General features: G+C 34.7%; 2 protein-coding genes across 2 annotated transcripts; both read left to right on the forward strand.

Moving 5' to 3' along the window:
* Window positions 1-2,309: 2,309 nt before the first annotated feature.
* On the forward strand, window positions 2,310-29,549 carry LOC124533053 (D(4) dopamine receptor). The gene is made up of 2 exons (XM_047108224.1): window positions 2,310-2,651; window positions 28,042-29,549. Exons 1-2 carry the CDS (start codon window positions 2,473-2,475, stop codon window positions 29,330-29,332), a joined length of 1,470 nt encoding a protein of 489 aa, XP_046964180.1. The 5' UTR covers window positions 2,310-2,472; the 3' UTR covers window positions 29,333-29,549.
* Window positions 29,550-49,421: 19,872 nt separating this feature from the next.
* Window positions 49,422-54,898, forward strand: LOC124533128. The gene is made up of 5 exons (XM_047108292.1): window positions 49,422-49,563; window positions 50,116-50,325; window positions 51,979-54,186; window positions 54,592-54,779; window positions 54,848-54,898. Exons 1-5 carry the CDS (start codon window positions 49,422-49,424, stop codon window positions 54,896-54,898), a joined length of 2,799 nt encoding a protein of 932 aa, XP_046964248.1.
* Window positions 54,899-72,089: the final 17,191 nt, after the last annotated feature.

Genomic DNA, 72,089 nt, shown 5'->3' on the forward strand with positions numbered 1-72,089 from the left:
TTTAAATTATTGGGAGGCATAGGCTACTTTTTTTTACAACTAAAACGAAAGACAATCTTCCTTAAAAGCGGACGAAGTCGCGGGCGAGAACTACTATAAAATAAATACACATTTGTAATTTAATTCTAAACAATGTATGCCTTAAGTACAAGTTTAATGCAATGTATTGTTATTAACTTGGCGTCCGTATATTAATAGCTTTCCTTTTTATTGTTACGTATATTTAGATTGAATAAGAGAAATATTGATAAAAAATTGGATAAACTGTGTAAGGAATATGATGATTAGCGGAGGGATTAGATGGTGACAATGATTGATGTCTTCCTGGTAGATTTCCGCCAGCGATGCCATTCCCAAAGAAGTCTAGCGGCCTGAACCTGATACAGAATACAAATGTAACTGCAAACACAATTCAACTCTTTATTCCCTTACTTCCACAATAGGGCATTGAAAAAGAGTATCTACTGAGTTTCTTGCCGTTTCCTCTCGGTAGAATCTACTGTCCGAACGTAGCGGTAGTAGCTTCACTTGATTGTAAAATTACGATTCAAAAGTGCTTGTACAAGCTTACTTCAATGAAGTTTATTTTGATTGATTAATTGAATCCATGTGACAGGAAAATGTTTAGCTGCTTTCGTTACTTTCAAAAGCAAGGGAGATTAATCACTATAAAACATTCCTGAGGAGATTTCGATAGAACAACCCGAAAACATTTGTCCCAATCTGAACCAAGGTTTATCAAGAACCCATGTCCTTGAATACTACAGCCTTGTACGTAAGCAACGAGACACCCCAATAATTGGTCCAAGGGCAAGCGAATGATGATCGAGTAGTCTTCCTTGTACGTAATGGGATTTAGTTCGTGACGAACAGTCCTTTGTCCGATAGTCGTCTATTCCTCTTGCAATAGTAAAACCTGACCTACAATGACGCAATACTTCGATATCTTTATAAATATAACTAGCCACCCGCCCTGGCTTCACACGGGTGCTATGTGGATATTAAGTATGCTATAGATTTTTTCTTGTTTCTTTTCTGTTGTCCATGTATTTTATACAAAAACGTTCCTCTCGAATTACTCTATCCATTAAAAAAACCACACGCGTAATTTGTAAGATCTAAGCATACATATACATTATACATATCACATGAGGTGATTCGTCAAAGAACCAAAGTCATCGACATAGCCCACCGGATTAGTAAGCTGAAGTGGCAGTGGGCTGGTCCTATTTGTCGTAGAACCGACAACTGTTGGGGAAAACGTGTTCTAGAGTGGAGACCACGTCTCGGCAAACGTAGTGTAGGACGTCCTCAGGCACGGTAGAGTGACAATATACGTAAGGCGGCAGGCAGGAGCTGGATGCGAGTAGCCGGAGAAAGACCACAGTGGCGTGCGCTTGGAAAGGCCTATGTCCAGCTGTGGACAAAAATGGGCTGATGATGTGATGTGATGTGAAGCATACATAGGGACAGACAGAGTAAGCGAATTTGTTTTACACTATGTAATGATAATGATAATTAGATATTATGTCACATGTCATTTCAGGGTCACGCTGAGTTTGCTTATACAGAATAGCTAGACTTTTCCTCGCTTTATTTATATAGATTATCCTATTGAGACATATTCGCTATTGACATTACAATGATAAAATATCCAGTATATTCTAAAATATTCGTAATTGTTTTTGAAACAAAAATCGTATATGGCAACCCCAAATTCGAATACCGATTAAATTTTCTGATAAAAAATCGTCCAAAGCTTAAAAAGTTAAGTACAGGAAAGTACTTAGCACTTTGCGAGAGCTTAATGTCTATTTTTGTATGTATTTGGCACAAAGTCCGTAATATATCATCTCTGTATCGTCATAAATGTAAACGACCGAAACATGATAATTTCTGGGTCAAAGCCAATTTCCCTAAACGATTCTTACCTTTCAGTTGGCGAGTGATAGATTTCTGGAAAAAGCTAATTATTCATAAATACGACAATAATTTTAAAATTTATGCATATCATTGAAATTGGAACATAATTGTTTAGAATACAACCCATCTAATTATAGTTATAATAATTTAGCTAAAGTTATGTAATACGTTTATTTATCTGTGTAGTCCAAAGAATAACAGATACAAAATTTGTTAGCGGGAGTAAAATTTATGTGTATAACCGTGTTCCAATTCCAAGTTTAAATCTTAACGGAATTCTGAATGGCACGACAAAGCTTGCGCCCGTGTGCGCGCGATCGGTTCAAGTAAACTCCACGGAGTGGGGATGCCACGCGTTTCCGAGTCGTTCGGCCCGACGACTCGCCACTCCGCACTCCAGTAACCAGTTGTCAACTGACAGTGAAACGAGAAAGACGCGGCCGCTTCGACCAGCGTGTTCTCTAAACTTAGCGCAACTTTACAGCAGTTGCGGACGGACTAAGTGTTAGATTGCGTGCAAGTGCTATTTGTGTTAGTGATGATATTTGTATGGAACAGTCGGCTTTCTTGTCTCCTGGACGAGCGTTGAAGTCAGAGGGGATGGAAGCAAAAGACCGGCTTGTCGAGGAGATTGTGCTCCTTGCTCTGTTTTTGGTATCGACTGCGGGCAATTCGTTGGCCCTCTTGGTATTCTGTAGACGACCCGGACTGAGGACTATATCAAATCGGTAAGTTTCACTAAACTTTGTTCAAATTTATTAGTATACTGAATTTATAAGGATGCTCATTGAATATAGTCATCTCTATCAAGGTGGACAAGTTACTAAATTTTAATGCAAAGATAATGATATAGATTAAACGATATGTAATAGGTCCACGTAGATGGCAATACAGAAATCCGTATCTAATAAGAGAGAGTGGATTGCCGATGATCTGCTCAAACGGATATACTAAACTTAATAAAAACATGACTTTTTAAATACAAACACATTTAGAACATAGTAATGTATATGTTGATGTAGATAAATAGTTGTCGTGTTCTAACATAATAGCAAAAAAGGCAGAGAAACCACATTCCGTAAGTAAGGATAAACGTTCTGTCAAACAAAGAACTAATAACAAAACAAACTTCGAAACCTATAAGCTCGATTCGAAATTTTTCTCTCGGCATATTCTATACAAGTTGGGCTTCAGCCAAACCCCATATTATTATTAGATCATTAGTGTCGGTCCGTCCATCTACCTGGTCTCCTTGTGTTTCTTTTTACATACTTTTGTTACTTAGTATTTATATACTCTTGGATCAAGTTAGACAATTTTAGAAGAGTTGTTAAGTTAAAAAATTACTAAGCCGTTCTACTCGTTTCGTCAGAATCAAGAAGGTCACGCCGCATCGTCCGTTTCCCATTCAAAGACACTCAATAAAAACCTTTCGGCTAATGTAACTGTTAAGCAAGGTAATTCACATAAACTCTTATTTCGTTGTACTCAATAGGAGTTATAGTTTATTATCCTTGAAAGATTAATGATCCTTTGTTTTGTTAATGACTTCTACTTAAAAGTTTATGTAAAAAGGTATTATTTATATTGTTACTTTTTTATTGGGCATAATAACCGTATACCATGTTGCCTTCCAAATAGGGATTATTGATAATCTATGATTAAAAAAAGTACGTCATAATGCTATAGATAAGATTAACAAAGGGCTCAAATGTAATAGTAAAAACACTTACAATTAGCTCCAAAATGTTTCAATTTCAGAGAAATATATCTCAAGGTCCAATTTCGTGGATGAATTTCGAGGAACTTTTTTTGTTTCTCCTTTGCAACATCAAACAGTTCAAACCGTATTTAAATCAATTATATAATTTAAACTATCTGCGATTGATTAAAGAGATATACTGAGTCTACATTTTGCAAGATAAATTTATAGTTGCGGTGAAATGTAATCGAAAGATCACAGGAGACGAGACCGGTGTCCCAGATAACGGAATCTCGACACTCAATTACAAATTGTTAAATAAAACTCGTTAGCAATCGACGAAACATTACTCCGCTCACTTGAAGCTGGCTGAAAATAAAGGAAAACTTTATTAAGAAAAAAAATGCCCAATGACAAAACATGCCTTCAATTATTGACATCGTTGAATCGTCTTTGTTATCGGCCTTAAATTAGTGTTAACGTCGTTACCACTAAAACCTTTTTAACTACTTCGTAAATTAAAAAAAAACAGAACATTTTTACTTGAACTGTGACATGAATGTGACTATTATTATTTTATTATTGACATAGTCTAATGCGATTGAATACTTTATCACTCACTACTCAGACTAAGACGAGACGTAATGATCTTGAGTGTACTATATCAGCGTGGAAAATAACTCAGAAGAGGCCTTTACCCTGTGGTACAAATAAAAAAGTTGTACATATTTAATTAAAAAAAAGAAATTATGAAATAATTGTTTATGAGTTTAGTAGGTCTTCTCCCAAGTGATTACGGAGCGTACCTCGTGACATAATAATATTATCATATAATAAACAGATATACAAGAGGCGCTTTTGCTTTCTATGTCAACGGTCTTTGAACTTTCGATTATTTGTTTATTTTAATGTTACACTTCGTATTGCGTTTATCGGATGAATCATTGTATCCGCCAATAGGAGTTCCACGGTAATTGCTTCTGATGGAATGGTTCCTCGTGGGTAGATTTTTAAACTTCCGTTCGTTCAAGCAACGAAAGCAGTTGAACCAAATTAAATAAATACTCTAAACATAACGTTGGCAAGATTAGATTAACGTTATAATTATTTATTCGTAATTGTGTTAAACGTTTTATTCGAACGGGATATCATTATAAAATGGTTCATGATGATATTTTAAAATGTTTCACACTTTGAAAGACATGTTTATATCATTCCGAGCTGTTTCATTAATGATTTCCTCAGTGTGTATATAGATTCAATATTGTAATTAAATGTAATAATTTCGTTATGATATTACAACAATTAAATTTTAGAAGAGATGACCCAGTGGTTAGAGCGCGTGCATCTTAAACGTTAATCGCGGGTTCAAATCCACTGAATATTCATGTGCTTACTTTGTGTTTATAAACCATCGTGAGGAAACCATGCATGTGTTTAATTTCATAGAAATTCAGATACATGTGCATTCCACCAACCCGCATTGGAACAGAGTGCTGGAATGTGTTCCTAACCTTCTCCTCAAAGGGAAAGGAAGCCTTAGCCCAGCAGTGGGCAATTTACAGGCTGTTGTTGTAGGGTTACTTAAGTTTGCGTAAATGCCGTCATCTACCTTCTCGTAGAACCGATGTGTTTATTGTTTTAATTAAAAGCAATAGTTACAAGTTCTATTCTATTGCTAAAGACAGTATTCGTACTAATTGTGTTACGTTATGTTTAATTTCATAATTAGAGAATGATCACGTCAGTGCGCATAAGAATGTGCTTCGAGTTGATCAATGCTCGTAACTGTAATAAATTATCTTATCTAGCTTCTGGTTCTGGCAAATGTGGAGGAAAACCTGCCTGTGATTTATTATACGAATGAGATACATCAGGCATTTCTAGATATGTATTTTAAATAGACTTTTTAAACTAAATTTGAAATTAGAATTGATATTTTGATAGTTTGGAAAATTTTAATTCTTACACGAAAAATATTATTTTATTATAAAGTATGCGTTTTATATGCTAAGTTTCTTCAGTCTGAACTAAAGCTATTTGTATGTTAAGGGTTTTCTACATTAGTTTGATTATGATGATGTCTTTGTCAAGAAGTGGAATATTACAAGATATTAAGAGTGCGTTCATTATAATGGAAATGGGTAATCGTAGGATCAACGATGGTCTGACATGGCGACATGTCGCCTGGGCTTAATCCAGTCAATGTTTATGTAAAGCTTTAAGGCTTATGAACAAACAATAAAATTATATCTTTTTAGACATTATACCAGATTTATAGTCCTCGTTTTTATATGCAAACCAATCGAGACGAAAAAAGTTATCAATTTTAAAAATGTAACAGTTTCGATTTTTTTCAAGATAGAATACAAATAACGTAAATGAATTTAGAGTGGTAATTTTTTTATTCGAATTATGTATCGATGAAATAAAAACGAACGTTCTTAAAAAAATTACCAAAACTCGTTTTTAATATATGTATGTGTAGTAATGTCTTCCGTTTTAAGCAATTAGATTATCACTTCAATTTAGGATATTCAAAATAATTTGACGTACTTTTTTTTCATTGGTATAGTTAGGAACTCATGTTCGTTTTTTCCATTATAACAAAGTGATCGCTTATATACAAAGCGATTAGTAAACCCTCATTACTTTATCTTGTGTTGACTAATGACGAATAATCTTAATTTGAAATTAATCGAATAACAATATTGACATTCTTATTCGTCCTAGAATAGAAAAATCGATATTGTTTTAACGGAATATCGATAAGAATTCAAGGTATTGATTACATTCTAAAATGTCATCATTCGAATTCATGGTCAGTTCCAGGAAAAGAAAATTAGTCTTACTTGTGTCAATTCGAATTGATTCGAATCGATTTCAAATTTCAAAAATGACGTGTTTTATTATATTTAATCGATTAAACTTAGCTTCCTATATGGCATGGAGAAAGTCAGACATTGTAGACGTAGATTCGTATGCGATCGTTAGGTTTAAAATTTTCCATTCCAAGTTTGCAAGTTGAGGTCGCGCCAAAATTAGGTCGACAGATTAAAAAGCAATAATTAATTCCATACAGATATTAAATGGTAATTTGAAGAACATTTAAAAAAGGAATGATAGATTAATTTCGTCACACGCATATTTTTTTTTGGAAATAAACTATAACAAAGTCCGATGGTATTAAATTCATAACTCCTTGACAAAGACACTGAGCAGATACAGTCGGCTCGTATTAATTATTTAACTATGTCAAGAACTATGATATCGCGGGTTAAAGACCACTTGAAACATTATCGTCTATTTGGAAGGAATTCATAGTTACATTACGTTTCATTAATACAATTTTTAAATACAATTGTACTACTTATTGAATTACTAATGTCGAATAACATAAAAAGTCAAGTTCATGGAAAAAAAAATGTTTCAAAACGACATTTCATTACAATAAATTATATAAATTCATTACTTTTTTATATAAAATGTATTGTTAATTAAAATACACTAGAAAAACTAATCTAAAATTCAAATAAGTATTAGAAGGCGTAATCATGGCCGTCGTGTTTAATGACAGTTTATTCCTTATAATTTTTTTTTTTCGTTTAATGCGAAGACGGCCAACAAAAAGAAATAAAGACTTTAAAACAATCTAAATGATGATTGACAGGCTGAATGTCTTCTAATGAAATAAAAATACCGACGACATACCATCACGAATTAAATGAAACTTAGTACGATACAAATAATATTAAACAATTCGTTTTCACACTTTATATTTTTTTTAAATAAGAAAAGAAACGTTTATGACAAATGTTCTCATTCCATTCAGCATTAAGAAGTATTAAAAATACAATATACATTTCGTACATAATGAATGGTTTGATTAATATTGGAATATAAAAATAAACCAGGAAATTTCTTACTAAATATATTTAATTTAGGCAACATTGACCTTCAACAATTATGTGGTTGAAAAAAGCAAGTACTAGGGCGACATAAAAGGTAGAAGGAATACATAAATTACTCAAATATTTATAACGTAATAAAAAATAATAAAATTAATACCTGCAAAATATCAGCTTTCTCAACGTTTATATTAAAATTAATGTGTAGGATTTTTGCCACACAGCGGCCATAAGATATTTATAATCTATGTGCCCAACCGCCGATGACTCATCTAAACATTGTGGGCGCGGACGATCATTGACAAAATCGATCTATCCGATCTTATTTGAATTATATAAACTGTATTCAATTGTATTTAATTAAACTTCTGGCAACCAAATTATCTATATTTTTTTAATTTAACAAGCATTCGAAATTTGAAATAAATATTTCAAATATTTTAAAGCACCTTGTTTTATTAATTAATATAATAATAGTAATTTGTACATGAAGAAATGCTCATTTGTTTTAGAATGTGCGTATATCTATTTAACAATGGTTTAATATTACAAGGTTGCTCGTTCTTTGATGTTATCTTCGAATGTAACGTTACGCCACATGGGACACTTGGTAACAAATAGTTATAAAGTATTCAGTTCTAAAACGAAATTATGTCGTTTTAATTTCAAAACGATTGACAAATGTTATGACAAAAAAGTTCTGATATCTCGTTTTTTTTTAAATATAGTATTGGTTTTTATGTATGTATCTATATGTCTGCATAGATCCGGTAAAAGTACATTGATGAATGACATGTTGGTAGTAACAAGCTGAGCGCCGCTTTCGAGCCGCATACCTCGCTAAGAAAGCATTTCTTTGGCAATCAAATCAAGCCTTTTTTTATACGCAAATTAAAAAAAAAGTAGAACGTAATTCGATTTGTTGAATAAATACTTTTGTTATGGAATGTTATACAAATTTTTTTAAGTAACAATTCCTTTTTTAAAATATTTTTTTAATACTACAAAACTGTATGTGCATTGCAGCGTGGCATTTTTTTTAACATGTTATAATTGACAAAGTGAGTCATATTATTATAAAAATAAAATTCAAATTACAATAAAAAACTCCATATATACCTAAACTATTAATAACCGAAATCCTAAGTCCTTGTATTAAATAAATATAAACGAATGTTGTGAATGAAAAAAAGTTTCCATTTTTTTACGTAAAAAATCGTATCGATAAAGTTCAATCACCTTCATTCTCACATTTAAATATTTAATTTCACTGATATTTTCACTGATTTGAATAAAATTTACTTCCTATTGTTTATTTAAAACATTGTAATGAGAACAAATTTTATGGTTAGAACTGTCGATTTATTTAAATTACATTAAATTTTCGTCTACGAATCAGTATTGTGGCATTACAAGCCAGAACTGATTTTTATGTTTGTAATTTGAAAGAATTATAACAGAGTGTTCCAAATTTGAATTATTTTCACCAATATTGTCTATTCCCAGTCTATAGTTTATTTGATCATAAGTCTAAACAATAAATTATACAGTCTAATATAATACCATAGACAACTGATAATACATTAGTTATTTAAATCTGTGGTAACGTTTCTTACAATAGAATAATAATATCATATAACAATTATGATTTTTGAATTTAGAACTACATATATTTAACTGGATATTTCGTTAATGACATGCTTTGAGGTTAGAAAACCGGAAAACGTCATAATGTATAGTAAAAAAGTAAAAGTAGCAGCCTGTAAATTCCCACTGCTGGGCTAAAGGCCTCCTCTCCCTTTTTTTTTTTTAAGGGGAAGGTTTGGAACATATTCCACCACGCTGTTCCAATGCGGGTTGGTGGAATACACATGTGGTAGAATTTCTATGAAATTTGTCACATGCAGGTTTCCTCACGATGTTTTCCTTCACCGCTGAGCACGAGATGAATTATAAAGACAAATTAAGCACATGAATCAGCGGTGCTTGCCTGGGTTTGAACCCGCAATCATCGGTTAAGATGCACGCGTTCTAACCACTGGGCCATCTCTGCTCATCAATGTATAGTATCTCATTATAAATATCTGTTTTTAATATTATGAAGTATCTTGTGAACGGAACAAGCAAACATCCTCATGCCAATCCGACGCGCCATTACATATTTATTATTTCGCAAAGGTTATCGGAACCAGACATTTTTGAAATTTGTATATCTCGATTTACATATGAAAACGACGGAAACGTATTAGACGATTTGATCTTGACTTGCCTTAGCACGACTTAACCCGGTGCTAGCATTTGTTACCTGAATGAATATGAATAAAAAAAAGGTTTGAAAACGTGCGACTCATTTTACAAGTACCTTAGTACATTATAAAAAAAAAACTTTAGCTAATAATATTAAAATTTTAAAGTAAGTTGTTATGATAAATAATACATTAATAGTATTAATTATCACTTATTTATGGTTAACTTAATTTGTTTAATTAAAATGCGAATGATGGAAAACTTAATTAAGAACAATAACATTTTATTATTTATAGAAAAACTTGTATTTTGATTGATATACAATCTCCTTTCAATTAACTGATGTATAAAAATAAAAAAAAACCGTAACGAGTTAAATGTGGCCTTCCGGTAAAGGTTACGTATTGTTCATAAGAGCTGTACAGTAAATCGATTATTTCGTGTTAAAAGTTAGGTTATAAAAAAATATATATACAAAAATATTAGCTGATATTTTTTAACAGGTAACACAAAATAAATTTAATATATGGAATCATTAAGTTTCATCCTCAAAAGACTTTCATACTGACGTTTTAATCTAAAATAAACCTAATTTCATGGTGTTAAATGTTAAATTGGCTTTTAAAATTATTTAAAAGTTTTCGTTGTTATATTTGGCACGTGTAAGAAATGTCGTGAAAAAAAAATTAAACGCGATTACCAAACTGTAAAGCAGAACAAATGATTTTAAAATTCATTACAAATTACTTGTAATTTATGTTAATCATTAAATATATTTTCTTAAGAATTTAATCAATACAAATGGTTGGATTTTAAATAATTCATTTCATTGTTAACGGACACACTTTAACGATTTTTTTACTATTATTATATTGTATAGATAATTCATAGCTCTTTGTCCTGTCTTATAGATTAATAATGCAAATAGTTCAAGAAAATACCTCGTACGACTGAAACAGTTCTAATAATTTAATTTAAATTTATAGTACGACACAACTTAGATGTAGCATCGGCAAAATATAACTGGTCACATTAGAATTGAAAAAGCTATCCCAAATTATCATTATTTATTTCTTATGTGAATATGATCTTCACACAAATGGAATAACTTGTGATATCATATGGTCGAATATATTCGTCAATTTGACACGTCGCGACTGACGCGAGAATCTATAGCGACGAATGGCGCGATACGGTCCTATTTTTATTTTTTGTAACGGCAGTAATCGGTTTTATTTAAATTGACGATGCTACATTTATGTTGTGTCGTACTATAATTAAATAATGACACGGAAACTTTCAAAAATGGATTGAAACTTAAAAATACGATCATTGTCATTTTACATTTTAAAAATGACAACTGTCATCCGCCATATTAGATTTCAGATGACATAATAATAAATGACATTTGGCACTGAATTCACCCTTTAAAAAGTCTTAATGAATATATTTATGTAAGTTTATAATTAATATAGGATCGTAGCAACCTAAATAAAGAATTTGAGGGAAGACAATTTGTTCTTATACGGATTACTAAACCAAGTTTAAAGGTAACAGTGACCATGAATAGTAGTTAAACGTAGGAAGTAGGCGTTAATTATCTTTGCAGAAATAATTTTATTATTACCTTTGCTAACAAATGCATATTGTAATAGTTTTATTGCACGAACTTACAATTAGTTGGCGTCTATCAAAGTGTTTGATAAAACGCCATGCCGTTTAATTTGGATGTTTTATCTCGCTCTATCATATGGGTTGTGCTATATCTATCTCTTTTGTGTAAAATAAAAAAGAAGGAATTGAAATGCAAAACCTCCATTTTAAATAACAAAATGTTTTATAAATTAGCAGCTTTATAAGTTGATTAGAAATATTAATTTTTATTCGTATATGAAGAGTTTTGATTACGCAATTTTGTACTATATTATGTATCGATCAGGTTCAAGCATATAAAGTCAAGTATATATAGTAAAGCAAAGTTGCTTTTATTTGGTGTCAAAACCCTTCGATTGTAAAATTATACAAAATATCTCGGAAAAACACGGTATCGTTAAATTTATTATATTTTTTATGACTAATTTATTATTAAACCACTTTAGTAATTCAATGAAATCGTTAAAATGAAACGAATATAACATTAAATTAATAATGTATGTTAAATATTGCTTTAAAAGTAATAATATTGGTTTAAAAACTTGAAAATTTTAATATTCTAGAAACTTAAAATAAATTTATGGTTTGCCTTAATTAAACTTCAGTTTATTTTTTATTCCATCAACCCGCATTGGAACAGCGTGGTGGAGTATATTTAAAACCTTCTCAAAGGAGGCCTTAGCCCAGCAGGGCGAAATTTACAGGCTGTTGTTGTTATTTTTTATCCTATATGTTTGACTACAGATAGTAGCAATTAATTTTGAAAAAGCATAATCTATTTTTTAATATCGAATATTTGAAATTTTGCAGAATTTAAAATTCGAACGAATCTCGAATTCTAATTTATTTGCGAATAAGAAAATAGCTGCACGCGTGGAAAAAATAATCTGACGTATTAGGTATATATTTGAGATAGTGTATTAATCCTAAGCTTATGGTATGTGATTCATGATCACACGCCTCTATGATGATCGGTAAGTGATGTAATAATTACGGTATTACAGAGCGTTTTATGAATATATAATCTGAAATTGGTTTTTAATTAAATTATTCAAATTTAGAAGCAGTAATTTTTTTTATTATTGTATGATATTACAAAAAAGATCCAGCCAGTTCCACAGATAAGTCACTTTAATTTTAATGTGCATAAAGTCGATAATTATACATACGCCCCGAAGATAAATTGTACGCAAACCATAGCTGTTTACTTTCTTCTCATATATATTAAAATTACTGAGCCAAAAGCGATATATCTATTAATCAGATAAATCAAGAGCGATCATATTACGAATAAGTCATTGTCACGTGTAGGTGGTGTATGGTTATGACGTCATATATTTTAATTGATTTGAAACAAGTGTGGAATTATATTTACTTATATTCCTAATTGTAACTGTTTTAAACCACGTCATATATACAATGGATTGATTTTTTATGGGTTTTGAAGTGGGGTTTTGCACCTGAGACACATGTTAAGATTCATGTGTCAGGTTTCGTGTGTTATGAGTTCTGATTATTCTTAAGACGAGACGAACTTATTAATACAATCGTGTATGAGCTCAGATTACGACCGCTTAGCGTGATGATTAGTTTGTTCGTTGATCTGTTATCGTCAAGCACAAATTTGACTTAAATGTAACACAAATTGCTCTATTTATATATATAGCCCACAAGATATGGTTCAAGATGCGAACTTCATAGTTTTATGGCAACTTAATTAAGGCCTATTATGGTGAGTTTTATAATAAACGCAAAAAGTACACAGCTAAATTATGCCTCTTTAGGTAACTCTGTAATTATTTACATCGAATCGTTCGCTGAATTTTCAATGGAAGTAGCGCGTATGTCATACAGTAAATAACAAATACTTGTATGAATAAGACATCGGTAAATACCAGTAAGATATCGTTTTCAAAATAATACGCGTAGCTCGTGTGTGAAATTACTCATGTGGAACCGTTCGAGCCAATACGAGTATAGACGGGATATAGCGAATATCGTGGTTGGCAGGTATTGATGACGTGGTTAATATTTTTTTAAATGCCAACAGCTAGTTCATCATCACCCTTTCATCTGGTGACCCATTTGCAGGTGCCAAGAATAATTTAAAAAAAGAATTCTGGATAAATTTTGTTCCGTTATAATATTTGTCCGCGAACTTCATTTTTTACAGTCACTCGATTCTGTTTGTCAAATTTGCTGTAACAGATTCGCTCTAGTTGAGTAAATATTGTTCTATTTTTAAATTTTACGCCTATATAAGAGCTTGGTTCTTTTGAAGCATATTTTAGTTAGCAATAACTATACGTAGAACGTAGTACGCATTTCATAACTAAGAAACTATTGTCTCACACTGTTACCAAATCTGCATTGTTTAAAAGCAAACGGTTTTGTAACAATTACAAGTGACATTAGTTTGTTTTTAATCAACAATAATCTACGTACAAACAAAAACAAAGAAATTAAAAACCATTAAAAAAAAAACAAAATAACGATGTTCTATATTTAAATAAGTTCATAGAAGTTCTTTTGAATCATGTAAGTGTTGACTGTTGAATTAATAATGTTGCCAAATGTCAAAAAACGTAGTAGTTCTTTTTCTTAAAATACAATTTGATATGGAATGGCTATTTAAATGGGAGAGGTAAATTGCAATGAATTTTATCCCTAAGCCGGGACGGGCGGTTAGTTCAAAATATAATTAACGATAAGAATGAGTAGACAAGCCACACGCCAGGTTGGTTTCGCCTTGATGTCATCGTGTTATATATCTCCATGACCCATATATAATGCGAAACTGAAATTAATTATAACATTCGATTTCATTGGAAGGCTCAATAGAAGTTATTACTATTTCGCTAAAAAGCAGTGACGTTTTCAAACAATGCAATACATATTTTCAGCTTCTTATGTAAAATAAATTATATTAATTAAATGTTCGAATAAATAAATGTAAAAGTAGTGTTACGTTAAACATTTAATCTAAAGCGTGATGACATTGTTAATTTCAAGGATAATTTCATTAGCGAAATATGCTCTACTTGCTTTTAATATAAAATATAAACACTTGCGTCAATAATTCACATTTCGGGTACGCAATCTATCGCAAAGATGGCGACTTATAATATTTATTAATAAAAAATGACGATCTTTAGTCTTTGAGATTTTGATGTTTGTCATTATTTAAAAAAAAATACATTTCGTGGAAAGTTTATACCGCAAAATAATTTACATCCCTCGTCACCTAAACTAGGGCATTAACTGTCCGTTCCTGTTTACGTACGTACCTGTGTAAATAGGTCGAAATGAATTTGCGATTTTATTTCTAAATTCGTGGTATACGTATAATATTGACACACAAAAATAAATTGCACGATTCAAGCTATATTTATTAAATAATTATATTATTTATTTAAATCTAATATCGAGTTTCATGGTCTATAAGAATTAAAATGTATCTTTCTTTTTTTTTAAATAATTCAAGACCCAACATTATTGGTTAGATTTTATTCCTAAAATAAAATCTAACCAAATAACCTTTGAAGTATTTATTGTTATCTTAGTTTAAAGCTCAACACTAAATTAGGTCACAATGTTTCATTATGTACCTGAGACGTACTTGTTTTCAGGTTAAGGTCAATGCATCTACCAGTACATACATATGGATAGGGTTGCGTTATTCAATTAAATATTCATATATTCTTGACTGATTAGAGAATTTATTACAATAAAAACACAATAACAATAGTTTTCGTTATTATAAATATTTATGCGATGTCAAAAGGTTACTTACACTCACAATTGACGTTTTCAACGAAACCGGAAAAATCCGGTTTGTTGGTTTCCAAACGTCAAATCAAATTCATCAAATTTAATACATATATAATCTTGATCATACAAATGATACGTCTAACATAATACCGATACATTAAAATATAACAATAAAAAAAATGACTGTCAGTTTTGACGTCTGACCGATGTTGACAGTTGACAGCTAGATCGGTTGTTTGACAGACCGCACTGTTAGTTTATCAATACATCAAGCTACTTGTAATAAGATATAAAATTGAAAACAATTCTCGATCATTTATATTATTTATAAGAATATAATTAAATTGATAACTTCCGTAATTTCAATACATATTATTCATTACAACTTACTCATCAATCAATGTTTAGATATATTTATTATTAAGTATAATCCATCAATTTCAAATTAATGAAAATCATTATGATCATATTTTCTTATTAAATAATGAATTTCTTGTAGGCAATTTGCCTGCCTTGTTGGTGAAATATAAGGTCGCAGATTCCGAGTTTTAGGTTCAAGTCTAGCTGATAAACAAATATAGTGAAAACTCTTTAGTAAAACTGTACTCAAATTCTCAATAATAGATTCAGGTGGGGTTGTATTCTCCTGTCAATAATAGTATTAGTGGCCATATAATAATGTCCCTTGCACACTTATGCGCTTAACCGCTGCAGCTGAAATCGGTTGGGTTGGTCTTTTTTTCGTATGTTAACACCTTACTGTAATCGTAGATTAACTTAACAATTTATTAATTTTTCTAAAACTGTTCATCTTTTTTGCTCTTTTTGTTGTTTGAATTACTTTTCTTTATTTATTTTATTACTATCTTTTGTAGTTGCTAAATATAACACTGGCTTTTTTAATTAATATATAATAGAGCAATTCATTAAAACATATAACCAAGTGTCTATAAGTGTATATAACGACTATCTTAAAAGAAAGTGACTTAAACAAAACAGTTAGACATTATATAACATACTCATTCAAAATCCGCTCATAAAAACACTGACAGTTCCTCAAACTTGTAATACACCTGAACTGTTTGGTTGCGCACGCGCAGAACAATGGCTCTTCCAAAACAATGGCCGGCATTGTGCACGCATTAGAATCGTGGAATAAGAAAATAGTAATAAATAAATCAAATCTTATATATTGTTTAAAAAATAATTATTATCGATAGTAAACGACGGATGCTAGATTCAAGACTAACAATAAACTTTAATGAAACATGAAAAATACATAAAAAAGTTGAGTATTTAACATAATTATTGTTGTATGTGAATATGATAGTGAAAATTAAAATTCCTAATTTAATCCCTTGTATATAAATTATGAACACATTGTTAACGATTTGAGATGAAGAGCTGAGATGACCAAGTTAGAATTAGTGAATATTAAGCTCTCGTAGCTCAAAAGGAGAGGTCTTAGCCCAGCAGTGGGCTATCTGCTGGCCGTTACTTACCTTTACATTGTGCTAAAAACAGATTTCTCTATTTCACAATTAATTTGACATAGGAAATACTAAATAAACCCTTCCTCCCTAAACAACATTTATAGAGCCCTATAACAATAAGGAAGAATCATGTATCAGACAAAATATATAGTGGAGTATAAATCCAAACTGTCCAGTCGTGAAGACGCGTCATATTGAGTCATACAACCCGTGTCGTATCGTCATAAACCTTTATCCACTCAATTAAGTACGTTATTCCGTAAACGCTCTACGACTTAACATCAATGAGGTATTTCCTTGATTATCTGTCTTAGCGTTTTTTACGCGCGTTTTTTTGACAGCTCGAATAAATTTACGTCCAATGTTTTTTTTTTTTCAATTCATCATGATATGAGGGCTGCGATTGAATATTTAGCAGAATTTTATGTTACAATTAAAAAAATACTTTATAAAAAAAGTAAATTTAGTATGTATGTATTTTATGTAGAGTAATCAAACAAAGTATGTTAATTAATAACGCTAAGTATGTTTTGTGCCTAATTTAATTAATTATTGACTCGTTTACTCACATTCATTACCCTGTAACATCATGAATGGGATTGACAATTATCCTTGTTGATATGTTTTAATAAACAATATGACGTCACTGAAACAATTACGTCACAATTGTGGGATTTTCGTACCAATCAGAAGTTATATAAAACGCGTAAACGGGTCCGAAAATAAGTATTGTCCCATCAAAAAAAATCACGTAAAATGTAACTTTTTTACTGTGTTCGAAATTAGCACCAAGTTCTATTGTTATTCGGAATTCGAATATTATTTTTTTCTTAAAAAGTTAAAAATATCCTTAAGTTTGTTCTTTGTTTTTTAAAGTTGCTTCACAGACTAAATACGAAATCGACTTCATAGACCTGACAGCTGACTTTCACATTTGTAATAACATTATGAACTTCAATATGAAATACTGAAGCCGGAGATTATATCTATCTATCTTTTAATGTCAAAGGTTCATTGCTTAAATCTTAAAGCATCAGTCACTTGTCATTTCTATTCAATAACTTTAATTAAACAGCCGAGAATCTCTCGCGACGTGTACGATTTCGAAAATTTCCAATGTCATAATAATACAGACAAATTGAATATCGATTACACAAAAGCTCGTTACACTTTCGGTGTGTATTTTTAAATCGTTCGAGTTATATCAGTTACATTATTCAACGTAGCACTCCGTGGAAGGTCGCGTCGTATAAAATGATTTGTATTCGAAATACATTTATATATTTGAAAACGTCAAACAAAAGATACGCTTGTATTGTTTGTTGAAGTCCGACTCCAAAAATTTAATTGTATTATTCATTGAATTAAATATCTTCAATACCATGTGGCTGTATTTGTGCAGCATTTTGCCATGCAAAGAGCTATTATTAAAAAAAAAAAATTGTATTAAAATCAAAAGTGTTAAAGTCTATTGATATTAATCGCAATAAAAAAAGTTGTTTTTTTTACTTTCTATCATTTAAATTCCATTCTCTTTTTAAAAAACTCCAGACAATTATATAAATTCGAAGGCAATGGTGGTCCAATATCGTAAACACTTAAAAAGTGTTCGCACTTCGCTGTCTCATTTACATTAACGTTGTTAGAAAGAGATAAACAGGCAGTTCGTTAAATGAGGTCGAGGGAAAAGGGAAACTTCGCACATTCCCGTAATTGCATAATAAATATTAGGAAGGTGAAGGAACTTTTACTTTTTCTCTTCCATTTGACTTATGTAAAGTTCATTGACTCCAGTTGGGACTCATGAAGAATCCATCATCTTTATTATGATTTATCATGAGCAACGTGAAATTTGTTCGTTTTCTTTTTTCTTCCTGGAATCAGTGATCCACCAGTGTACATTTCGGCTGAGTGAAACAGGATAGTGAGCATCGGGGATATCTGTCTATACATACTATATGTACATATAGTACAATTGCAGTGTCTGTTTGTAATACATATTAAAATAGTCCTTTTTTACTCAATGCATATGTATGTTTAAACGTTTACCAAAATAACATTTTTTTTTACAATTTTTGTCTGTCTGTTTGTTCCGGTGAATCTCTGGAACGGCTGGACCGATTTTGACGGGACTTTCACTGGCAGATAACTGATATAATAAAGATTAACTTAGACTAATAATATTTTTTTGTTAAATTCAAGCGCGTACAACGTCACAGGCAGATAGTTGCAAATAAAACAAGCTTATTTTAAAAAGTGATTTATTAACCTTGCTCGTCGTGGGCGCCGATTCGAAATGTTTATTCAGCAAGGCGCAGTAATCGTGTTTGAATTCTGAAGCAGTTTCTTTTAGGAGGGAAAAGTCTTCGTTGGACTTTATTATGCCCCACTCGAGAACAAGGATCTTGTTTCCTAATTAGAAACATTTTGAAACGCTATTAATCTACACGCTATGAAACAACGTGGAACGAGGATTAATATATAATATTTTCATTGTTGCATAACTTAAGTTGTTAATCTTGCTCATTAAAAAGGTTTCTTATCGACAAAAGGTCTTCGAAAAAAAAAAACGTTCGTATATCAGTACATAGTACAAAACAAAGTCGCTTTCTCTGTCTATATTATTTATATGCTTAAATCTTTAAAACTACGCAACTGATTTTGATGCGGTTTTATTTAATAGATAGAGTGATTTAAGAGGAAGGTTTCTGTATATAATACATGGACAATATAGTAAAGAAATAGTGATAATTGTAGAAGTTTGTAATGTGATAAATAAATAAATTCTGTTGCATATTTAGTGTCAGTATTTCACCCGTGCGAAGCCGGGGCGCTAGTAAACCAATAAAACATATATAGTAAGTAGTAAAGAAGGTTCTTAAGATCACTCTCGTTTCAAAAGATTGTCAATTATTGATATCTCCATTGATAAACGGTAAAATGTTGCCATATGCAAAATTAAAATGTCATAATGCTTTTCACACGGAACAACAGTCTGGCGGAACTTTTGAGTGTCATTTCAAATTAAGTGCAAGTAATTAAATATTATTGGATGTTTTCTTTCCTTACTTATAATGTAAAATTACCTTTCCTTCCTATACTTTTAACCTTTTGCAATTTAAGTGCGTGTGTTAAATGGCCTTAGTGCGCATGCGTCAACTATTGTTCGTTTCGATTGATGGATTGATAAGCGATTCATTGTTGTGGTGACGATCAGGCTGGCAAGGATCGCCGTTGTACATATATAGTCCTATTATCCTTGATAATTTATTCAATTTTTGAATATTTTTGTGCTTGACAATTTCTTATTTAAAATTGGTTAGGTTGAATATCATCAATTTCATTTAACAAAAAGTTTTTATGCAAGTAATCAAAATGTTGTAAATCTTATAAATAAACGTGTTCGTTCAGAAATGCTTCTCTACCATTTGAGCTATTTCCTTTATATTGACATTATCATTACCGCGATTTATCACATTAATAAAGTCTAACACTACAATGAATTTTAATCTATACCTACTCATCTGGACATAGGCCTCTCCAATAGCCACAGTGATCGATCTTCGGCTATTCGCATTTAGCTCCTGCCAGTCGCCTTGCGACTATATTATAATCTATACTATAATATTATAAATGTGAAAGTAACTATGTCTGTCTGTAGTTATTTTACTCCCAAACCAATGAACCGAATTGATGAAATTTGCTTTAAAGCAAACTTGAACTCCAAGGACGAGATGCACGCGTTCTAACCTCTGGGCCATCTCGACTCTCCTAACATATACACGTCTGCCAATTTCAATAGTTTAAATCTAGTTTAACCTCGTATGAGAAACGGACCATTTGATGTCCCATTAAAACAAACTCTTGCTATTTAAACGCTAATGGTGCTATTATAATGTTATTAAAAATTCGAAACAATACATCATTAAGCCACTTACGGTGTTGTCATGGAAAGTTTCATTATTACCAATTTTTACATTAAAAATGTCAAAGGCTGGACATAACAATGTAGATATTATCTATGGTTTCTCAGACTTGTAATTACCTAAATAAGTTTTATCTATTATAATGAATAAAGTAACCCTGTCTTCCTATCTGTATGTGTTACTCTGTAACGGATAACTACTGAACCGAATTGGATAAAAATTCATATTAAGTATTCGTACCTTTTTGGTGGTAGGGCTTTGTGCAAGCTCGTCTGGGTAGGCACCACACACTCATCCGCCAAATAACAGTACTCAGTATTGTTGTGTTCCGGATTGAAGGGTGAGTGAGCCAGTGTATCTACAGGCACAAGGGACATAACATCTTAGTTCTCAAGGTTGGTGGCACATTAACGTTGTAAGGAATAGTTAATATTTCTTACAGGTTCATTCTCTATGGGTGATGGTGACCACTTACCATCAGGTGGCCCATATTCTCGTCCGTCAACATATACCATAAAAAAAAATTAAGCAAGCTTTTTTTATGATCCATGGAAAACGTCCAACTGCGGGTGACAACTACTTAATAATTGAGTACGTGGATTAATTATATTTTCGTTTTAAACAATGTATTACAATGAGCAATTTTCTCGCGACAACAGATGAATTATTATGTAATATTAAACTCGAAAACCAACTTGGAACACTTACTTAATGTCAGAAAGAAAGAACACGGTCTTAATGCCAGAACGTCATAAACGGCCCGAGACGCTGCCGCCGGAACTCCTTCTGCGCCTGGTCGGGGAACTGTTTCCCCACCCAGGCGAGCATGTCCCTCCACAGATGGCCCCCAGCTCCGTGACCGAAGACGCAGTGGCTTCACCATTGATCACGGAGCGGGAAATGGAGATGGCCCTCGGTCGCTTGAAGGCCAAGAAGACGGCGCCGGGTCCGGACGGGGTTCCTGGGCGTGTTCTATGCGACGCCCTGGAATACCTAGGTGCAAGGCTTCGGGAGCTGTTTGACGAGTGTCTGTGCAGTGGACAGTTTCCGAAGCCTTGGAAAGAAGGGAAGTTGGTCCTGTTGCCGAAGGAAGGTCGGCCGTTGGATTCCCCTTCGGCATACAGGCCAATCGTGCTGCTGAACGAGACTGGAAAACTCTTCGAGAAGATCCTCGCAGCCCGTCTCGTTCAGCACCTCGAGGAGGTCGGTCCGGGTCTCTCGCAGGCTCAGTACGGGTTTAGGGCAGGCCGGTCGACGGTCGACGCCCTGGACGCCCTGAAGACTCGGACCACGGAAGCGGTGGCCCAGGGGCAAGTCGTCTTGGCGGTTTCGCTCGACGTGGCTAACGCCTTCAACAGTCTCCCCTTTGAGACTATACGGGAGGCACTTCGATACCATGAGGTGCCGTCCTATCTCAGGAGGCTGTTGGAGGCGTACCTCCAGGACAGGGAGATCCTCTGGGCGGGGGTCGATGGGAGGCTCATCCGGCATCGAGTGAGCTGCGGCGTTCCACAGGGGTCGGTTCTCGGTCCAATTCTGTGGAATGTCGGTTTCGACTGGCTCCTGCGGGCTCCCGTCCTTCCCGGGATGGGGGTGTTGTGTTACGCTGACGACACCCTCGTCACGGCGATTGGGCGGGACTTCCGGGAGGCGGCTCGCCTCGCCGAAGTCGGAACGGCTCTCACCGTGAACCGCATGGAAATGCTGGGCTTGAGGGTCTCCATATCCAAAACGGAGGCCCTCCTCTTCCACGGTCCACGGAAAGGACCCCCACGAGGTGCGAGTATCACCGTCCACGGGACGGTGATCAAGGTGCAGGCCCAGATGAAGTATCTGGGCCTGATCCTGGACGGTCGATGGAGCTTCGGGCAGCATTTTATCCAACTCGGCCCGAGGCTCATCAACGCCGCCGCCGCTCTTGGTCGCCTCCTTCCGAATGTGGGGGGGCCGGGGTCATTATGCCGGCGTCTCTATTCCGGCGTAGTGAGGTCGATGGCGCTTTACGGTGCCCCGATCTGGATAGATGCCCTCACCGCTAAAAATCGGGCCCTGCTGCGCAAGCCGCAGAGGGTCATAGCGGTGAGAGGCATCAGAGGGTACCGTACGGTGTCGTGGACTGCGGCGACACTTCTCGCGGGCGATCCGCCCTGGGAGCTCCAGGCGGAGGTGCTCGCGGAGGTGTACCGGTTCCGGGTCGAGGCGAGGGACCGCGGCGAATGTCCAGGGTCGGCGGAGATAGGGCGGATCAGGGCTCTAGCCCAGCAAGCCCTGATCGTCCGATGGCAGGAAGATCTGGGGTCACCCACGGCAGGCCTAGCGACAGTGGAGGCGATCCGTCCCCACTTGAGTCGCTGGGTCGAGAGGAAGTACGGCACACTGTCGTACAGAATGACGCAGGTACTTACTGGACACGGATGCTTCGGTAAGTACCTGCACGGGATAGCGCGGCGGGAGGAGTCACCCTGCTGCCACGAGTGTGGTGCGCCAGTGGATTCGGCGTACCACACCCTGTACGAGTGTGCTGCGTGGGGGCCCCAGAGGCACACCCTTGCGGCGACTATGGGCGGAGACCTTTCGCTGCCGAGCATCATCAACGCCATGCTCGGTAGCGAGATGTGCTGGTCAGAGATGCGCTCCTTCTGCGAAAGTGTCATGTCGCAGAAGGAAGCCGCGGAGCGGGAGCGGGAAGAGAGTGCCGCCGCTGACTCGCTCCGCAGAAGACGACCGGGGAGGAGGAAAAGGCGCTACGCGCACCTTCTCCCACCGCCTCAATAGGCGCCGCAGGGACTAGGGGGGTCCCAGTACCCCGGGAATCACCCCTAGGTGTTAGAGGCCCGCATAGGTGGGCCGACCGTCAGGGCGTCACGGTAGCATGCGTAAGCGATCCCGTGGCGTCCATCGAAAGACGGAGAGGGTACCGCTGGTTTTTTAGTGGGTAAACCCGGCGTACTTGGGCGCACTCGGCGTCCAGGGCTCCGGGGAGTCCCACACACCCCCCCACTTTCCATCACGTGGGGGAAGCGCGTAATGCGTTTTTCCAGCGAGAAAAAAAAAAAAAAAAAAAAGAACGTCATAAACGGCATTGAATATAATATTCCTAATATACAGGATACACGAATCAAAATAGCGTATCACCGTTCGTTTTAAATATTTAAACACTCATCGTCGAATATAGGGAGTTTTTAATCGAATTGCATTACAGCTGTTAATGTAATATATCGTATCTTCCGAAGCTATATTCATAAATAATTTCGATTATTAGAAATTGTACTTTATAGACTAATCAATAAAGTTTAAAATACAACTGATAATGTTTTTCGAACAAATTTTCAAATTATTCCATAGTATATATAAATAATTATAAATGTACACGCAGTTAAGACACGTAATGCTCCATAGAATACGTAATCATAAAAACACTTGCGACATTGTATCTAAATACATAAATATTGTTGCGTCAAAGTAGGATAGGTCATTAAGAATTGCACGGAATCCTTTACCTAATGTACAAGCAGTACAGACCATTTGAACATTTTCCATTGACTAGTCATGATCGCTTATGAATATGCTAATATGGTAATTAGTTCTATGAACGCTATAAAACAATCTGTAAATTTCCAAAATACATACATGTGTATAGCCGTTATTGTTCAGTGGTCAGTTGTGATTTGAAAATTGCGATTCAAACCAGTTTGAGTGATTTTTGAGGAAACACGATTGTATTTGACATCCCGCCAAATCTGTCCTTATTCACTTTTGCATTTGAGTAGGAAACTAAAGTGAAAAGCGAGAAGCGAAATATGTAGTGAAAAAAATCTCCTAGAGGACCTTTGTATATCCGTGGGATACTGACAGGCAGACATACCACTTTATTCTACCTACCTATATAATATATAGAAGAAAATGTATAAAACATCATTGTTAATATAGGGAAGATTCATCTCGTAACACTAACTCTGTTAAGAACGTTATTCATTCATTCACGTCTCAATCGTATCAATGACGTATTTCACAAAAATACATTTTTTTAAGAATATTCGTAGTCATTTGTTTTGATCGCGAATATTAGAACACTCGATTTGATAATGTCGTACCAGTTGCGTTGGGTTTCCCCGACCTTGTTTTTGTTTAAGATTACGAATCTCGTAAACTCGGATTTGTGTACGAGCTTCAGATATTTACTCAATGTACACTACTATCATGCAATTGTAATTGAAATCATTTACGTTCGAGTTTCAGTAGTAATTCGAAAACACCATAGACTCGTGTAAGAATAGAGTGATGTATGACATTATTTATAATAGTTGCACTAATATAAACAATAAACAATAATACGCAGTATTATTGAGTTTTAGATTATAGGCTGAGTAAGCCAGTGTAATAAAAGGGACATAAGTAGTTCCCGATATTCTTGGCGTATTGGTATGCAGGAAATATATGCCATTCCTCACGGTGCTATTGTCTATGGGCAATGTTGACTACTCGCCATAAACAATTCTATTATCATATATCTACATATTTTATTTTAAAAAATAACGAGTATCTATATTATAATCTATATACCAAAGCAATAATTTATTAAAATATTATGTAATTTTAAAAATATAATTATGTCAGATTATATATAGAAATTTAAATAGCCTCGCTTCGCGTGTAATTTAGATTTGTTCCGAAATAGTCTTCTCGAAGACGGCGGTTGTAAATTATTTGTGCTATAAAAGAAAGACACGACTTCAATAGCAATCTGGACTTCAGACGTCAAAAAAATGAGAATCATTTTAAGAGGAAACTAATAAACGTGGAGTCTTTGACACACTTTACTAGAATCGTGACGTAAAATTAATATTTTTATAGTTGTAGCTGTTTTTTAAATTATTTAATAACATCCGATACTTAGTTTTTTTTAAATTTGGAATAATACTAGACTTGTTTATGACTGGTCGCAGTTTTTTATCGTTGGAATTATAAATAGATGTTGTGTAGAATTTAATATAAAATCAATGGAAATGTAAAATATAATATTAAGATTATTTAGTCATCTTAAGATTATTTACTCATCTTTTTATTCGTATATTTTCGTTATACACTCGCTGAATAATTTGCGCATAAACATTATACTAGACAAATTTTATAAGTAAAAAAAGCTTTTTAAATTTGGAATCCAAATTAAATTGAATATCTATTGTTATATGCGAATGTGATGTGTGCAGTTTAAATCATCAACCAAACCCAAAAGATAAAATCGAAAGCGTTAACGAAGAGTTCATTACAATATACACATAGAAGATTTATATTCTTTATTTTGATAGTTAGAAACAGCTATGATATTGAGTGCACATATATATATATATGTAACATATATTCAAGGCGCGTTTTGATTGAAACTAAACTACTGGAATCCTTGGCAGCAGATGTATTCATCTATTCGAGCACTGAGCACTGATTCCGCCTATATGAGAAATGTATGCGCTGTGCATATATGCAATTTTAAATGAACAATTTGTTTTTCAAATATATCATGTATGCTCGAAGGTCTTGGTGTCGGCAATGTCATCAGCTGCAAGGGTTACGTATGTTAATGATGGAATAATCTGGAAGAAATTCAACCACGACGCTAAGAAGTCGTCATCATAGACGACCTTTGTCATCGTTGCCAGGAAATTAAAAATAAATAATGCAATGAATATATCTAAGAATACAGCTTATATTAATGTTTATTTATTTTTGATATAAATAAATTAAAGTGAATGCCACACTTTCGTTTTAAAGAGCTTTAAGGACTGTATTTGCTCTAGCGATAATATAACACCGCAGATCCTGAGGTTCTGTAATCGGCCAAGGAATTACCATCACGTCATTGTGACCATCAACAATTTTCTTATTTTGGTCAAATATTCGACCGTTCCATTTTCCATGGTCACGAATATTAACGTCTAACTTCGGACAAAATAAAAATCTTTTGTCGCGGTCAGAACCCGAATAGAATATTAAAAAAAAAAGAAGTGTTAAAATGAACGCTGCTATAATATAGTTGTCAATTTACACTTTGGAGGTTATGTTTGTTTCAGTTTTCAGAATAACCTTACCTTGAGCACGTTATATAAAAAGTTCGATTATAATAAATTTCAACGAGATCTTCCTCAATAAGATGATGAAATAATATTATTTGGTATTGCAATAGATAACAATAATAAATCTGAATATATATTTACTAAGTAAATGCTTATAAAATTTACAGTTCCAATTTCAAAAATTTTTAGTATTATTTAATAATTTTATCCGAAAAATAAATGGTAAAGGAACGCTTTGGATTTAATTGATTGGACCAATGAAATAAAAAAAAAGTTTTTTTTTTAGCTTTATTTGTGGCAAGATCTTTGGGCACAGACAGTTTTGGAAACAAAATATCGACGTTACTAGCTATCTTAAACCATAATATATACATTCGAAATTTGTCTGCGACCTCTAGTGTTGCTAACCTTAAAATATGCAAATAATTTTATTCTCCATAAACGCAAAAAAGCTCGTTTTTCAAATACGAATTGAAATATGTTAACTATTTTTTGGGATTGTTTCAACACGTAACGATAGACAAACGATAGACAGAGTGATGACATGTTGCTAAAGCATAATAAGTTAAATAAATAGCAATTAAAAGTACATATTAATTATCAACGTTGGATGCCCTCCATTCCTTATCGTTTTATTAGAACGTTGTATGCATACAATATAACCCATTGTTCAAGCATTGTTTACTGTTTTAGTCTTAAAGAAATATTCTGCGGTATCGTTCTCTTGACCCGTGGACGCATTTTGAGGGCAACATTTGAAATTGAGACCGGAATAGCAAATAGCACGTGAATACTATTACTCGGTAGCGCTGCAACGCTTTACGAAAGTCATGTTCCAATGTTTACAATCTACCGCATCTAAGTTACAACATACAAAGTGACAGGACAATGAAATAGATGCTGACGCAAGAAATACGTGTCCCGTTCCTTCGATCGAGTACACACGGGTGTGTCCGAACGCCCCCCTGACCACTTGTCAAATATCGTGTACTATTTATGTGGTTTCTCGAATATTCATAGTTATGCGAGCATGCCTTCTACTTTCAGTATATTTATGTAGACTCTTGTAGTCCTTTGTTTGTAAACATTTCTGTTATTACAACGACGCTTGAATTAAACGTAGAATGTGAACTAACTCGAACAGTTTTGGTTTACAACTATAAATCATCATTAGTGTAAAATTAATTATACTTCAAGGAAAGATTTGAGTAGATATTTTGCAACAAGCTTCTGTTGCGTACTTGAAACCGTTTATAGAACAGTATACTCAACTGAACGCGTTACGCGACCTCGCGTTACGTTTATGATGTTTATTGCTTTACTTATGAGTGTTTTCTTTTGTTCTAGGTTCGTCATTAACCTATTGGCGACGAATTTGGTGACAACCTCCCTCCTCGCGCCCGCACTGTTCGGCGAGCACACAGCGAACGAGGAGGCCGGCTGGGTGGAGGCCGGTGACGCCGCAGCCTCGGCGTGCAGTTTGGTCGCTTTGCTGGCGGTCACGCTTATTGCGCTGGACCAGCACCACGCTGTCACGGATCCTCTGCGTTGCCACACTCGACTGTTGCAGCGCCGGCCTGCTGCCCTGTGTGCAGTTACTTGGCTTGCAGCTGCCGTTGCAGCAGCTGTTCGCGCCGCCATCGCCGTGGTGCGGCACTATTATCCGCTCGAGCCCGCTATCCAGGGAGTCGAGCTCGCCTACTACGTCGTGTACTTATTTGCTGGCATTGTCGCGCCAGTGTCTGTAGTTTGCGTCATGTATGCGAGGATATATAGAGCAGCGCGATCATCTGGTCTACGAGCGCGTGCACATGGAGCCAGTGCTCTGCAACTACATGAACCTCATGTGAATTTGCCAGACTTGATTGAGGAGGGCGAAGGACTCACCTTAAAAATCGACGTGCCGGACAATGTCACGGAAACTGATCGCAAGTTTGGACCGTTTCTTCTACCTCCGGAACGTCCTGTTCGTTGCCCATCCGTTGCGAGTCTTCGGAATGCGCGAAAAGAGGCCAAATCAAGTGAGGATCTACGAAAAGGTTTACCTGCAGTAAGCTCCGCGCCGTTGTTGGCGGCGCCGCATCTTGCTGTACAATCTCGTACATCCGCGCCTTCGAATAACGGATCCAGAATTACGTCAATCCGTTGTCGAATTTCGAACGCCTCATTGTTTAGGTATAGGGAAGAATCTCGTGCAGCTCGAGTTGGACTTTTAACTGGTGCGTTAGTGATGTTACATGTGCCACATGCGGTAGCCGCTGTTGTGTCTGCTGCAGTGCCAGGATTAGCAGCTGGCGCACGGACTCCCGCGTTAGCGTTGCTGTTATTGGCTTCAGCGGTATCGCCATTTTTGTTCGCACTGCGTTCACGGCGCGTACAACGAGAAGCTCGACGTCTGCTACTACCGCAGAAGAGCGCGTGGGATCGACCGTCAGGTGCAGCTTCTGCTGCAGCTGCTGATGGCCAGCGCGCCCGCGCTGCGTTAGATTTATTACGGACTTTGACGCCAGGGGGCGACGGGGGTGAAAGTGGGGAAAACGGCGTTTCTGGTCCGGGAAACGGATCGGAAACGAGCGCGTGCCGCAGTTCCTTCAGCTCAGGCGGCAGCACACAGCTTTCCTCCGCGTCGGAGGAGTGACCCCCGGCGACTGGCGCCCCGCTGCCGCGAGCGCGCTTGTCCCTTCGGTCTCGACCCACCGCTCTACTCATCTGTGATACTAGACTAAGACGACCCGCGTTTGGCGCGACTGTTAGACTGATTTAGCTTAAGTAATTTATTATTATGTCCAAGTGTACCTTTCCGCTGAGCGGACAATTTTTATCTGATAATGTATGAAATAAATTCATATAAAATATTTTCGTGCTTTAATTTAATCCCACTGTAGATTAGTCATTGTACGGACAGTTGCAAAATAAACAATAACAGTGAAGGTTGATGATAAAACATTGTTAGGAAATACTATTTCATGAATTCTTGACACAAGTTGTCCTAACGCAAGACATTTGAAACAAAATAAAGACAGCTTGCTTTCCAAAAGTAACCTTTAGATAATTACAGCTTGCAACATGTGATATATATAATAAATCTAACTGCTGTCATTGACGAGAATATCAAATGATAAAGAGACGTATCGAACTGATAAGAATAATTATTAAAACAATGATAACAATGAACTAAACTTCATAGTTTAGAAATTTTCATTGAAACAAGTATTAGTTATGACAAAAATATTTTAACTGTTGATTCATACACAACATTCTTGCTTACACGTGTTAAACTACTTTTTAATTACAACGTCCTCTGCATGTCTTCGATAAACATTGCACACTTGAAAAGTCTTTAACCTTAAACAATGTGTTAATTTCATAAAATATACATAAAAAAATCAGTACGTAACAGTGTAATTTCTATTTCTTTATGGAAAATTATTCATAGTTCATTTTCTCAAAGTCATGCAATTACATTTCTAATGCAACAACTCAACTTTACTCAACTCAAATTACTTTATTCAATATAGATACATCACTTATTGATGGTCACATGAAACAGTACCGATTCGGAAAAGAAAACTCTGACCTGAGAAGAACCGGCGAAAGAAACTCAGCGGGTCTATTTGGTCTATTTTGTTATTTACACAATTGATTTTGAACACGTTAGCTGATCGAGCCCTGCTGGTTGCTTCATCTGCGCTGATGGAGGAGGATGCTGGAGAAAAAATTCGACGCTAACGGCGTGAACCTTCGCTTTTAAATCAGCAATGGTTGTTTTTACACAATTACATTTTTTAAACGTTGCTTGGTGAATATACCAACAGCGTAATATATACAGTCTATTCTCCTATATAATATCGTCTTCATGATCGAATATAATGGCTTACTCGAAAAAAAAAAACAAACAAAATGATAAGAAGTAACATTAACAAACAACTAATGAAATAAAAATCTGTAAATCTCCACTGGCTACTCTTTATTGGAAAACTGATTTTTTTATGCTAGCTCATAACATAACACTGATACAGATTAAATATTAGATGCACCATAGACTTAAATAGAGACATAAATTATGGAATTTAAAGATTCAATAACTATTAAAGCATAAGTGTCTATGAAATGTGAATTAGATATGAGTAGACATTTTTAAAACATCTGAATAACAATTGTCTGTCTACATTGATACACTTGTCTCATTTTGTTTTTGATTTTGAATAAATGAGAAAACTACTGATCTTATTGTTTTGCGTGAATCGCCATACAATGAGAATATTGTTAAAATCTGAACTCTTTAGAAAACTTAATAATTCCCGAAACTTAAGAAAGGGAATATTGTAACTATTTAAAAAAGACGATATATGTAATATGTTACCTTGTAACGTATTTCTGTCATTTGAATTAAAACTTGATCAAGGGTTACGGTTAAGAGTTACCAAATTATATATTCTTAGTTAATTTACAAAAATTTTAGGCAAATTATTTAGAAACGAAACAGCAGCTGGTCCTCGTTGTATGTACTTCAGCAATCGCTAATTACATGTTAAAATAACCGCTTTTTACTAAATGCATGCATTTTGCATTATCTTAGTATACTCGGTACATATACCAAAATATTTTTTTTTTTAAATTTTATCCGTCTGTCTATCTGTTTAAGCTAATCTCTGAAACGGCTGGATCGATTTAGACGGGCCTTTTACTGGCAGATAGCTGATGTAATAATAAAGGATGCATACTTTTTTTATGGTATAGGCTGGCGGACGAGCTTATGGGCCAACTGATGATAAGTGGTCACCATCACCCATAGACAATGAAGCTTGTATATAATTATAGTTATGTCCTTAAAACATCTACATTTTTTTAATTTTTAATTAAATGTCATAACCGTCCATTATAAGTAAAAAACGAGTTAATTTTATTTTATTCTCGACATTAATAATACAATAAAGTTATACTTAATGTGTTTTATTACGTTTTGGTATGCTGTCCAATTTAAATAAACTAAACTACATTCCTTATATTTATAACACGTATGGTGTATGTGACACAGGTGTTCAAATTCCAAAATGGCGTATAATATTTGCCATTGAATTGTGACGTCATAGGACAATTATCCAACTCCGAACAAAAAAAAAAAATGATAATCAATTCTTACATTTTAGGACTTCGAGTACTTAGATGTCATATTAATGATAGTAACTTTATTATAAACGAAAAGTAACGACACGAACCGGCTTCGCACGGATGCAATGCTGATACTAAATATACTCTAGAATTTGTTTATTTACGACATCGCATTGCAAATTTCTAAAATTATCAGTGTTTCTTTATTATATTGCCCATGTATTGTATACTAAAACCTACCTCTCGAATCACTCTATCTATTAAATCAATCAAAATTCTTTGCGTAATTGTGAAGATCTAAATATACATTGAGACAAAATTAAAGCTTACTTAGACAGCGGTAAGCGACTTGGTTTTATAGTACATATGTAATGATGATGAAATGTAATCTTCGTAAGTATTATGCCTGACGGTTGATAAATACTTGGCCTATCTGCATGGCGTAGAGGCTGTGCCTACACTGTCTAACGCAGTAGTTCCCAAACTTATTTTCCAGTGGACCACTTTCAAAATTATATTGATTTCGATGGTGCTGCTACATTTCTACCACATTCTTAAAGTCGCCAAATAATAAAAATTATATCGCTTGTTTGTCCCTATATTCCGATAGGTAGTACATTTTTTAACACTTTACTTATTAAAAGAATAGAATTACAAGAAAAAATTAATAAGGTAATATAACTATGCTTACATCTTTGCTCTTTACTATCAAAAGCAAATAAATTTTCGGAGACCCCCATTAACATTTTATGGCCCCCATTTTTTATTCACGCCTACGTAGATCCCCATCATGTCTCCTGTGGACCCCCGGGGGTCCACCTGGACCACTTTGGGAATTGCTGGTCTAACGGATAATTTGAATCTAAATTTAGGGACTATGAAACAGACGAATCCTAAAGAAGGCAGCATAAGACCGTCTAGCCTTTTGGACCTGTGGACTCTAAAAGTCGGAGAGACCCGACTGGATGTGGTAGACGAAAAAATGTAGCTTATGTCCAGCAAGTAGCATGACAATTTGCCCTGGGCAATCCCGTTGCCTCACCACTCGGCGGCATGGTGGAAACCCGAGGGTCATTTTAGTGGATAAGAAAGGGTATTAGGCCCTGGCACGGGGCCCTTATGGCCCCGGTGGAGTTCCACATACCCGTCCCAGCCCCCCGACCGGGCGGCATGAGTAAACGCATTTCCTCCTCATTAAACAAAAAAAAGATAGCATGACAATGATGATGATTTTTTTTAATATCGAGTTATTAATTAAAATTGTTATTAAAATATTGCCCGAAACTTATCGCAACTACCGACAAAGCTTAATCAATTTTTATCGTGATATATAAATACAATATTTATTCAAACGATTCCATTAAAAGTATTACTATACTATGTTTGCGTTCAAACTTTCATCGCGTTACGTAAAATCAGTTTAAGATCAGAACAATGAGTATTGTCCTCCAACGTCACTCACTCCCGTTATTGTTACCGGATTAGATACCGATGAATGTTTCGCTAAAAGCTTAAAACGCTCTCATTGCCAAACCCTTGTAGATAATGCTATGCAGTGTTGACGTATCTTGGATGAGAATTCAATTCAGTTTCAATTTATCATTATTACATTAATGTTATAGATATTGAAGTTTGTATGTTTGTTTGTTACGATTTAACCACTCGATATAATTGACACTTAATGTAGAATTGTCCTGCAATCTATGCAATCCGTTGAATCGCAATTCCGATCCTCTGTGGTAAAGAACTAACCAGCCGTCCTGTCACCAGTGGAGGCAATGAGGAGAGGTGTTATACATTTGATGAAGCTTTTTTGCACCACTACTCGAAAGACTAAGCGTTTCGACAGCTTATTACATATTTATTATTCAATATTACATATTATATATATATGACACGGGGGTTTTTAGAATGACGACGATGGCGTGCGTGATGCGTTTCACCGACTTCCTGTATAGTCAATGGTGCAATAAATATTGTGCAATGGTTGTGCTAGTAAGTGCACATCTTTCCTACAAACTATGGAGTGTTTGGTTGGCAGCAGGAGCTCACGAGGTTTATGGAAAAGATGACTATCGAAATGTTTTAAATATTTGTTCCATATTTTGCCAGAATGGTACTGTAATTATACTGAAGTATTACCTGACAAATATATGCGATTATTTATGGAATTTATTAATAATAATGACTAACGAAATAATTTGAATATAGCTTGTTTTATAAGATGTGTTCTGTAAGTATGTGTTGTCTAGACAACCAGAGGTCCGTTTTAATTTATCGAGTGTTATCGCCATCTAAATTTCTTTTTTTTTAGGAAACACTTTATAAACATATTTTTTTCATATCTCTACACTCCATACCTCTCAATTATAGTTCGGTAAGATGATTATCTCGACTTGATTCGAGTTCAAAATATATCTGATTAGATAAATTAACAAGTCAGTCAACAAAATAGTTTAATAGAAAAAAAATACAGTAGAAAATGAGTATCACAAATTACATCATTGTGATTAAATTATTACATCGGAATTATTTATAAAAATATGTTTTTTGAAAATTATTTTGTAAGAGATCAGAATAGGAATTATTTTAAAGAAATCGTTTAATACACAATTAGACTTCTTTTTCTATAACATACTTAAAAGACTTAGTGTTCCTACACTATAGGATAATAATAATTGCTACGATTAACAATCAAGATAATCCTTCAATGGCTAACGAACGAACGAATACAGCTTGCCGACGCCTTATACAGGCACTTGTACTTCTTACTGTATTATATCATATTATATAGTATTGTATTTGTGTTTATGTGTGTGTGTGCATGGATGGCTATCAAACAATTTGACTCAACAACATTACTGTATTATTAAGTCTTGTTATTATAGGAAAAATATATTTACTAGAGCGGTTGGTGATCCGTTAATAATTATTTAAGATGAAATTCATTCTTATAATAATGTTCATTCATTTTCGTCAGACACCCCTCCTCTCAAATCATTATATTAAGCAGCAGAATGTAAAAGGGAGGGAGACAAGAACCCATTCTAAATAAAACTTGTGCTACAGGTTCTGGCAAACTATTCCCGGAATACTAAAAAAGATTTGCCTCACAGTGCATGTTAATGTACGCGTGTGTGCAGGCGTGGATAAACATGCGCCGGTGGGCGTGTGTGCGTCTGAAATGAGTGAAATGTCTACTCACCATCAGAATATTCCTTTTAGAATTATGTCCAGTACCGCGCGCAGCCCTCGCGCATACCAAAATTTCGCCGTCAAGTCGGGTGCCTCCTACCAACGACATAATATTACAAAAGGCAGACACACTGTTAAATTAACTTTACAGTTCATTTGATCAGCTGGTTTTGACAACTACCAGTTCGATAAAAAAATGCCTTTTAAGGCATTAAATATAAATAATAAAGAACATAAGGAATCTATTATAAGTAGAATTAAGGACATCAGCAGAACAGTAAGGAAGCTAATAAATTATTATATAATAAGAGAAAAATTCGGCCATAGCATTTGGAACACTTACAATTCTTAGACATTATGATCGTTTTGATGTTATTGGTTTTGCTTAAACATGCGCATATTCTATTGAAATAGATACGAATAATATTTACATGCGAAATCGGGACAAGTGGATTATTCCAGTATAAATTGATTGTGCTTGTTTCCATGGCAGAATGCTGTGTCTACTCGATGGAATCTATCGATGAACTCGATGAACCTAGAGAAACTAAAGAAGTGGACAGTACATATCCCAGTGTTGGGCTAAAACCTTCTTTTATTTTTGGGAGTAGTTTTTGAGCTCTACTACGCTTCTCCAAGTTTTCCTACGATTTTTTCTTCAACTTTATTTAAACATATTTTATAAAAAAATGTTCAGATGAATAGACTATATGAACATCTTATTAAAGTATAAATAATAGTACAATATATATAATGTAAAACAAAGATGTTATCCGAATTTAACAAATTGTCTGCTTCGCACAACCACTCTGTAGAACCAGCTTTCGTTTTCTGAACAGATACGACTTGGGAACCTTCAAAAAGAGAGGCTTCCTTAAAGGCTGGCAATGCACTTGGAAGGCTAGTCACTTTCCATCAGATGAACCTCGTGCTCGTTTGCCACCTATCACATAAAAAATCTATACGCTTAGATCTACAAAACTACACAACGGAATAAAGAGAGCAGTAAAAGAGCGATACTTAACACCTCCATCCACATACATTGGGGACGTAAGAAATCTGGTCCATTCCTTACAACGCCAATGCGCCACATAGAAATCATACTTTATACGAACCATAACAGGAAAAAAGGCAAATAAACAAAATCGTTGGTTGAGAGCTTGATTTATCTATGATATTCACTATGCATTTGGAGAAAATGGCGTTTTGGACGTAGAGAAAACTGTTATAAGAATTTTACAAAGTAAAATTAAAGTGGAAAAAAGTTGTTAAGTGTAAAAAGGTTGTATTATAAATAAAGATATAATCATAAACTCTTGGTAGTTTACAATATAGCTAAGCTATTAGCAAATCGCATGAAATATTTTGTTACGTTATATTTGTTTACCTTTTTTCCTTCTTGCATTGGAATAGGCTATAAGATGTTACGAGTATGTCCCTTATACGCTAGCTCACTCACCCTTCAAACTAGAGCACAACAAATATGGCAGCATCGATACATACATATACACCCTACAGTGAAATAGCCGACGAAATGTTTTAAGCAAACCTAAAATAGTTTATTAAATAAATGACAATCAATTATGAACCGACATAAAATGAATTAAATTGAAGATTATGTAACTAATGCTTATATCAAAGTAATGATAATATCGAATGCAATAACATTAACAGGACTACCTGCTCTACAAAATTTTCAATACTCGTTATTTACAACTGCAATACAAAGGAAAGTAGCACGAAATGTATCAACTTGAAGTAGAACAGATACAAAATTAGAAATGGCATCTCATATAAGTGTTCAAAGTCATACGATAAGGGTTCATTGTGGCCATTATTAACATATTATGGACTAAGTTTCGGTTGTATATAAACAATTACAACAACAGGCTGTAAATTTCCCTCTAAGGCCTCTTCCCTTTGAGGAGAGGGTTAGGAGCATAACCCACCATAACGCTCCAATGCGGGTTGCTAAATTCACATGTGGGGAAATTTCGTTAAAATTAGACCAATGCAGGTTGTTTAATGTTTTCGTTCAAAGCCGAGCTCGAGATGAAATATAAACACAAATTAAGCACATAAAAATTGCATGGGTTTGAACCCGCAATTATCGGTTAAAATGTAGGCGTTCTGACCAAGTGGTCAGGGAGAGACCAAGTGGACAGTTAATGAGATGCCCCTTGCTTTTACTACTTCTGAAATGTGACGTCACTTCCTTAACCACGACACTAAGATTTCGTTCTACAATTGTAGTAGTTTTGTTATAAGGCATCAGATCTGATATCCCGAGTTTATATCACACTAATAACGCCTGGTCTCTCTGTGATCCTATCAGGTTCCTGTTACATTTGATTGTGAGAGTATAGGATAGAAAACTTACATTCTGCATAACATATATATTTTCATACCATCTGGATGACCAAAAAATCTATAATAATCTCTTACCTAGAGAACAACGAGTCTGTTATATATCTCCATATCGATCTGTTGTTAAGGGCCCAATTCGAATTAAATCTTGCTATTTTGTAGACTACTTAAATAGTATAAATGACAAAAAAGCGCAAATCGCTATGGTTTTATTGTATTTCGAAATGTCAACGATAAATACAATAAAGAAACAGGTTGCGCGTCAAAAGGTGACCACTGAAATAAGCGTAACCTTTAATCGCGAGCAAAAAATTTCCAAACTACAAATTGCAACCAAAACATTACATTAAAACTGAGTAAATGTAACATAAGTGAAACCTCCTTGCGTTAGACGCGTCACGTACAACATGTTACACTAAAACTTGAGATTTATATTAAATATCGGACCTAAAGCAACTTGAGGGTAATTCTACTAACTTACTTTCCGTTACGACAATTATATTCCGATCCACTGAATAGCAATGCAGTTTGTAGAAAGTTGCGACTGAACAGCAATGACCAAATATCGACTTCTAAAACTATCAAATTGTTAGTAGAATTGGACTCCTCAAGTCTAACTGAAAATACAACTGAACCAATTTTTGCGATGGGTTACTAGACTATATTAAGATCGACGATTTTCTTGAGAGCGCTCTCTCAGTCTGCATACATTTAAGGAACACGGCAAGGCATGTCATATTTGCAAGATTGGAGATAGATTTTGACTATTCACGACTTTTCTTTCCACTGAAAGACAACAATACTGTATTTGTACTGATACAAGATTCGTTTCCTCCACTTGAAGTGAGTGGGTATGTGAGACTCGCCGGTGCCCAGGACTGCTACCTAGTATACCGAATTACCCACCATAAAACCAGCGGTACCTTCTCCGTCTTCTAACTAGCTTGTACAAAATCCTAGCACCAAGTAAATTTGGACGTGAATTTCATTGTAGTTATCTTATTTGGATGGTGGGTATTCCGTACCGTCACTTCTAAGGGATAGGTTACGCAGCATGGTTGCACAGAGCTTGTTTGGAGTTGGTAACTTTATTAATATTAACATTTAGTCTTAACAGATAATCGGAAAGCGGTTATCCGTTTTGATCAGCACAGTTCGAACGTTGCTTAAACATAAATTGTCGAAAGGTGTTAAGTTGAAGGACTCCTTTGTATTTAGATTTTACGAGAAACAAGATTTGTAATTATGAGTCACGTTTGTCTATTTCAGTAACTTTCTGGTTTTGGTGGTTTTGGTTTAGTAGCTGTGAGTTCTGGTTTAATTTGAATCTTCAATTATTTTTTTTATTATTATTTTATTATGGGACAACATCACATACATTACTCTGATCCCAATGTAAGTACCTAAAGCACTTATGTTATGGAAAATCAGAAGTAACGACGGCACCACAATCACCCAGACACAAGACAACATAGAAAACTATTGAATTTTCTACATCGACTCGGCCGGGAATCGAACCCGGGACCTTGGAGTGGCGTACCCATGAAAACCGGTGTAATCACTACTCGACCACGGAGGTCGTCAAAATAGAATAAATTATTACTTTTTTCTTCTAAGCATTTCTTGAATAGGTTTTAGTGGGTTGGATTATAAATATAACAGTAATTCTGTCTGTTTTTCGCTCTTTCACTACCAAAGCAACCCCTAAAACACGAGTAACTACTAGTATTATATATGAACCAACCATTTGATATCTTTACAGTTAGACACTATAACAGGATGATTCCAAGGTGCTCTCATAATTTGAATAAATTGCTGGACTAACTTTTGTGATTCACAATTAAATTCAAAATTTGTAAGGAGATTTCATTTTACGATTGCTATTGTAAATTCCTTTGTTCATATCGTTGTTTTAACTGACAATGACATATTTGTGCAGACGTTCTGTTTTGATTTAGCTGTTTGTTGTTAAATGTATCAATCAAATTACAATCTAGTTTTCGTTTTGTTTTCATAGAAATGATGGTGGAAATTTACCAATCTGCTTATCATCATAACAAAATGGACCAGTACAGACCGGATCAGACCAGTCTTATTTTAGTCAATGGGCATCACGTCCCACACAGACTCCTTGAAAGCATTTTTTTAACTGACACCAAATTTTTTATTTTATTGATCAGAAGATTGGGCGAAAATATATACAAAGGCAAATACTTCAAGCTTGATATGTTGATAAAGAGAAGCATTTAAAGAAGATTTTAAGGGAAGAACAAGACGTAAAAAGAAGATGAATAGACTTCCAGTCATGATATAGAAATGAAGGAAGTAACTTTGGATACAAATAGAGATGAACAAAAGAGTTATGCAAACTGCAATATATATATATTTTAATGTTTATCTTAAAAACGTATGTAAAGTTACAACAGTAGTAACGGCTGGTTTTGGTGAAGATATATTATTATATAAGTAGATTACGTGATACTGACGTGACAATTTTGAAGTTTAGTGACAAGCGTGACTTTCATCATTTTTTATGGTATAGATTGGTATAGACAGTGAAGCTGTAAGAAATATTAACTATTCCTTACATCGTCAATGTGCCACCAATCTTGGGAACTAAGATGTTATGTCCCTTGCGCCTGTAGTTACACTGGCTCACACATTCTTCAAACCGGAACACAACAATACTGAGTACTGTTATTTGGCGGTAGAATAACTGATGACTGGGTGGTACCTACCCAGACGGGCTTGCCAAAGCCCTACCACCAAGTATGTAAGTCATATTCCTGTCTCACGCAAATGAGATGAAGGAAAACGTTTGATAAATGATAATTTAATTTTCTATGATCGTTATGTTTATGTTACCGTGTCTTTATCATTAATGAGATTCGAAAATGAGAGCATCGTGTGTTTTATAAACAATTTCAAACAGTGGGTATTGTATTTACCTTACTAGAATAAATTCTAAAACTGGAATTGAGAACAGACAATCTTAGGTCTTGTAACTTTATCAATTAACCTAATTGTACACATTCAGTTATAATGAACCCAAATTTTATTCTACACATACTTATCTCATAATATGTTATATTTTTGTTTCTATCCAATTCGGAAAACAATCTTCAACCCAGTTGATATTTAAGTTTTAAAATGTAATAAGTCACACGTGTAGGACGCTGTTATATATTATTTTAATACCAGAGCACAAATGACGCCAGGAATATTTTCGAGGTAAAATCTGACAGAACTATAACAGATACTTGAAAATATTATCAATACTAATTATTATAAATATGAAAGTAACTCTATTTATCTGCCTGTCTGTCGCTCTTTCACGACAAAACCAATGAAGCGAATTTGATGAAATTTGGTATGAAGCAAACTTGAGGTCCAAGGAAGGACATAGGGCACTTTTTATGTTTAACACATGACACCCAACCCCCTATTTATATGCTTAACACATGGCACCCAAACCTCTAAAATGCGAGTGAAACCGCGAGCGAAAACTAGATACATATTTACATAGGATCTATAACTTGTTGTCTATATTCTGTAGTAGAATTATTCAGTGAGACCAAACTTGAAAGTCACTTTAAGCATGATTGTGAAATATCAGAGCATTATGTGATATTGATTTATAACTACAACACACACAAACATAAATTACAATTTGGATACACACATAAAAATTGCGTATCATTAGCGCGTATAACACTGCAAGTTACAGAAGTATACCACAGAAAAGCCACGGTCAAATGTTATAGTTCCATTTGTATTAAGAAAAGGGAAAAAGAATCACTGCTAATTAATGGTGGTTACATATTTATGGTTATCATCAACTCTTAGTCGAGATGGCCCAGTGGTTAGAACGCGTGCATCTTAACCGATGATTGCGGGTTCAAACCCAGGCAAGCACCGTTCGTTCATGTGCTTAATTTGTCTTTTTAATTCATCTAGTGCTCAGCCGTGAAGGAAAACATCGTGAGGATGCATGCGACAAATTTCATAGAAATTCTGGCACATGTGTATTCCATCAACCCGCATTGGAACAGCGTGGTGGAATATGTTCTCAACCCTCTCCTCAAAGGGAGAGGAGGCCTTTAGCCCAGCAGTGGGAATGTACAGGCTGTTGTTGTTGTTGTTGTATATTGAACAGTCTTTAAGCATTGTCCATAACATTAGGTTCATCGTCATCTACATCCAGTGCATTTCCACCAGCTAATTAACGTCATCCATAGATCTGGCTGAAACGTGCGCTCCCTTTGCCGATCTGTGTTCTAGAAATTGTCTAATCCAATGACATCGATCCTTCGACCTACGGAACCCGACTGCTTTCAGTCTGATATTGAATATTTATATGTTTTTCCAAATCAGGTTTAGTTTCAGGCATTACGTGTACTAATTGAATGTCGAATTAAACGCTATCAGTGCGAAGAAAAATACCCTGACAAAAAAAGAACCGGCGTAAGAAACTCAGAAGTGTTTTTGTCTAATTATCATTATCTACGTGTAATTAATAATTAGTAATCTAAATTATCATAATATATGTGTCATTGTAATGTACTAAAAATTACCTTATAATAGTTATACAATATGTTACTTGGTGGTAGGGATTTGTGCAAGCCCGTCTGTGTAGGTACCACCCACTCATCAGTTATTCTACCGCCAAATAACAGTACTCAGTATTGTTGTGTTCCAGTTTCAAGGGTGAGTGAGCCAGTGTAACTACAGGCACAAGGGACATAACATCTTAGTTCCCAAGGTTGGTGGCATCTTGGCGATGTAAGGAATCGTTAATATTTCTTACGTCATTGTCTATGCATCGTCATATGCTCGTCCACCAAGCTATTATACTATAAAACAAACAAACATGAAATTTTAAACCTATCAGCTATAATGTTGTTATAATAAAAGCCAAACTATTTACGGAGATGATTGATCTCGAATCGTGCTGTGTCAATATAGTTGGTAAATAAAATTTTACGCATAAACGTCGAGCTGCGTAAAACGGAGCCGTCTCGTAAACATTTAATATTACATATTTATACAATTCATAATGAACATAATCGTTACAAACAGTTAAAATTGTGTTTGTGACAAGATTATTTATTTAAATATAGAACGTTATTTATCGGAATTAAACGTCATCTTTTTGAACGATAACAAGATCGCGTTCGATTCGATTTGACATGTTCGATATTCAAATTTAATTGTTTTTTAATTATAAAAACAAAGGGTAATGGAATTTAAATGAAAGAACCGTTTTAGAGTAATGGAATACGCGTTGGATGTAAATATTTGAATTTTCATTTGAAGTCAAGATATGTCAAATAAGGTTCATGAACATAAATGCATATTTACTAATTGTATATAAACTGATTTGCATTTAATAGTATACAGACCGACGAAATTATTATATAAATATGAAAAATATATTACAGATCATTAATCTTCAATCACCAATTATATTCTTTATTATTCATGTTTATTAATCAGTGGTTGAAAGTCACGTGATATATTTTATCTCTCTCACTCTCACTTATTAAAAAAACAGGCAATGATGATAATAATATGTACTTACAAGGCAATAGAAATAATGTTTTGTTTACTGATTATTATAAAATTTGATCATAATTACTAATCAAATTTTCCATACAATCTTGACCTTTAAATAATCATTAAAATACACTTACTGTTTATAAATGGATTATTTACATTCTCATCCGCGTAAAAGCATCAATGTTCCGATACACAAAAAATTACCGACTTTAAATATTTCAAAACAAATTAATACGCACTATAAAGTAATAAAAATAATTGCGTATTCAAAATATATTTTTAGAGTTATTCTATGTAAAACGTAATTAAAAATATTAAACTACTCAAAAGTCGATTTACGATTATATAATGTAGTTATAATTATTGTTATTTTTGGAGCTGGTGTCAGCCAAATGCCTCGAGAGAAAGAAGCGACACGAGTCCCTTCATTGACACAGTATACAATATACTACTAGTATGAAAGTTCATTTAAAAAAACATATTTCTTTTATTATACTAAATATTTCTTTACGATTTTTCTCGTTATCACGACAGTTTTATTTACTTCCGTAATACAGTACAAGTGGGTCAACGCTTGCCGGAACTTGTATCTGTAAAACACTTATGTAATTAACTTACAGTAGCGCCAATAATCGCGATACGAAGCTATCTTATCATTACGTTAATATGTGGAACAGTGAATTACATTAATGTTTCGTACTGTGATAAAAATAGGGGGAGGGGGGTGGAGGTTTGTGATTAATTTATACTATTTTCCGTAATAAAATATTACGAACTAGTAATCGCCTGCGGTTTCGCTCGCGTTTAAGAGCGTTGTCTTGTGTTAGGCAAAAATGTGAGGCGAAAGATTATGTCCTTTCATGGAGTCAATGTTTGTTTCATACCAAATTTCATCAAAATCGGTTCAGCGGTTTGGTCGTGAAAGAACGACAAACAGACAGACAGAGTTACTTCCACATTTATAATATTATTATAGATGGTAAACTAAAGGATTATAATTAAATAGACCATCTCTTAAAGTTACGTGTTGTCATTGATGTTAGACGTATTCGAAATTTAAATTAATTTTTTTTAATCTTTACACAATATGGCGTAACTTGATTTTTTAAATTCGGAAAGATGATTTGACGAATAACACTTTCATATCCTATTTTTTATTTTATAATTGAATATTTTCGGACATTTTCTCTGATTTTGTGTAAAAATATATTGTATGTTGACACTAAGATAATTACTATATCTATGTAGTTAACAAACGTAACTAGTTCAGGCATTTTCCTGGTATTAACATATATTTACGTCAAGATTTCTGAGAAATTATTTGATATATTTAATCGACTTGAAAAATACGTTCACCGTTCGACTGGAATGTATGTGCGTTTATGTCTGCAACTTTCTTAAAATCTACTGAACCGATTTGCATTGGACGTTCCTTGATAATTGCATGTTTTGTCTATTATTGTTTCGTTCGTAATTGATTTTTTTTAGTTAAAGTTATTAGTGTATATACAAAAGGATTTGATTTAGGTCTTCGGAGATATATAGAAAATCTTTAAAAAAAACAGCAAATGACCCGCGATCGCTGTGAATTGTGATCGTACTATGTCTATGTATTAAATCAGGGGGTAGTCAGGGTTGTAATCAGGTTTTACTGGTTATTTTTTTCGAATGTTTTTGTGGCACTTCAAAAATGACAGGCATCATACCTGTTTCAAAATATCACTGACAATGCCACATATTTGTACAGGAATGTGATATTTTATTTCACTATCTTATCTTTTTTATTTACACTGGATTTGCATATGTTCAGGGCGCTATGGGCGTTGATGGAGCTGCTGAGAGTCTGTAGTGTCTGAAAATAAATGATTTATAATATGGCTTAACTCCACCTGATGTTAAATTGTAGTTGAGTCCAAACGTGATCCACTCCACATGATGGTATTACTACTTGGTAGTGGAGACCAAACGTGACCCACTCTACCTGATGGTCCAAACATGAAGACTTCAAGCCGTCAAGGAGAGTGAACTGCACTAGTCGCCCTCGCCATACCGGCCCATAAGATGCTTCTTCACGCCTCGTTTGAAGGAATCCAGGTAAGAGATAAGACTAGGAGAACACGAGCGTTGTAGAGAATCTATAGCGTATCTACTCAGCTTGCAGTACATAGCAACAGGTAATAAGGAAAAACGAAATTGAGATGAAAGCGTCGGTATTTACTTCCGGGGAAATCCCTAAAACGATAATCCCGAATGGATCATGATTGATGAATGCATTTGAGTGCCTGCGTGAGTTATGATATCTTATAATTGTAAGCGTGGGTGTTATTGCATATGTGTGCGTTTGAATCAAAATAAAGTACATACACTCGTACATAGGAAACATATATGGACCAATGTCGAGATGACCCAATGGTTAGAACGCGTGCATCTTAACCGATGATTGCGGGTTCAAACTCAGGCAAGCAACGCTGATACATGTGCTTAATTTGTCTTTATAATTCATTCAGCGGTGAAGAAAAACATCGTGAGGAAACTGCATGTGACAAATTTCATAGAAATTCTGCCACATTGGAACATTGGAACAGCGTGGTGGAATATGTTCCTAACCTGCTCCTCAAAGGGAGAGGAGGCCTTTAGCCCAGCAGTGGAAATTTACAGGCTGTTGTTGTTGATGGACCAGTGGTTAGATCGCCCCAGTGAAGAACAGAACACGTGGTGTTCCATTGAAGATTACAGGTTCAAACTCCACTGAGTTCCAAAGTGCTTTATTTTGTTGTATATTATTTGTCACATCAAATTTGTAAAATTATGCATCTCATAGGTCAGAACAAATTATATCTGACATACAATTATATTATCCCAATTGGTATCCCAATTGCAATTGGACCTGCGTGGTGGAATAATCTTCAAAATTGCCTGTTGCTTTGCTCACCAGTTGGATTGATTGATTAAGCTTATTCAGTTTAATTAACTAATATTTAAATATGAGTGTGTGTTTGGCGGGAAAACTAATATTTTTTATTTTGCACAGATAAATAATACTTAATTGCTATAAATTCATCATCATTACATAGTATAAAAGAAAAGGAACTTACTAGCTTTCCCTATGTACATAGGTACATAGGGAAAGCTAGTAAGTTTAAAGTTTAAAGTAACTTCCAAGAAATTAGAAACTCAATAGTTACTCTTTTCCACAATTTCAGTTACAGATTATGTTGGTAAAGTACAATTAAATTAAAAAAATTGCATTTTGATGCGGTTATTTTTTAATATATAGAGTGATTTTAATTTAATTGTACTTTACCAACATAATCTGTAACTGAAATTGTGGAAAAGAGTAACTATTGAGTTTCTAATTTCTTGGAAGTTACTTTAAATAGATTGTACTTTCAAAACCGCTAGTAACTTTACACTTAATTCAATATAAAGATACAAATATGCATTTATGAGTACTTGTAAAAAGGATACTTTGATTTTTACTAGCTTCTGTGATTACACTGGGGAAGCCCGTGTATAACGATAGTACTTATCTCTAAACTATTATGATTATCTATCTATGTTAATTTATATGTGTGCGTTCAAAACACATTTAACACTAATGATACACACATATGTATTTGTATGTTTTGATTTACCAAATCCAAAAACTGTTATTAACGGTATTTTTGCTTTTAATGAATACATAATATGTTTATTGTATAACCAAGTTCATAAGGCGCGACTATCATCTGTCTATCTAAATGTGATAAAATCGAAAACTACAAAGCCGATTTTCATGCGGTTTTCACGTTCATATGTATATTTCATTTTATTTCGCGTAAGTTGATTGAAATATGTTGAATACCACTTACACTAACTTAATGACTCGAATTGCCTAGGTTAGAACGCGTGCATATACCAGATAAGCACTACTGAATTTTCATTTGCCTTATTTACCTAATTCATTTCGTGCTGCGTGCGTAATGACATACAGAAATAGTGTTTCATAATTATGTCGACAAATGTAAATAATAATAGAAGTGACTTGGAGTTTACATGTATTTAAATCAAAACAAACCCTGTCATAGGTTTCAAAAAAACTCATAATCAGTTGAATGAATGCGACGTTTCGCGGGCTATACACCATATAATAATTAGGTACTAGCCATCCGATCTAGTTTAGCATGGGTACAATGCTCGTACTGAATATTAAAAATCAAAAACCAAAATCAAAATAAACTTTATTCAAGTGAGCTTTTACAAGCACTTTTCAATCGTCATTTAACAATTAAGTGAAGCTAACACCGGTTCGGAAAGTAGATTCTACCGAGAAGAACCGGCAAGAAACTCAGTAGTTACTCTTTTTCAACAGTTAAAAAATACAATCATATTAGTTAAATACAATTATATATGTATGTAATGTATCCTGCTTGGAAGTCAACAGGTATTAATTCCAAGCTTTTTTATGATCTACAAAATTTTGTATCCAATAATATGCCTATTTTACCAATGTATTTTTTATAAACGATTTGAATTTACAATAAAGTTAAAAATGTCTGCGGAATTTAATTATAGAAACGGACACCTTGCCCCATGAAAGATTTATTGACTTTGCGGAGTCGGAAACTTGGTATTATACGTTTATCCTTACTTCTAGTGTACATACAATGTAGTGTATATACAATAGTAGAGAATGCCTAAATTATCACCGTTTCTTTACTATATTGTCCATGTATTTTATACAAAAACCTGCCTCTCGAATCACTCTATCTATTAAAATCGTATCAAAATCCGTTGCATAATTTTAAAGATCTAAATATGCAGAGCCGGATTTAAAGGTCTGGAGGCCCCCGGGCCACAAAGCAGTGGGGGCCCTAGACAATCAGAAGCGTGAACAACCTAATAATTATATTAGCATGAATTAATTACTTTTTTATTTCAATCAGTAAGCTATGATTTATTTACTTGTATCGGTAACTTTTAAAATATTAAATAATAACATTATTATAATTTGACTATATCTCGGTATTTGTTAACTTGCTGAAAACTGTGGCCCCTACTAATGTGGAGGCCCCAGGGCAGTTGCCCCGGTTGCCCTCCCCTAAATACGGCCCTGTAAATATGCATAGAGGCTAACGAACTTAACGTAAGCGACTTTGTTTTATACTATGTATGTAATACGAGTAATTATAACGAAACAGAGGCGCGGTTTTACGTCACGTGCGATAGCGTAGATAAGTCGTCTTGACCGGAGCGTTGTGTACGATTGAATGAATGGAACGAGGAGAGTGTTATCTTTTAACGCATGCGCATTGACATTTTATTTACGATTACAACTTGTTTGTTGAAATTATTACTTTGTATATTTTCCATTTATGTGCATGGAAAAAATATATAATGTGTTATTTTATTCTTGTTATGAGGGCGTTTAAATTTATTATGCAATTGTTATGCAATCGGTAATGCTTTACTGTTATATTTTATGTATGTATTTTACCTCTTTGTTAAACGGTTTTAGACTATGAGATAATGAAGATATTAAATAATGTATAAAGTATCAGCCTGTAAATTTTCCACTGCTGTGTTAAGGCCTCCTCTTTCATTAACCCTCGCCGGGCTTGGAACATATTCCACCAAGCTGTTCCAATGTTTCAATGCGGCTTGGTGGAATGAACATGTGGCAGAATTTCGATGAAATTAAGCACATGTATGTATATATAGTCGTGCTTGCCTGGATTTGAACCCGCAATCCTCGGTTACGACGTTCTAACCGGGTCATCTCAGCTAAATAATGTATAAACTAGGAGTTTTCTTTGATTATTTTTTAAATAGATAGATGTTTAAATAGGTATCATGATCGTAGTTCACCACTGTCCTTAGATATTGGCGCCGTTACGTATTTTAACTATACCATATATCTCCAATGCGCCGCTACCCAAATGAACTAAGTTAACCCTAAGCAATACTAAGAATACCTCTTTGGTGGTAGAAAGTTTGAGTGGTATACATATATACCCATACAGAGTTGCACAAAGCCCTAACAAGTAAAGACTCTCTATTGGTTCACTTTGGGCCTATGACCGTAACGCCTGCAAACAGCACAATGATCTATGTATGATACGGTCAGCACCCCTCTCCGCCTCCGCTCCCCTCTACCTATATTATTACTAGTTGTTAACCGCGGTTTCACTCGCTTTTCTGGTTATGGGTAGGTTTAAGCTTGTTTCAACCGAATCAAATTTGGGTAAATATTTTGTCACGGTGAAACTCAAAGGACAGTCGGACAAACAGACATAGTTCATGCACCTTCGCATTTATATTAGTAAAGACTAATATAGATGATAAGAGAAATATATTTATTTTATCAATGAATATTTTGTTTTCTTGAATTATAATTAATTCAAATAATCGTATATTTCGATGCATCACTGTTAATTTCCAACACTTATGTTATTATTATTACTATTGTAACATAATAGTTACTAAATAGTCTCGTCGATCTTATACAGCATATTATGAAGCAGCAGCAGTTACATCCAGGGTTGAATCCCGTGTCAGATCAATTGGGGTCACAGAAGTTTGTCATCCAGGGATTCTCAGCGGCGTTAGAAAGTTCGCGGAGCATTCCCGTGACAAATAAAATAAGTAGAGCTGAAAGTAAGAATCGACTTGATGTTCAAACAAAGGAATGTAGTTATAGTATTCACAGTGTCTGATTACGAGCGATTACACAACTATGAGAGCTCTGATCTGTTTATACGGTAATTAGTGTATTGTTAGCGAACGGTGAAATGAGATGAATATATAACGTCAGCTGATATATTAGCTAACACGAAATGCTAAACAATGCTAATATTATTTAAGGAATATGTCAGGATTAAACATGCACACCTATAAACCTCTTTTGTATTTATTAAAGTTTTCTTTATATTTGAATTATTCCTTAAGTTGTCATGTTTAGTTCTTAGTTGACGCCTAGATGGCATTGTTCAATTTTTATAAGTTTTTGAATCGCGCAATCGTTTTGTTATTCTGTATATATAAGACATTGTGAAAATTATTGTTTTGTGTGAATCGTCTCAAGAAGTAAACGGAAGCTTATACAGTACTAAGTGTTTCATTTCGTCGATAAGGAGCCTACCGGAGTTTATTCATGGTCCATTCGAGTCGGATTGGTTTGGACTAATTTTTGTCGTATTGCTGCGGAAGTGGTACAAGAGTACCACCCGTTTCGTCACTACTGGACAGTGGATCGCTGTCCAGAGCATCCCTTCATCAAGGTGTCACAAGCGGCGCCACGGCAGTGGAGGGAACCGGGAGTCTACAACCCGGAGGAGCGACGGACGGACACAGGCAAGCAGCAGCGGTGGAGGTTGCGGAACACGAGGGGGCGCCACGGGTGCCACAACGTGAAGACAAGTAAGAGTGTTCGGTGAAATATTGTGAGTACATTTGAAATATTACTATAGAAGAAATTAACTTGGAAATTAAACCTTATATCAAAGATTAGTGAAACTTAAAGTATTTGAAGAAAGTGAAGTACTTAGAATAAATTCAATAGTTTAGGACTTGTAAAATTTTGCTCATCTGTTTCTTAAACTTGGAAAATATTGACTAAGTAAAATAATTCAGTTTGACGTTTAACTTTGTAAATTAAAGTAAATTGTTGTTCGGTTTTAGATCTATTATTGTCAAGGTTTATAATTAATATGGAGTCGTTTAATGATCTGCAGGATGATATAAGGGCTAAAATACTAAAGGTTAAGACTAATTTTAAAAAGTCTCCTAAGGATCGTTTGACGGTTGCTTATATTGAAACAAGGCTAGATAACTTAGAACAACAGTGGAGTTTGTTTACAGATACTCATACTAAAATTATTAGTCAAGTTAAGCGAACTGATTTCTATAGTTCGAATTATTACAAAAATAATGTATATGATGATGTAGAAGAATTATATGTTGAATTTAAGACTGAGTTAAAAGAAACACTGTATAAATTTAAAACACTTGAGTCAGAAGGCAAGTCAAGTTCAAATAGTCAATATGAGAGTTCAGAAAGACGTTTCAAGCTGCCTGAAATTAAAATACCTATCTTTTCCGGTAAGTACACAGAGTGGCAGACATTCAGAGATTTGTTTTTAGGGCTTGTGCATGAAAACAAGTCACTGGATGATGCCCAAAGATTTTATTATTTAAGGGGTCATTTAACCGGGGAAGCCGAGCAACTATTACGTAACATTAAGGTGACGTCGGATAATTATCAAATTGCTTGGGGGAAATTAGATAGTATGTATAATAATAAAAGATTTTTGGCGAACGGCATCTTGAAGCGTCTACTAAGTCAAAAAAGTTTGTTATCTGAATCGGCATCTGAAATTAAAAACTTAATTAGTACAACTTCTGATTGTTTAGACTCAATAAAAAATATTGGTGTGGATGTTTCATCTTGGGATATCCTGATTATCCACATTATAAGCGCTAAGTTAGATAAAGATACGCGAAAGGCATGGGAGTTAAAGGTATCTTCAGATCCAAGTAATGAATTACCCACGTTTCAACAATTTTCCAACTTTTTAATAGGACGTTTTAGAGGTCTAGAAAATATTGATTATAAGGTACATCACAGTGAGAAAAAGTTTACAAAATCTTTTCACGTTGTTAAAAACAAACCGTTTGTATTGTGTGCGTATTGTGGCGAGGAGCATAAAATAACTGCGTGCCGAAAATTCGGTAAGGAAAATAATGAGACACGCCGCGAGTTCGCGTTAAATAAAAACTTATGTTTTATTTGTTTGAATAGCAACCATTCCGCTAAAATGTGCAAAAATATTGTCCGATGCCAAGTTTGTAAACGTCGACATCATTCGTTATTACATCCTAGTGGTGATTCTGGTTCTGGTAGTGCTGAAGAAGAGGCGAGTCACCAAACAACCTCGGCAACCAGTAGAAGGTTAACTGAGGAGGATACTGCCACAAGCAGTAATAAGTTATCTGCGCAAGCAGAAAGTAAGGGGCAACTTGTGTCTTGTTTTTCGACAGGAAACTGTTCAAAAATGGTTTTATTAACTACAGCTGTGGTGCAAGCTGAGTCGAAAGACGGTAATTATTTCCCAGTTAGGGTCTTATTAGACCAGGGGTCGCAAGGTTCCTTTATTACTGAGGCCATGGTGCAGCAATTAGGTTTAAAAAGGCTTGCGACCAAAAATACCGTAGTTGGTATAGGTGGAAATAAAAGTGTGACTTCCAAGTCCACAGTTAAAGTTACTTTAAGATCGAGAGTTGATCCTAGATTTCAAGTTAAGGTTAATGCACATGTCTTGAAGTCAGTTACATCTCTTCTTCCAGTTGCGAAAACAACTGGGATGAATTGGGAAAACCTGACTCTGGATGAACTGGCTGACCCTGAGTATCATACACCTAATAGGATTGATATCTTATTAGGTGCGGAGATATATAGTCAAATCATTCAGGAAGGCATCAAGAGAAATCTCAACGGTTCTCTCTTGGCGCAGGATACTGTTTTCGGGTGGATAATATCCGGCGTCTGTGATATAGACAGCACGTCAAATATCCATTCTCAAACAATTGTGATGCATTCATATTTAGAAGTGGATAATATGCTGAAGAAGTTTTGGGAACTTGAAGCTGAACCACCTGTAACAAAGAAAATGCTCACAGATGATGAAATTAAATGTGAGAAATTATTTCAGGATACTACAAAACGGGATAAAGACGGTCGTTTCATCGTAAGACTGCCGTTTCGCACGATCAACCCGGACTGCGTGCATGGTGAATTCAAGAACATAGCTGAAAAAAGATTTAGAAGTTTAGAATTAAAATTACAAAAGAACATTAAGTTAAAAGAGGATTATACACAAGTTATAAAGGAGTATTTAAACTTAAATCATATGGTAAAAGTTACAGATAAGGATAAATGTAAGAAAACAGCTATTTACTTACCACACCATGCAGTAGTCAGGGAGGATAAGGAAACTACTAAAGTCCGAGTAGTGTTTGATGCCTCCTGTAAGGGAAGCAATGGAAAGTCCTTAAATGATGATCTGTTGATTGGGCCGCAACTGCAAGCTGAACTACGTCATACAATTATGCGCTGGAGACAATATAAAATAGGTTTGGTGGCAGATGTGGTAAAAATGTACCGCCAAGTGCTTGTAAGTCGAGAAGATACTCCATTTCAGAGGATTCTTTGGAGAGACAGTCCTGAAAAGGAGCTTCAAGAGTATGAATTACTTACCGTCACCTTTGGCACCGCGTGTGCTCCATATTTAGCTGTGCGGTCTCTGCAAGAGTTAGCTTATAAGGAATGTCAGAATAAGCCAGGAATCGCGAAAATTATTTTGAATGATTTTTACATGGATGATGTGATGACCGGTGCGGAAAATCTAGAAGATGCTTATGAAATATATAGAGAATTAACTGAAGTGTTAGCAAAAGGAGGGTTTCCGTTGCAAAAATGGAAAAGTAATTCCAAGGAAATATTAGCGAAAATCTGGAAGGCAAACGGTAATAAGGATGAGAAATTAAGGATTAAGGTAGATGACACAACTAAGATTTTAGGACTTACCTGGGATCCGTGTGGTGACTTCTTCCGGTACTCTGTAGAACTTGCGCCGCAAGAAGAACTTGTAACAAAAAGGAAAATTATATCTGATATATCTCGATTATTTGACCCACTTGGGTGGTTAGCTCCTTGCATCATAGCAGCAAAAATACTCATACAAAAGCTTTGGTTAGCTGGTATTGGATGGGATGAGCAAGTTCCTACTTATTTAATAAAAGAATGGACTACTTACCGTAAAAATTTAACTGCATTACAGAATATCAAGATTCCGCGCTGGATACACACTTGTAATAAATATAAGCGCGAGTTATACGGATTTTCTGACGCCTCAAAAGTGGCTTATGCGGCTGTCGTGTATCTGCGAGTGGTAGATGAAGTGGGAAATGTTAACGTTTCGTTGGTCACAGCTAAAACAAAGGTAGCTCCCATTAAGCAGGTGTCTATCCCTAGACTTGAGCTTTGCGGGGCCGTACTTTTAGCTAAGTTGATGGTTGAGGTAGCTGAAGTTATGGAGGTTGAAAGAGGTCAGTTACATGCATTCACTGACAGTGAGGTAGTTTTAGCCTGGCTTAACCATCACCCAAGCCGGTGGAAGACCTTCGTGGCTAACCGAGTCTCTGAAATCTTACAGATTTTGGATACACATCACTGGTCCCATGTAGCCACTAAGAAAAACCCGGCGGATTTGGCATCACGAGGTATTTCTCCGGTGGAACTATCAGAAATGGCTATATGGTTTGAAGGGCCAGAGTTTCTAAAAAATAAGGAAATTATTTTTACAAAACCAAAACATTTGGGAACAAATCTTGAGCAGATTAAGGTTCATACAGTGGTCGTTGACACAACCTTGTGGCAAAGATTTTCTTCATTTTCGAAGCTTGTTCGTGTGGTCGCTTATTGTCTACGCTGGTTAAGAATAAGGAAAGGTTTAAGTAGTAGGCCAAGATCAGAAGCATTGGAGCGACAGGAAATTGAGGATGCGATAAGGGTCTGTATTAAAAGATGTCAAGAAGAAGGATTCCAGGAAGAGTTGGAAGAATTGCGAAAAAACGGCATAATAGATAAAAAAAAGAAAATGTTAAAGACATTAAATATATTTTTAGATTCGGAAGGTATAATTAGAGTGGGTGGTCGGCTGGAAATGTCATCGCTGTCCTTTAACGAGAAACATCCGATTCTCATACCTAAAGAATCTTGCTTAAGTGCACTCTTAATTGCTGATGCTCACCAAAAGACACTGCATGGAGGCCCGCAACTCATGATTACCTACTTGAGATCGAAGTATTGGATTGTAGGTGCGAAGTCTCTGATTAGAAAATATTATCGTGACTGTGTTACTTGTACGCGATACTCGAACAGATCCACATCTCAGCTCATGGGGCAGTTACCTTCCGCGCGTGTGACACCTAATAAACCCTTTCTTGTCAGCCGAGTCGATTACGCAGGACCTATTAATATAAGAATTTCAAAAGGTAGGGGTAACAAGTCTTACAAGGGATATATTGCTCTGTTCATTTGCATGTCAACCAGAGCCGTACATCTTGAAGTGGTGAGCGAGCTGTCTACTCAAGGTTTTATAGCTGCTTTTAAAAGGTTTGTCGCAAGACGAGGTAGGTGCGCTGAATTATACAGCGACAATGGTAAAAATTTTGTGGGTGCAGCCCGAGAGTTACTGTGTCTTTTCAGCGAAGAAAAAACGAATTTTAAACCTGAACTGGCAGAGTATCTGGCAACCAACGGAACAAAATGGAATTTTATTCCTCCTCACGCTCCGAATTTCGGTGGACTATGGGAGGCAGGAATAAAGTCCACAAAGTTCCATCTTAAACGTGTGGTCGGAAACACTACTTTGACATATGAGGAGATGGCCACAGTGTTATCTCAAATAGAGGCCTGTCTTAATTCAAGGCCATTGTCTCGTGTAGAGGATCAAGAGGTCGTAGTGTTGACTCCTGGTCATTTCTTGGTAGGGGAACCACTGATAGTAGTTCCTGATTCAAATTATGAGTCATCAAATGTATATAGTTTGCGAAGATGGCAACTCCACCAGCGAATGATGCAGGATTTTTGGCGTCGATGGTCCCAGGATTATCTTCATCAGTTTCTTCAAAGGTATAAATGGGAATATCAGAGTCCAGAACCATCAGTGGGGGATGTTGTTTTAGTCAAGGAGGACGATTTACCTCCGGCGCGATGGTTGCTAGGCAAAATCGAGAAAAATCATCCGGGACCCGATAAAATAACGCGAGTCGTCACAATACGTACCAAAGATACTTTAATTAAAAGGCCTACTTCTAAGATAGCAATATTACCTGTAACTAAATAAGTAATTACTCAAGTAATTAATTACAGTTTGGATTGTTGCATGGTGGGCGGTTTGAAGGACATTTCTCATGATGTCCTTGGTGGGCGGTATGTCAGGATTAAACATGCACACCTATAAACCTCTTTTGTATTTATTAAAGTTTTCTTTATATTTGAATTATTCCTTAAGTTGTCATGTTTAGTTCTTAGTTGACGCCTAGATGGCATTGTTCAATTTTTATAAGTTTTTGAATCGCGCAATCGTTTTGTTATTCTGTATATATAAGACATTGTGAAAATTATTGTTTTGTGTGAATCGTCTCAAGAAGTAAACGGAAGCTTATACAGTACTAAGTGTTTCATTTCGTCGATAAGGAGCCTACCGGAGTTTATTCAGAATATATTTAAATATTGTTGTGGTAAATAGTTTTGATACATTACATTACATTTACAGTCTGTAATTTTCTAAGCGCTAAGACCTCTCCCTTTGAGGAGAATGTTTGCAATATATTCTACCACGCTTTTCCGATGTGGGTTGGTGGAATGCACATGTCGTAGAATTTTGATGAAATTAGACACATGCACGATTCTTCACGATGTTTTTCTCACCACTGAGCGAGATGAATATATAGATACAAATTAAGCACATAAATATTCACAAGACCACAGCTCAGCGGTTCAACAGCTCCACGGTTTTTGATCATATATCGACGGTTTGAATGGATGAAGAAACGTTGCTTACTTTTATATATAATAGGTTGGGGAAAAAGTTTCTTCGTATTTCATATGAAAATTCAAAAAGTTTTTTTTATAGTTTATTTACATTTGACTAAAGTATGTAGGTGCCATTTTGTTCCATAACTTTTTGCCATCTTGTTGGTAGTAACATGATCCCATTGCTGTAAAAATTTTGGGGCTTCTGATCGAAAAACTGCGACAAGTGGTTTTGGCAGTCCTTTCGTGATGTTAACCTGACACTGCCTAAGGAATTCTGCAGAGACCGAAACAGATGAAAATCTGAAGGTGCAAGGTCAGGACTATACGGCGGATGCATTAATACCTCCCAGCCAAACTCTCGTAATTTTTATTGAGTGGCTAAAGATGTGTGAGGTCTAGCGTTGTCATGGTGAAAAATCACACCCCTTCTGTTGATCAATTCTGGCCGCTTTCTCTCAATTTCTTGCTTCAATCTCATCAATTGTTCGCAATACAGTTCTGAATCGATGGTCCTGCCGGGCGGTAACAGCTCATAATGAATGATGCCCTACCAATCCCACCATACACACAGCATTACCTTGTTGCGAGTTAATCCGGGTTTTGCCACAGTCTGTGAAGCTTGACCGGCCTTTGACCACGATCTTTTCGCACGTTCTTGTCGTATGTGATCCACTTTTCATCACGTTATCAGCTTCTTCAAAAATGGTTCGGTTTCATTACGTCGTAATAAAAAATCACAAATGAGTACACGGTTCATTAGGTTTATTTTAGTGAGTTCATGAGGCACCCATATATCGAGCTTTTTTGTGTACCCAGCTTTATTCAAATGAGTCAAAACCGTTTTGTGGTCAATTGCCAGTTCTTCAGCTACATCGTAACTACTAATATGCTGATCTTGCTCCACTTTTTCAAAAATGCCATCAATTTTGTCCGTAACAGGGCGACCAGAGCGAGATGCATCTTTGATATCAAAATTTCCGGCTTGAAAACGCTTAAACCAAACTTGCGCTACTCTCACAGATACTGCATTAGGTCCATAAACATCACAAATTTTTTTCGCGGCTTTAGTTGCATTTTTACCTTTTTTATAGTAAAATTTTAAAATGTATCGAATTTCTTCTTTAGATTCACTCATTTTAACAACAACAAAAACAAATGAAAATCGCACAAATTCCTAATTTGAATTTGGAAGTGCCTTCTTTAAAATTAAAACTTTTTAATGATACCAAAACCAGCCAGATACAAATGGTATAGCCAAAGAGATTTTATTACAAGTTCATACATACTATATGCGAAAAGACTTTTTCCCCAACCTAATATTAAGGTACATAGGTACATATGGGTATATGGCACCTAACAATTAAACAATCCCCCCTAAGCAAACGCGGAGGAACACCCGGGCAGAAACTTGTTTTTCTTTTAAACAGATCAAGAACAGATCACACCGTAGGGACTTCCTTGAGTTTAAAGTATTATTTGCTCGACAACAGAATTCTAGATTATTTTGTTTTTTTTTTCTGAGATATATACTGGTGAACCAGTATAAAGGGGAAAACGTTCTCATCAATCAAAATAAACTTGATTCGAGTAGGCCTCTACAAGCACTTTTCAATCGTCATTTTACAAAGTGAAGCTACCACCGGTTCGAAAAGCAGATTCTACCGAGAAGAACCGGCAAAAACCGGTATTTATAAAAACTTCAAATCTAAATGGTTGTGTGTTATACGGATCCGTTTGTGAGCGAGTGTGACACGTGTTCACTCGTTTTTTTCACGGATTATAAATTCCGATTGTCAAGTAGATATTAAATTTATACATATAATAAGATTCGAGTATCTGTTTGTAATATGAAAACAACCATTTATAAAAGGCGTATTATGTATGTTTACATGGTTGTTGTCTGTCAGTTTATTTCGGATAACCTCTGTAATGGGCAACTGATTTTGACGCAACTTTCATTAGCACATAGGTGACATAATAAGGAGTAACTTTTAATAAGTATAATAGTAAATTTTTTGAAATGAACAAGAACTTTTTATTAACTTCAAATACCAACGAAGTCACGGGCATTGCTATTTGTCACATATTATTTAAATTCGTACCATTCCAACAAAATGATTTTTAAAAAGGTTATCTAAACGCTGTATCGTAGGTAGCAACGGATGGATCTCAAAATCGAATCCGTTGCAGATTTATCTTAATGAATCATTTATTCGATTAATACATAAAATATAATAAACTTCAACTAAAATTTAAATATAAAAATTCTGAATATGAATATGGACATTTATTTACTAGTTATGTAAATATATTTCGAAACTATATTATAATTGAATGTTTAAAATGTATATGAGAAAAGATGAAAACAGGTTCTTGGTTAGCGATACGGTATTGAGCTAGAGGGTCTGATTTTTGTTATACCGCCCGTAACTGCGCGTTTTAGGAGGATCTGGTAATTTGGCAGGTGTTAGGTACCTTTATATAAACACACTAGCTGCGCCCGCGACCTTGTACGCGTTTGAATTTAACGAAAAATGAAATATATTTTTGCCTAAGTTACTCCTTATTGTATCACTTATCTGCCTGTAAAAGTCCCGTCAAAATCGATCTAGCCGGTCAAGAGATTAGTCGAAAAAAACAGACCGACAGACAAAAATTGTAAAAAATGTTATTTTGGTGTATGTACCGTGTATACATACATATGTATACGTTGAGTAAATATAGATAAATGACCTAAAACAAAACAAAACAAATGCAGATATAGATGGGCGTTTAGTTTAAGAGGTGTATTTTCTATGTTTATTTTCGACATCATCAATCCTATAATATGCTATATGTAATTTCTGATGAATTGTGTTGTTCGGAGTATGCGTTTAGCTGATACAAATTGTTTAATTTTAAAATAATTGTCATCTGATTGATTTGTCAAATTAGACCAGCTTGACAACTGATCTCTCACGTGGAGGATGACCCCCGATGTGAAATGGGCCGGTCACATCTGAAGTAGAACTGATGGCCCTTGGGGCAAGAAGGTTCTAGAGCGGAGACCGCGAATCTGTAAGCGTAGTGTAGCACGCCCTGTGGCACGGTAAAGCAATGACGTCAGGAAGGTAAGGCAGCTGGTAGAACGTACTAAGGGCCGAAGATCGGGCTTAGTTGCACACCTCTTATTAACATTAAATCACTTGGTGGTAGATCTTTGTGCAAGCCCGACTGGGTAGGTACCACCCACTCATCAGTTATTCTATCGCCAAATAACAGTACTCAGTATTGTTGTGTTTCGGTTTGAAGGGTGAGTGAGCCAGTGTAACTACAGGCGCAAGGGACATAACATCTTAGTTCCCAAGGTTGGTAGCACATTGACGCTGTAAGGAATAGTTAATATTTCTTACAGCGTCATTGTCTATGGGTGATGGTGACCACTTACCATCAGGTGGCCCATATGCTCACCCGCCAACCTATACCATAAAAAAGTCCTTCGTATTTGTACGACTTCCTCAGACGGAGTTATGGATACTTGTAACTATACACAAATAAATTCATTATTTTAGGAAAACATATATTTGATGTAATATGCGCTACCAGCCTTAGGGATATAGACGTTTTATCCCTTGTGATTAAACTAATACTGGCTTACTTATTCCGCTAACCAGAACACAACAGTACATAATAATACTTATTGGTGTTTTGTGGAAGAATATCTGGTGGAGGGTGGCCTACCAAGACGACGATTTTGCGGCTTGCACTAATCCGCAAAACTAAGTTATCATTATAATATAAATCAAGCATTGAATCACTAAACCGAAATCCTTTGAATTTACGGTCCTAGCTTAAAAATTCTTTCCAATTGCTCAAATTACTCTCTATTCTCAAAAACTAAGTAATATAATTACAAACTAACGACTGTGCTGTTTTTTTTCATATAGCTATTTAAGTGTAGTCTCTCACTTTTGGTAATTATTCGTCGGAAAATTGTTACCTCCATTTAATTAGTGAAGATGAAATCTAAACGAGTGGGTCATTTGGAAAATTCGTAAAATCAGACGGGGTCAATGACACGTGACTCAGGTGGGTGTGGTACGGACACAGATTAAAAACTTCTAACAGAACGGTGACTATTTAAAATGAAACTATAATATTTTTTTTATTACGTGAGATGGCATGAATTTGATATCCTTTTTTTTTTAAATATTTCTGGCATTACATCCTTAAGCCATTTTAAGCAATAATTTAATTACAAGTTCTTTTCTGTCAATGATTCGTTCCTAGATAGAAATTTCCAAATGTCAACATGTATAAAATCATTGGCCCGTAATTTAGTGTCGATTTAAAAAATGCGTTTGGAAATTGATTCGTATCCATATATTTATATTAAAGTATGTGTAACAGTGGCTATATTATTTACTAATAAGGAATAATAATAAATTTCAAATAAGCAAACTGACCGTGTGTGGTACACACACGTAGACATAGACGCTGTAAGTTTTTTATATAATAAGATCTCTTTAAGAATTTTTAACATTTCATTAGAACTAAGGTACTACCCTTACTATTGTCATTACTCTTAAAATCGGGTTTTCTAAGTATTGCTTTATCACGATAGAATATATAACAAAGACCTAATCAACACCACAATTACCAATTTTATGGAAATATTTATTAGGAACAAAGAATCTTTTATTTTCTACTTTTGACTTTAAAATGTTCGTATCCCATAAATGTAATATCAGCATAGTCTGTGTTCATGGTTATGATTTGACAGCGCCGGGCGAGCCTACCTGCACGTCACCTTGAAACCGAGCGCATGCTAAAATCCTTCTCCACCCAATAAACTCTTGATATGATTTATTGCCAAGCGATCATAACACTTACAGCTTAAATTATTACGGCTGTTTTCGCGTGAAGGATATGCTTATTTACGACCTATAAAGTTTTAATGGCTGTGTTAAAGTTTTTATACACTTGTATCGCATTAATAATGCTGAATCGAAATTGGAACCTTGTTGATTCTATTCCAGTATCGAATTATATCGACGTAATTTGACTACAGATAATGACAAAACCATTTTATTCAATACTCGATGACCGTCAGACGTTTTCCTTTTTATCTCTAGAAAAGCGCATTACTCGTTTCCTCCAATTGAAGTGGGTTTTTTGGGACTCATTGATGAGAGACCAAGAAAAGACCGTCGGCGACGACGGACCAGCGGTACCCTCCCCGTCTTGTCAGCGTACGCCACAGGATCGCTTTCTCATTCTACTTCAGACAGTATTCGTGATACTGCCTGAAGTAACACAGTTAGTCCAGAATCGGCCCCAGAGATATATCACTGTCACTAAACGGCGATACTTGCCTATAATCGACATGTTTTCCTGTCTTAGCTTTGAATATTAAATGCGAACTGGAATAAATAATAAAAAGTAAATTGTTTAAACGGAAAACACGGAACCCTATCTTATTAATAATTATCTTGGATTTTTTGAAATTATCTTTCAATGAGATCATTCTTCAAAGTATCAAAATCAATCGGTCAAGTCATTTTGAAGTTATGACGTGATCAACGTATAAAAATAGTTTAAGTTGTCAAATTAATCTGTATATCTATGTTGATTTTTAAGTTACTAACTATATTATCCGGCTTCACACGGGTGAAATGGGAACTGAAATATATTGAAACACAAACATATAAAGTTCTTGTTTTGTGCAAACCATGAACCTTTTTGTGCATACCCAAGACAATCACAATCGAATCACTGGCTTAGAAGAGCATGGAAACAAACACACAAATACATTTTTATTTATATAAATACAGTAGCATTGAACTTCTAACTACACATTGTGTTATGAATGGTATATTATATAATAATTGTTTTTAATTAAAACATTTAAATTAAAAACAATAATATTACGATCCGTGAGAAGAATATGATTTTAGTGATTGTTACAGTTGAAATATAATCAATTACTATTAAAATATTATACCGTAAGAAATACGTGGGAAATATTGTTACCGCACTTCATGTATTTTAAGGGACAAGTTTTTTAAAAAAAAGTAAAATATACTTTCGACGATGATTAAAATTCAATTGAAACGTGTAATAAGGTGTGTTCCCGGCCTTTAAGAAATAATTAAAATAAAAAAGTATACATAATAATCATTACATAGTATAAAACAAAGTCGCTTAGCGCTGTCTGTCCTGATGTACGCTTAGATCTTTAAAATTACGCAACGGATTTTGATGACGTTTTTTTTAAATAGATTAAGGATTCAAGAGAAAGGTTTTTCTATATAATACATGAACAATATATTAAAGAAATACTGATAATTTTAGATGTTTCTAATTTGATGTCGTAAATAATAGAATTCTGTAGCATATTTAGTATCAGTATTGTACTCCTGCGAAGCTGGGGCGAGTTGCTAGTTAATAAAAAAGTACCAAAACCAATATGTAAAACTAATAGTACTCGCAGCGCGTTTAGGGGAAGGTGAGTGCGGTGCGCTACAGTGGAATTCACAACAAAATAACTCGTAACGTTATGAAGACGAACATTATCAAACATTACATACACGTCAGGTTTAAAAACAGGACATAGATACCACTGACAAGTCAAGAAGTCTGAAGAAATTAGCTTAATAAATTCCAAGTAATATTTAAATTGCGTGAGACTTATCCCGGCTACATAATTTTTTATGGAGTCTGTGTTCCAGCGACAGACAATCTGATGAACTAAAAATGACAGCGCATACAATACCTTGAGGTATTGTTAATTTAAATATGCAGAGGGTCATTCATTGAAGGTGAATTATTAGTCTGTAACACTTCCTTTCTTTTTAAATTTGATTCATTACAACTGATTGATTGATAGAGATAATAATGATACTGGCGGGGTTTGTTTATTATATATTTATGTTTATATGTCTTGCAAATGTAGTGGGTGTGCTATAGTCAGAAGGCTTTCTTTTCTGGTACTGATTGATCTCTTAATAATACTCACTGAAAAACTTGGTAAAAGCTGCTCGAACTATCTTCGATTCGAAAATAAATTAACTACAGGAGTTACTGATATACTTTTCAAAATTAACAGACTTAAATATCTGTTTACGTATATAATAGGGTCTGCAGAAGTTGAAGCAAACTGGCCCTAGTTTGGTTATCAGACACAGTGTAGGATGTGGAAAATGCTCTTAAGGTCTTATTTGTATAGATAATTCCATATATATAGGTATAGTAGGTATATTGTTAAAATGGTGCTAGTAGTATTGTTTAGAAGATTAGTTCTAAAATGTTGCTGCCATTATATTTATGCAAAGTATAAAACAAAGTCGCTTTCTCTGTCCCTATCTTCCTTTACATGCATTCATCTTTAAAATTACGCAACGGATTTTGATGCGGTTTTTGTTAATAGATAGAGTGATTCGAGAAGAAAGTTTTGATATATAATATATGGACAAATTCGTTTCTACTGTGATGTCATATCATTTCACCCGTGCGAAGTCGAGGTTGTTAGTTATTAGTATAATTTATGCCAATTATATAATGACATACATTGTGTTACAAAAATACTTTCGCTATCCCTTTTCGTAATTCTAGGTTAATATTTTTCACCTCTTGTTTCATAAATAGGTTTATTCACCCTGAAGTAATAAATCTCGTTGCGTGGCGTTGGGGAAGTAATGTTCGAAACGTTATACGTACGATAAATCTTAGCATTTAGAAGCTAAACAGGGGGATAATTCTACTAACAAAATATTATTTTATATAAATCGTATAAAATCGTAAACCATTTTCCTAGTCTACACGATAACGACCTAGTCAAAGTTGGAATGGAAATAAATTGGAAAGGTATTTTAGTCATTGAAACTTAGTAGAATTACCTCAGGGCCCCCAATGAGACAACCTTTGCGTGTTGTTTTCATCGAACAAAAGAGAAAGATAAAAAAAAATTGCAACAAAGGTCAACGCCCTTGTAGACTTTATTTTTAATGATTGTTGGCAGATATTTCATTATCTCGCTATATTTTCAGTTAAACATAATATGAAGCAAAAAAAAAAAGGCGCCGAATCGTTTAATTATTTAGTTATATAGATAAAATCCAGTTAAAAAGTGGGCAGATTGGTAAATGACCTATGTAGTAACATACTACTGTGGTGACAACTTACTATCAGATATAATGGTGGTGGTATATGTCTTGAAAGTTGAACCTTGCATAACACTGTACCACCGAATACTGTTACTGTGTCTACTGTTTAGTATTTTATTAAAGATTTTGAATTATTTTGATTATTCTTTTGAACGTTCTTTAATTAAAAAATGTCGCTTACATTAATCCCAATTAATGTTATACTAGCTGTTTCTGTGACTTTGTACGTATTTGAATTAAAAAAAAAGTTTTTGTTCAGTTTGCAGATTTTGATATAACTTATTAATTCTGTATTAGGCAACTTTTATGAGTCGTAGGTGGGAGGTGGGACCTGAGTCCTGACATCCTGCATACCACTCTATTGCTCTCATGAGCGGTAGAGTGATATGCACGAGGGCTATGCGCAGTATTAAACAGTATTTGGATAATTCTAAAATAAAAATAGCCTCAGTTCCTCCCTATTACGTCAGTAATCTGCCAGTGAATATCCCGTCAAAAACGATCCAGCCGTTCCAGAGATTAGACGGAACAAACAGACAGACAAAAATTGTAAAAAATGTTGTTTTCGTACATGTACATTTACTGTGCATTTAGTAAAAAGTGGTTAATTTAATATATATTACAAACAAACATTTCAATTTTATTATATGTATAGTTAGTAGTAGAAATTGTATCGTATATACATTTGCCTAACTATACTGCTCGCACAGGTAAAACGATTCTACATAAAAAGTTTATTTTGAAAGCCTAATGTATGAAGTAAAATTCTTGTTTTACTAGGCCAAGAACCTTTTTGTGCGTATCCAGAATACTAAAGTATCACATACGGAAAAATTGGTAGGAAAAGCATAGGAAACAAACATACAAAAATATTTTTGTTTATATTTAGATGTAAAATAACATTGAACCACATAGTATGTTATGTATAATATAATTATATTTACAAAATATTTCGTATAAGCATTAGCTTAACTTTAAAAAACAATACGCTTCAATTCATAATATTATTTTTAACCGACTTCTAAAATAGAAAGTTATCATTTCGACATGTATGTATGTAACATTGTTAGAATCGAATTATATTTAAGTTTGTTGAGCCATCTGAGTAAGAGTGTGTTTGTATGTTTGTCCACTAATTACTAGAAAACCAAACGTCATTATTCTTAAGTTAAGTACGCTTCATGTTAGGGAACAGTGTAAGTTTAAATTAATAAATTAATATGAGACAACATCACATATATTAATCTGATCCCAATGTAAGTGGCTAAAGCACTTGTGTTATGCAAAATCAGAAGTAACGACGGCACCACGAACACCCAGACCCAAGACGACATAGAAAACTAATGATAATCTACATCGACTCAGCCGGGAATCGAACCCAGGACCTCGGAGTGGCGTACCCATGAAAACCGGTGTACACACCACTCGACCATGGAGGTCGAGCGGTTTCAGATATTTATTTGTACTTCACAAGTTCTTTCTAATTCTGAAGTCGGTTTAATCTATATTAATATTAAAAATGTGAAAGTAAATCTGTCTCTCGCTCTTTCACGACCAAACAAAGTTGAACCGATTTTGATGAAATTTGGTGTGAGTCAAACTTAAACTCCAAGCAAGGACATAGGTTACTTTTTTTGCTTGACACATGACAACCTACTAAGGACGAATACTAGGTTTTTTTTATAAGCTATTCATAAACTTTTTAATGTGAGTGTACCCAGTTATATTGCAGTTATTTTTCCTTTTCAATTATCTATATATTGACCCTATGACGTAATCAGCAGGAATTTGTATTTTTTAAGCGACCCAATGATTTATAACATTCCTTATCTTGCATTTTAAACTTGTTTGTGAACGCGTCACTACCACGTCAGCAGTACGCATGACTAAATTGTTTTTTAACTTAAATGTGTGAAACAGTTTTTTTATGAGTACTAAGATATCATTAGATACATCTTTTTTAAGGTAATGTTATTATATTTTTACTTAATTAACAATTAAAATATGCTTTGATATAATTTAATAACTTTTTTGCTGAAATAACGTGTGGACGCGTTACCTCCTTTAAAAAACCTACGGAACCCAATATCTTTAGGGGACGTCGCAGATTTGCTTTTTAATGATGAAATACTTGGTGGTAAGCGTTCATGCAAGCTTGGGTAGATATTTTATGTGATATTCTACCGCTAAAGAGCACTAGATAGTATTGTTTTGTTCGCGTTTAAATGTGACTTCATGTCTGGTGCATGAGCTAGGGTGGTGACCACTTGACTTATCTATACCAAAAAAAAAGAACCTTGAGGTTTGGTTTTCTGGTTCTTCAATATAGCAGAACCCTCCTGGTCATATAATTGAATGCTTATTAAATACTCTATCCAAATAAAAATCAAAATATTCTTTATTCAAGTAGGCTTTTACAGGCACTTTTAAATCGTCCTTTAACTATATTAGTGAAGCAGGTTCGGAAAGTATATTATATCGAGAAGAACTGCTAGAAAAGTCAGTAGTTACTCTTTTTCAACATTAAAAAATACAGTCATGTTAGTTAAATACAATTATATATGTATGTAAAAAAATATCATCCCTGGAAGTCAACAAGTATTATTTACATACTTTTTTATAGTATATTTTGTTTTTTTTTTTTGTGATATAGTTTGGCGGACGAGCATATCGACGCTATAAGAAATATTAGCTATTCCTTACATCGTCAAGATGCCACCAACCTTGGGAACTAAGATGTTATGTCCCTTGTGCCTGTAGTTACATTGGCTTACTCACCCTTCAAACCGGAACACAACAATACTGCGTACTGTTGTTTAGCGGTAGAATATCTGATGAGTGGATGGTACTTACCCAGATGGGCTTGCACAAAGCCCTACCACCAAGTAAATTATATTTTGTTATATAAAAGCTTTAAAAATTTAAACTGAAAACTAACCGGACCTGAAGAATCTAGTGACGTATCCGGTTTCTTTTCAAGTTACATTTCAAGCTATTTTTAATAATCACGTTAAATTAAATCCGATCCTATCACATTCGGAATGTACATATTTCGTAACGTATTTTAATATCATTAAAGATAATTAATAGTGTATTTTGTATCTACTAAGCATAACGACGACCTTGACACAGAATTAGTATTTACATACGTTTTACATCTGTTGCTTATTAAAGAATTGATATCAAGACGTATGCTTACTGTATATCAACAAACGGCTTTTTATTTTGGAACAGTTCTAAAAATTACACGTAGTCAACCTGCCCCCCCCCCCAATATTGACATCGGATCTTCGATCACTGCATTTAAATTCAAACTCAAAATCCTTTATTCAATATACATTCGACATAAATATATTTGTTACGGTAACTACAACAACTTTTCGTGGTTACAACTTTTTAGTTTAAGTGAATATGTAAGAACATATACGTATGCCGGAGATTATTAATTTCCACGTATACGAACTCATTCCTTAGAAATACAACGTGATTAAGTTGTATAGTTTGTCAGTAGACAGATGTCAATGATTTAAAAATCTGTCATTGTATGTTCCTTTGTGAAATGAGGCTCTTGGTCTTTTAGTCCTGGGGCAGCTTTGTAGCGCAAGACGTGCGTTTTGACTGAAGTAATAATTTCAACATGTCGGATTAAAAATAATTTAGATCCATTGGAATCAAAATCAAACAAAAAAATAAAAAAAATTAAACAAAAAAATATATTCTCGTCGTGTCGCTACTATTGAATGTTTTCTTGCTGGAGAACTATAAAATAAATTAGAACGAAATGAACATTTAAAGTCTTTAAATTGATTTAATTTGATAGATATATTCATGGCATTTATTTTTATACAGACACATGTGGTTACCGCAGCCGTCACGATTATGTTTTTCGAAAGTCCTATTTTCATACACTCTTCCCACTAAATCATTCTGTATTTCGTTCATTCTTTACTAATTACAACAACAATAATACAACAGATATAGCCCGTTAATTTCCCAATGCTAGCCTAAAGCATCCTTTTTCTTTAAGGAAAGGTTTGGAGTTTACTCCATCACGCTGCTCCAATACGGGTTGGTGGGTATATGGGACAGAATATTGTTGAAATTAGTCACATGCAAGTTTCCTCACGATGTTTTCCTTCATCTCTGAATACGAGATGAATTGTAAAGACAAATAGCATATGAACATTCAGTGGAGCTTAAGACGTATGCGCATTTACCACTGGGCCATCTCGGGTTTCGTAGTAATAATATTGTAATATATAGAGAAGAAAAATCGACCCGTATAATAAGAGAATGGTATCCTAGAGACGATAAAAGAAGCAAAGGTGGACAAACCCAAAAAAAGATTGGAAGATGATCTGCAAAAGGTGGACAAACTGGATCAGAGTTGCAAAGAACAGAGAAAAATGGAAATCTTTTGAGGAAGCCTAAGTCGAAAGACAAACTGTTACAGAAAGTTGAAAGAAAGAAAGAAATGTTTAATAGGACACGACACAATAAAAAGAATAAAAAGTATTAAAAAAAAAAACATATAAACTAATTATAGCTACTGACTAACTTAATCTACATAAAAACAACAACAAAACAAAACAATGATGATTAATTAAAGTATCCTAAAAGATTTACCATTCATCCAATCCAAGTTGGGTTTCGAGAACCCAACGCTGATTTTCAATAACCTGTGAGGTTGTGACGGGCTGTGACAATATATGGTAATATTTAATAAACACTACAATATTAATATACATACAATAAACATATAATAAACAATATATCATTTTTAAATATATAAATTCTTACATAGCTTATGAACCCATTAGTTAATGGCAATTTTGTTTTTAAAATCACCCGAACGCCGTTAACTTAGAATAATATATGTACTTATATTAAAAGTTCCGTTATAATTAGATTAAGTTATAGTAAAATAATGTTTTATAAGTTCCCAGCAATAAATACAATTTTTTAGTGTATTATAAATGCAGAAGTAACTCTGCCTATCTGTTTCAGATGGGAAAGTCAAGCCTCATATTACACAATCACTATACGCCCGGGCTCTAAGTTTGTATGACTCTCGTAGACTGGTAATTACACTAAGTCACTCTCCTTTCAAACCGGAACGTAACAATGCAAATTATTGCTGTTTGTCAGTGGAATAATTGTTGACTAGCTGAGTTGTAGAAACTTCGTTTCCTGGATATATGTACCTATAAGATAATATATTTCTTGTATAAGATTTTCTTTACACACGTATATAATATAGGTACGTCTACGTGTTATAATTCATAAGAATTATATATTAATTTGAGAGATGTTCTTCGCATTCTATTTTCAAATTTGATATATTTTTAATTAATTTAGTGACTTTGATTGCAAGCCCTGTAGTGCCTATCTATCGCACAATCACCCACCACAGTGACGGTAGCATTCGAAAGCGATCCCTTGCTTGAGGTGGTTTGTAGAGAACATTTGCGTGAATCAGGTCGCACTAAACTCTCTTTACATAAGCGAGACCCACATACCCCACCTATTGCATGTGGGAGACACGCATTACGTGCTTTTTAAGCAAAATAATAATAAATAAGGATTATCACGACAGGACTAAGTATTGTTTTCTTGAACTATGACAATATCAGCTACAGTTTTTTTTCATTAGAAGTAATGTTACAAGCATAACCTATTGTTGTGAGAATATATTCCATGTGACTAAAATGCGTCGACTGAACTATTGTTCTTTCTAAGAAATGAACTAGTTGCATTATGTTTGTAATTAAAAAAGTTTATTCTTTATATTATATTTTAATAGGAATGCTTTACTATTTTGTGAAATCCTTGAAAATATCTATTTCAGTAAAAAGTATTTCATTAAGGCTCATAAAAGAACTGAAGTTGTCATAATCCTTTTTGTTTATTATTATTAATTTAATGATATATAATAATAATAAAATATTTTTTTCATCATCACATACATTAATGATACTCTACTCTGATCCGAATGTATGTAGCTAACGCACTTGTGTTATGGAGAATCACACGTAATGACGGTACCACAAATACCTAGGACAACGTAGAAAACTAATGAACTTTTTCTACATAAACTGCCCGGGAATCGAACCCGTGGCCTTGCAAAGGCGTACCCATGAAAACCGGTGTACACACTACTTGACCAAGTAGGTCGTCAAAATAAATATATGTTAAAGTAATTTTGTCAAATTACTTTATTGACTCACTTGAAACATTTGGCCCTTGGAGTAGTGGTTCAAAAAGCTTCATCAAAAGTATAACTCCTCACCTTATCGCCTCTACTGGTGACAGGAGGGCTGGTTCGTTTTTAGCTCAGAGGATCGGAATTGAGATTTAACGGGGAAATGCTGCTAGCATTTTTGCCACCATTCCGGTCAAGATTCGCTGAAAAAACGTTTTCCCCATGTGATGGAAAGTGGGGCGGTTGTGGAACTCTCTGTGGGAACCCTGGATACCCGGATGCCCAGGTACGCCGGGAAACGCGGTCAAGATTACTACAGTTACTATTTTTGTTCATATTTGTATATATTTAGGCATTTAATGTTTTTAATTCTAATATTATTAAAGATATATCGTATTTTAGTTTAGAAGGAATTATACTTAATGCCCTTAGTAGGTGAGGAGAGGCAGGCCCTTCCATAAATGGTTAATCCAACATACTCAGTACGCATTCTTCGCTTAGATATTATTATAATAATATAAATTTTGCGCTGTGAGTAGGATTAATTCTTAAACTAAGTTTCACCGCGCCTGTCTGTACGTCTATCTGTTCGTCCAAAAGCTATGAACTCACAAATTACTCAAGTTGTTTTTGTTGTTTTGTGGTTTTTACAAATTTACGAAGTGATTCATATGGTTGAAATAACCTTTGAGCAAATCAACTCTTGAAAATAGTAAATTCGGTTTCTGGTTATTTCAATTAATACACACACACATAAATACGTTCATATTGCACGTTACATGTAAAAAAATGTAGCGTAATTCGACTCCATTTATTTGTAAAAAAAATGTGACACATATGAAAAGTACATACATACATACTAAATTCACAATCACTATCCCTTTCAAACTGACACCATAATATTGAAATTGATTCAATAATTTTTAATCTTATTCATATTCCTCAAATTGAATGTATATGGGAAGATATCGAAAAAAAATCATCACGACTGAGAGCATTACTAAAGTGCACCGCGTAAGAAAATGAAGACATATACAGCCCTATTCTCTCTGCGTGACGTCATAACGGCATGCTAGATTATCTATTAAATATGAGTAATTGCGTATAGAGTACCTTAGACTTCACGGTTGACAAGGCATTAGCAATGCCGAGGCTGAATACGACGAGATATACCTACCGGTAGTGCCGACCGCATGATAACTGGTCCTGTCTGTCTGGCTTATCGTTTCTTTTA

This window comes from Vanessa cardui, chromosome 10, assembly GCF_905220365.1.
Source record: "Vanessa cardui chromosome 10, ilVanCard2.1, whole genome shotgun sequence".
Taxonomy (NCBI): Eukaryota; Metazoa; Arthropoda; class Insecta; order Lepidoptera; family Nymphalidae; genus Vanessa; species Vanessa cardui.

What these genes read in the sequence shown, in the direction of transcription:
- LOC124533053 (XM_047108224.1), top strand. Translation starts at nt 2,473, where the DNA reads ATGGAACAGTCGGCTTTCTTGTCTCCTGGACGAGCGTTGAAGTCAGAG. An exon ending in CTGAGGACTATATCAAATCG is followed by an intron (nt 2,652 to 28,041) that starts GTAAGTTTCACT and finishes CTTTTGTTCTAG; the next exon opens with GTTCGTCATTAACCTATTGG.
- LOC124533128 (XM_047108292.1), top strand. Translation starts at nt 49,422, where the DNA reads ATGAAGCAGCAGCAGTTACATCCAGGGTTGAATCCCGTGTCAGATCAA. An exon ending in TAAAATAAGTAGAGCTGAAA is followed by an intron (nt 49,564 to 50,115) that starts GTAAGAATCGAC and finishes TTGCTGCGGAAG; the next exon opens with TGGTACAAGAGTACCACCCG. An exon ending in TGAGATCGAAGTATTGGATT is followed by an intron (nt 54,780 to 54,847) that starts GTAGGTGCGAAG and finishes ATACTCGAACAG; the next exon opens with ATCCACATCTCAGCTCATGG.